The 72,089-nt window shown below is 36.4% G+C and overlaps 1 long non-coding RNA gene across 1 annotated transcript; it reads left to right on the top strand.

Annotated features, from left to right (window-relative positions):
* The first annotated feature begins 19,434 nt into the window (after positions 1 to 19,434).
* On the top strand, positions 19,435 to 70,155 carry LOC141523250 (uncharacterized). The gene is made up of 3 exons (XR_012478438.1): positions 19,435 to 19,727; positions 53,031 to 53,161; positions 70,048 to 70,155. It is a non-coding gene; the product is annotated as an uncharacterized LOC141523250 (long non-coding RNA).
* The last annotated feature ends 1,934 nt before the right edge of the window (positions 70,156 to 72,089 follow it).

Genomic DNA, 72,089 nt, shown 5'->3' with positions numbered 1-72,089 from the left:
GTAGGCCAAGGCAAATGGTCTCAATTTTTTCTGTAAAATATGAGACAACATGCCCAGCTAAGAGGTAGTAATAAACAAATAGATTCAGTATCACCCCAAATTACCAGTTAATGTATAACACTAAAAAAAGTGACACAATTTATCTGAAATAATAAAATATCAAGAATCTCAAGAGAAATAATGAAGGGTAACTAGGTAATGGAGTGGATAGTGCACCAGCCCTGGAATCAGGGCAATTCAACTTCAGACATGTAATAATTACCCAGTTGTATGACCTTGGGCAAGTCATTTAACCCCATTACCATGCAAAAACCAAAAAGAAAAAAAAGGAGAAAGAGAGAGAGAGAAATAATGTAGAAAATAGGAAATAAAGGGAGGGTCTACCCATATCAGGTCTCAACATAAACTACAAAGCAGTAATTATCAAAACATTTTGATATTGGTTAAAAAACAAAATAGAAAAGTTGATGAGTGTCACAATTTGGTTCACAAGAACCAAAAGCAAATAGAGTAGCACAGTTTTTGATGAACTTAAAGGAGTCAACTAGTAGGGTAAGGATTTATTACTATTCAAAAAAAATTTCTGGGTAAGCAAGAAAGCAATCTAGAAGAAATCCAGTTTAGAACAACATCTATCCAAAGTGATACAAGACTTCTAAGTAAAAGATCATGGCATAAATTGCTATAGATATGGGGTATCGCTTTTGACTAAACAAGAGTCAGAGAGGATAATGAGATAAAATGGAAAGTTGTGATTTTTATGAGATTGAATTGTTTTCACATGAACAAAATTAAATCAATTAGAATTAGAAAAGAAATAGTCAACTGGGGAAAATGTAGCAAATTTCTATGATAAAGGTTTTTATTAATATTTTATTTTTCCAAATACATGTTATGAAAGTTTTTTCAATATTCGTCCATATGCATATGTATATTTTAAAGTTACAAAATTTCATACCTCCCTCCCCCCACCCCCTCCCAGTGGCAAACAGTCAGGTCAAGTTAACATTGCATATACATGTTTTTGATAAACATGTTTACAGATCAGTCATTTTCAGTATGAGGAATTAGGATCAGGGACACGAGATACATAAGAGATAATTCTTATTCTGAAGGGTTCTTTTCTTTTGTTTTGTTTTTCTTCCTTTGGATGGGGATAACATTGTCCATAGCCAGTCTAATACCGTTATCCTAGTTCTCTGAACTGTTGAGAGGACCTACTTCCATCAAGGTTGATCATCTCACAATGTTCATATTAATGTGAAGAATGCTCTCTTGGTTCTGCTCCCTTCACTCAACATCAGATCATCTAACTCATTCCATATTTCTCCAGGGTCTGACCATTTTTGGTTTCTTATAGAACAATAATATTCTGTAGTGTTCATGTACCATAACTTGTTTAGTCATTCCCCAATTGATGGACCTCCCTTCAGTTTTCAGTTCTTTGCTACTTCAAAAAAGAGTTGCTATGAATATTTTCAAACATGTGGGACTTTTACCACTTTTTATGATTTCTTCTGGATATAGGCCTAGAATTGGAATTGCTGAGTCAAAGGGAATGAACATTTTTAATGCTCTTTGGGCATAGTTCCATACTACTCTCCAGAATGGTTGGATCCATTCATGACTCCACCAGCAATACATCAGTGTCCCAATCCTCCTACAACCTCTGCAACATTGATTATTTTCCCTTTTTCTCGTCTTAACCAATCTGATGGTTGTGAGATGATTTCAGAACTGTTTTAATTTGCATTTCTCAAATAAATAATTATTGGGACTATTTTTCCATATGATTATATATATATATATATATATATTTAATTTTCATTTAAAACTATTCATTTCCTTTGACCATTTATCAATTGAGGAATGACTTGTAACCTTATAAATTTGATGCAATTCTCTATGTATTTTAGAAATTAGACCTTTATCAAAACTCCTAGTTGTGAAGATTGTTTCCCAGCTTTTTGCTTTCCTTTTAATTTGATTTTATTAGTGCAAAAACTTTGTCAAATAATTTAATATAGTCATTTTGCAATCTATATAATTTATATAATTGTTATTTGATCCTAAATTTGTCCCCTTTCCATAGATCTGATAGATTTCTTGGTCTATTAATTTATCTATGTTGTCACCCTTTATGTATAAATTCTATACCCATTTTGACCTTATTTTGGTATAGGCTGTGAGATGTGGGTCTATGTCTAGTTTCTGTCACATTATTTTCCAGTTTTCCCAACAATTTTTGTCAAATAGTGAGTTGTTATCCCAGAGGCTGATGTCCTTGGGTTTGTCAAATAGTAGATCACTGTAGTCATTCACTGCAATTTCTTTTCAACCTATCCTAATTCATTGATCCATTATTCTATTTCTTAACCAGTATCAGACAGTTTTGATGACTGTCACTTTATAGGATAGTTTTTAGATCTGGTAGAGCTAGGTCACCCTCCTTTTTTCATCAGTTCCCTTGCTATTCCTGAAATAGCTTTTATTGCTTCAGATGAATTTTGTTACTATTTTTTCTAGCGTGGTAAAATAATTATTTAGTAATTTGATTAGTATGGCACTGAATAAGTGATTTAATTTGAGTAGATCTGTCATTAGCTTGACCTATCCATGAGCAATTGACACTTTTCCAATTACTTAGATTTGACTTCATTTGGGTGAGAAGTGCTTTATAATTGTTTCTGGGTTTGTCTTAGGAAGTATTTAATGTTGTATATAGTTACTTTAAATGGAATTTCTCTTTCTATGTCTTGCTCTTGGGTTTTGTTGTTCATATATAGAAATATTGGTGATTAATGTGAATTTATTTTATATCCTGCTACTTTGCTAAATTTGCTAATTGTTTCAAGGAGTTTTTTTAGATGATTTTTAGATGATTTTTAGATGATTTTCTCAGATTCTCTAAATATACCATCATATCATCTGCTAAAGCTAGCATTTCTAATACTATATTGAATAATAATGGTGATAATGGGCATCCTTGTTTCAACCCTGATTTTTTTGGAAATACTCCCAGTTTATTCCCATTACTTATAATATTTGTTGATGGTTTTAGATTTATTATTTTAAGGAAAATTCCATTTATTCCTAAACTTTCTAATGTTTTTAAAAGGAATGATGTTATACTTTATCAAAGGCTTTTGCAGCATCTATTGAGATAATCATATGATTTCTGTTGGTTTTGCTATTGATACACACAATTATGTTGAGTGTTTTTCTAATATTGAATCATCCTGTCTACTGGTATAAATCCTACCTGATCATGGTGTATTATCCTAGTAATAACATATAGTCTCATTGCTAAAATTTTATTTAAGATTTTTCATCAATATTTGTTAGAGAGATTGAGCTATAATTTTGTTTTGGTTCTTCCTGGTTTAGGTATCAGCACCATGTTGGTGTCATAAAAGGAATTTGGCAGAGTTCCTTCATTTCTTATTTTTTTAAATATAACTTTTATTTATTTTTATTTTGTTTTGTTTGTTTATTTTATATTATTACAATAATCTTGTGAGAATAAACATGAACCCCCTTCCCCCCAAAAGATGAGAAACCTCAAGAATAGAGAGAATAAAAAAATGTACTTTAGTCTGTGTTTTGATTCCAATGGCTCTGTCTGAGATTAGTTGCCTTCTTTATCATAAGTCCACCAAAGAAGCTGCTTCAATATTTTTCCCACAGTTGCTATTACTAGCTGTATTTCCCTCCACTCTGTTCCTTCCCACTCCCATTCTAAAGTGTGTACTGAGTACTCTCTCCCAAGATCTTCCCTCTCTTCTACCACCTATTCCCCCTCTTCTCTCCCCCCATTCCCCCTTATCCCATCCCTTTCTTCTCATTTTTCTCTAGGGTAAGATAGATTTCTATACCCTATTAAGTGTGTATGTTATTTCCTCTCTGAGCCATTTCTGATGAGAATGAAAGCTTATTCATTCCCCCTCACCTTCCCCCATTCCACTCCATTGGAAAAACTTTTTCTTGACTCTTGCGTGAAATATGTTAGCCCCTTCTTCCTCTCCTTTCTTTTCCTCCTAGTACTTTTATTTATCACACATTGACTCCATCTTTTTACTATATTATACCATTATATTCATGTCCTTCCTGTGCCCTGTCTATGTGTGCTCCTTCTAACTGCTCTTATAAATGAGAAAGTTCATGAGTTATCAGTATCTTCTTCCCGTGCAGGAATACAAACAGTTCAATATCATTAAGTTCCTCATAGTTAGTCCTTCTCATCTGCCCTCTCTATGGTTCACCAGAGCCCTGTACTTGGAGATCAAACTTTCTGTTCAGCTCTGGTTGTTTTAATAGGAAAGTTTGAAAGTCCCTTGTTTCATTAAAAGTCCGTCTTTTGCCCTGAAAGAGGAAGTTCAGTTTTGCTGGGTAGTTGATTCTCAGTTGTAAAACCAAGATCTTTTGCCTTCTGGAATATTCCAATCCCTATGATCCCTTAATGTAGATGCTGCCATATCCTGTGTAATTCTGACTATAGAGCCACAGTAGTTGAATTGTTTATTTTTGGCAGCTTTTAGTATATTCTCTTTGACTTGGGAGTTTGGGAACTTGGCTATAATATTCCTGGAAGTTTTTCTTTTGTGATCTCTTTCAGGAGGTGAACTCCCTCAATTTCTATTTTATCCTCTGCTTCTAGGATCTCAGGGAAGTTTTGCTGTATTATTTCTTGAAAAAATGAAGTCTAGGTTTTTTTTTCCTGGTCATGACTTTCAGGTAGCCCAATATAATGACCACAGGCCCTATCCTCTGCCCTGGAGCTGTGAGTAAGGTCCCTGCTCCTCTATGATAGTGTAGGGCCCCAGACTGCAACCTGGATCTGCGTGTGGGCAAAGCAGCAGAGTCCTGCCCCAGGGAGAACAGAGAGATCTCTGCAGTCTCCCCCAACCTTGTTACCATCTGTAGGCTGTGCCCTGGAGGTATAGGCTCGCTTCCCCAATTCCTGCTGCAGGTTCTCACCACAGGACTGCTTTGAGGCCGTTGTTCACTCCACACTCACTCTGATGTGGCAGAGTTCTCTCACTACCCCTTCAAGCTGTTCCCAGTGATCCCTGGGCCAGGAGGTCTGGAAACCACCCCCTCTGCCATGGACCCAGTTGCCCCCAGGGATCTAGGCACCCAGCTGGCTGCACTACACTGTGGCTTTTTCCAACCCCCAACCTAGTAAAAACAGACCTTTCCTGTGGATCTTCTAAGTTGTCTTGGACTGGGAAATTGTATCAATCTTTGTGTGGATTCTGCCCCTCTAAATTTTGGCTAGAGTCATAATTTGATGACTTTTGGAGTGTTTTGGGGAACCAGTTTCTGAGAATTCCTGCCTATATGCTGCTATCTTGGTTCCACCCCTCCTTTTCTTATTTTTAAAAATAGTTTATGTGGAATAGAAATTGTTCCTTAAATGTTTGGTAGAATTAACTTGTAAATCCATCTGGACTGGAGACTTTTTCTTAGGAAGTTTATTAATGGTTTCTTCAATTTCTTTTTCTGAAATAGGTTATTTAAGTATTTTATTTACTCTTCTGTTAATCTGGGCAGTTTGTATTTTTGTAAATATTCATCCATTTCACTCAGGCTATCAAATTTATTGGCATACTGTTTGGCAAAGTAGTTCCAAACTATCTCTTTAATTTCCTACTCATTGGTGGTTAGTTCACCCTTTTTGTTTTTGATATTAGTAATTTGGTTATCTTCTTTCTTTTTTTAATCAGATTAACCAAAGCTTTGTCTATTTTATTGGTCTTTTCATAAATCAACTTAGTTTTATTTATGAAATCAATGGTTTTCTTGCTTTCAATTTCATTAATCTCTCCTTTAATTTTCAGAATTTCCAATTTGATATTTGATTGGGGATCTTTAATTTGTTCTTTTTCTAGTTTTTTTAGTTGCATACACAATTCATGGATTTCCTCTTTTTCTATTTTGTTCTTATAGGCATTTAGAGATATAAAGTTTTCCCTCTAAACTGCCTTGGCTGCATCCCATAAATTTTGGTATAATGTCTCAGCATCATTTTCTTGGATATAACTACTGATTATTTCTATTATTTGCTCTTTGATCCACCCATTATTTAAAATTGTTATTTCATTTCCAATTAATTTTTGGTTTATCTTTCCATGACTCTTTATTACTTGTAATTTTTATTGTATCATGATCAGAGAAATGTGTATCTATTATTTCTGCCTTTCTATATTTGATTCTAAGGTTTGTGTCCCCTAGTACATGGTCAATTTTGGTATGGGTGCCATGTACTGCTGAGAAAAAGGTCTATTCTTTTCTATTCCCATTAAGTTTTCTCCAGAAGTCTATCTAAGTTTTCTAAGATTTCATTCACTTTAAAGGTTTAAAGCCATAACTATACAATGGAACTGATACATATATATATATATATATATATTTATAAGAGAGCCGATTTCCAATCAATAAATCATCAAAGAATTATCAACAGGCCCTTTGCAAAAGAAGAAAGCATCAACAACTATATGAAAGAAGTGCTCTAAGGGGCAGCTAGGTGTCACAGTGAATAGACCATCATCCCTAGAATCAGGAAGATCTGAATTCAAATCGGACCTCAGACACTTAATTACCTAGCTGTATGATCCTGGGCAAGTTACAAAATTTTAAAAACAGAAAAATAAAAGAAATGCTCTAAATTTCTAAAAATGAAAGAATATAAATGAAAGCAATTCTTTGGTTATACTTCATTTCATTTAGATTGGCTAAAATGACAAAAGAAAAGAAAGAAAATGAAAATTGTTGGAAGACCCACAGTAAGACACCCTATTTGGTGCATTGGTCCAGTCATTTTAGAAAATAATTTGGAACTCTATTCCAAAAAGTCCATAAATCGCATTTTTTTTTGGTTCAGTAATACCATTACTATGGTATATAAAAGTAATAGAACATTATTGTACCATAAGAAAAGATAAAAAGGGTCAGCATGAAAGAAACTTGGGAGAACTTATTTGCAGTGAAATGAGCACAACCAGGAGACCAACTCATACAATTACTACATTTTTTGTTGGGGGAAAAAATTACTGAATAACTTGAGAACTGTTACCAACAAATGAACAAGAACACCTCCAGAAGACTAAGAATAAGTCAGGTTTTCCAACTCCTGGCAATGAGGGGATGAAATAGAAAGACATGAAGAATGAGGCATACATTTTCAAGCAGCTAGTGAAAGGATTACTTTACTTTTTATGACTATTTTTATTTATTAAAACATAGGACTTTTTTCTTGTGGGGTAGGTTGGTGCTGGTAGTGTTAGTGATACTTTTTTGTTTGTTTGTTTGGTTTTTTGTAAGGCAATGAGATTAAGTGACTTGTAGCTAGGTCTTGCATTGTTCTTATATACAATCTCCTTTTTTTCTGTGTACATTTAGTATAAAATAAAAATAATGCAACCATGCCAGGTTTTTCTTTGTAAAATATGAACATCTCTGCTTGAGTGAGAAGGTATGGATTATGATTAGATATTTCATTTCATGATTAGACCCTGATGATCCTTACAGCTACAGGTACTTTAAACAACTGGAGGGAAGCCAAGGCAAAAATTTAGTAATTGAAGAAGCCAGTTTTCATTGGTCTCCTGGTTGAGTAGCTCCTTAACAAGGCAACATAGCTGATAGGAGGAGAGGAGAAAGAGAAATCCTCACCTCCTTTGCCAAGAATCATTACGTTTTGGGGGGGCTAGATTCTTTCTCCCTTCTGGTTCCTACTTGATTCTCCCAAACCAATGAACTCTTGAACTGCTAAATGGGAGTGTCTCCCCATGGGAAAGTAATCCTACTGTTTTTGACTTCTTATTCCCATGAGAAAAGGTTGTGGGGAAAAGAGTGACAGAAGAGGAAGAGTTATGAGTCAAATATGGAAAGGGAAATCTTGGAGATAATTTGAAGATGATTTGACTAATGAAAGTTACATTTGAAGAAAAATAATATAGCAAAATTTAGGAGAAAATTAAGCAAATTTAAAAAGAACAATGCAAGACCTAGCTACTAGTCTAGATTCCTCTTTCAACATGAAAAGAAATTAAATTGGGGCAGCTAGGTGGCACAGTGGGGGCTGCTGGGTGACACAATGGATAGAACACTGGTCCTGAAGTCAGGAGGATCTGAGTTCAAATTTGACCTCAGACACTTAATACTCACTTAGCTGTGTGACCTTGGGCAAGTCACTTAATCCCATTATTTTACAAAAAAAAAAGAAATTAGATTAAGGACAGGCAAAGACTACGTAAAGGATTAAGGAGGATTGAAGATTAGGGAGAAGAACTTGAAGTGGTAGATACAATGTTTTTGTCAACGCAAATATAATTCTTTGGCAAGGTAAATAAAAGGTAAGTGGAACAATCATGAGTTAAAGAAATTGATAGAGTGGGTAGAGAAAATTAGTTGTAAAATGTTTTGATTTTTTAAATTAATAATTACTCTAGCAAGTTTTAATCAAGTACTTAGTGTAGATATAAAAAAACACACACAAGTTTCAAGAAACAAAAGGCTGCACATCTCAGCCATATGGATAGTAAGAAATTTGTGTAGTTATTTGTATCCAGTGTGCAATGTTTGTATTTCTGACACAGTTAAGAGACTGTTAGCTGCTTTCAAAAAGCAGAATAATCTGTCTCATAGAAAAGAAGGTAAAAACACTAGAAAGATGTCTTTCCATACTCCAAGTAGTTAAATACAAAGGAAGCAGAAGCAATGATTCAATAGGGGAGAGATGGAAAGGGATGAGGAAGGGATAGGTCCTAAGGGAAAGGAGAGGAAGCATAACCCTAATCAGGATAAAAGAGTATTTCACAAAGCAGAAAGGGAAGAAAAAAGGCATCTATATAAATACTACATAAAAAGAGATTTAGAGTTCTTCCTAAACAATCTGGTGCCCTTTCTCTGTTCATTTATCTTGTATATAGCTTGCTTTTTATATATTTGCACGTGTCCCCCCTTAGATGTAAGCTCCTTGAGGACAAGAACTGTCTTTTACCACTTTTTGTATCTCCAGGGCTTAGCCTGGAACAGGTAGTAGCTAAAAAAATGTTTATTGATTGATTATATTCTCTGAGGAGGAAGAAGCCATATGTCCTCCCAAGTAAAGTCACAGAAACTATCAAACAAAAGATTATTCCATAAGAGGCAAAGGAAGAGAGACTTGGGGGAGGAAAAGCATGGAGGGAAGTTTGAAAAAGTTATGTGCCAACCTTACAACCACATCACTGAGGTCTTTTATCTGCCTGGGGCTATATCCAAAATATAACAGAAAATCGCCAAAAATATATCTAAATGTATAACCCCCACCCACTCTTGAAATTCACGTGGACAAAAATTGTCTCTTCCACAAGAAACCTAAAAGATATTGCCAACAATTATGAAGTCTCTAGCAAGAAACTGAATACCATAAGGGTGTGGGTTGTATTTTCTTTACTTTTGCCCATTATAAGCAAGGGATACAAAAGTGAAAAATTAATTTGAGAAACAAGCATCTGTCAAAGAAGCATTGTCTGAGAATGAGATTTAGATCACAGATTATGAATTCCTGGCCAAAATGGAATATGGCTAACAAAAGCTGGTGAAAAGGTTTTTGCAAATCTAATAAAAAGACATCAAACAAAAAAAAAAAAGAAAGAGAAAATTGTCTGCATATACATAGTTAGGTACCACAGAAAATAGTCACAGAGAAGAAAAGTAGCAACTAGGATCCTATAAATTCACAAAAGATAAAAATCCAAGAAAGTTGTCAATACCAAGAGGTGCTAGAGGTTCTGATCTAAAGCAAAGTGGTGAACTTGTCCCATAAGTATCACTGACATTTGACAAGATGTTGAAACTCATGACTAGACCACAATTCTAGATGGGGTTGGGGAGGGAAAGGAATAAGCACTTGTTAAGAGCCTACTTACCAGGCATGGTATTTATCACTTTGCAAATATTCCATTTAATCCTTACAACAACGCTGGGAGATAGGAGTTATGATAAAAATCCATTTTACAGTTAAGGAAACTGACTTAGAGGTTAAGAGACTTGCCCAGGAGTCTGAGACTGGATTAGAATTCAGGATTTCCTGACTATAAACCCTGTACTGTACCACCAGCTGCCTCTAAGGGGATATTTTATCCAAAAGAAACAGGCTGAGTAAAAGCAGGAATTGTGTATTAAGAATGTATACACATGAGGGAATTCAGGAAGTGGGGGTCAGGGAGAAAGAGGAAGCATGATAGAGAGTATTTACATGAAGGCCAAAGCAAGAAAAATAAAAGTGATATTTTTCATTGGTGCGCACTATAGATCATGTGCACAGAAAAAGGAAATAGATGAGGAGTTTGAGAAACAGATCACACAATGGGCACAAAAGTATAATATAGTAGTAATGGGGGACTTCAGTTTTGCAGTTTCTCTGTCTCTGCCTTTTTCTGTCTCTGTCCCTATCTCCTCGTCTCTGTGGCTGTTTATTTCTGTATCAGTTTCCCAGTTCTCTGCCTGTCTTTCTGTATCTCTATCTGCATGCATGTGTGTGTATATGAGGGGTTTCTCTGTTTCTTTGCCAAAAGCAGAGCAACTAACAGCTTCTTAACTTGCCATAGCAACAATTTCATTATTCCAAAAGTGGAAGAACCAACAAGAGGAAATTCTATTCTGAATCTGATTCTCACTAACAGGAAGGAACTATTTGTTGTCATCAAAATGGTTACCTTGGGAGGAAGTAATTACTCAATCCTAACATTTGTGATACAGGAGGGAAGTATATAAGTATAATAGGACATGCACTCTAAATTTTGAAAAAGCAGATTTCAAAAAGTTCAGAAGACAGACAGATAGAAAATGTTTCAAGGAAAGTCAAATAAGAGAGATAGGATATACTCTAGATGAATTTCTAAAAATGCAAAAGGAAATCATTCCAGTGATGAGAATAATATAATAGAGATAATGTGGATGCATAGTGAGCTCAATAACCAACTTATATTTTAAAAGGAAATGGACAGGGCATCTAGGTGGCACAGTGGATAGAGCACCAGCCCTGGAGTTAGGAGTACCTGAGTTCAAATCCAGCCTCAGACACTTAGTAATTATAGCTGTATGGCCTTGGGCAAGTCACTTAACCCCATTGCCTTGCAAAAAGTAAAAAAAAAAAAAAAGGAAATGTATAGAGGCAGCTAAGTGGCATAGTGGATAGAGCACCAGCCCTGGAGTCAGGAGGAGTTGAATTTGAATCTGACCTCAGACACTTAATAATTACTTAGCTGTGTGATCTTGGGCAAGTCACTTAACCCCATTGCCTTGACAAAAAAAAAAAGGAAAGGAAACATACAGAAGATTTAAGTAAGTCCAGATAATGAATATAAGAGTGCACAATCTTATAAAAAGTGTCAAGAATGTTGAAGTTCAACTATTGTTCTATTAGAAACCAGGAGAAATGGGAATTCAGAGAAGCCTGGAAGGATTTGCATGAACTGATACTGAGCAAGATGAGCAGAACCAGAAGAACATTGTACATCCCAACAGCAATATGGGGGCAATGATCAACCTTGATGGACTTTCTCATTCCATCAGTGCAACAACCAGGGACAATTTTGGGTCATCTGCAATGGAGAATACTATCTGTATCCAAAGAAAGAATTATGGACTTTGAACAAAAAAACAAAGACTATTACCTTCAAATAAGAAAAAAAAATCCATTATATAATTTTATTATGTAATTTTACTATCTCATACTTTATTTTTCTTCCTTAAGGATATGAATTCTCTGTCATCACATCCAACTGAGATCAATGTATAACATGGAACCCATGTAAAGACTAACAGACTGCCTTCTGTGGGGGATGGGAGGAGGGAAGCAAGAATGGGGGAAAAATTGTAAAACTCAAAATAAATAAAATTTTAAAAAAAGAATGTTGAAGTTCAAATTGGGCTGAGGATGGCAATGAAAACTAAAAATAATCAAGAGGGTTTTTGGTTTTCTAAAGTTATACTAGGAGAAAAAGGAGGATCAAAGAAGGGATGAGACCTTTGCTTTGCAGGGTAGGGACAATGACAACTGACAACAGAGAAGAGCTGTCTGATTCTTATTTTGTTTGGAGTTTTTTTTCTGTAATTGAGAATTGACCCTTACTTTGGAAATGACATAACAAAAGTGACAGGATTTATCAAACAAAAGGATTTATCATTCAAGATAAATAGAAAACCTGTAAGTGATCACCTTTGATGAATTTAAGTCATGCAACCCATATAAACTATATTCTCAAGAATTCTCAAGAAGAATTTAAATATAATTACTGAACAGTTCTTCTGTGTTTTGAAAGATCATAGGAATTAAAAGATACAGAGTAAAATCAGGAAAGGGAAAATATTGCCCTAATTTTCCAAATTAAAAAGAAAATTGGTGGGTGGGGGGCGCGGAATCTGCAAGATAAAAGTCAGTTAAGCTTAATTTTGAATTCTGGGAAAATTCTCCAACAAATTAGTAAAGTGATGGTTGGCAAATATTTGGAAAGTAAGTGGTCAATACAAATATCTAACATGACTTCATCAAGAACAAGTCATGCCAGGTTAACCCCATTTCCTTTTTTTTTGATGATATTACTAAATTAATATATGGAGGGAATGTTATGGCTATAGTTTGTCTAGATTTTAGGAAATTTTTGATAAATTATTTCATACTATTTCTGTGGAAAAGATGGGGAGATATGGATTAGACAATAATATAATCAATCAGTTAAGTTCAATGATAAATTAGTGATTGAATAGTGGGAGTGAAAGAGAAATTGTTTATGATTCAAAGACAATACTACAAGAAATCTTTGAGGTAGTATTCCAGGGATCCTTGCTTGGCCCTACATTGCATAATAATTTTATCATTAACTTAGATAAAGACATGGATGATATATACTCATTAAACCTATAAAGAGTTACACAGCTAGCAGAGATAGTTAATAGAATGAAAGACAGATTCAAGATCTAAAGGGATTTTGAAAGGCAAGAACAATGAAATAAATTTAATAAAGTGAAATGCAACATGGATAAATTTAAAGCCTTGTCTTTGGGTACAAAAAAAAAATCAATTTCGCAAGTATAATATGAAGGAGGCATGGAGAGACAGCAGTTGTTCTCAAAAAAAGATGAGGGTTTTAGAGTACCCTACACTCATATAAATCAGCACTATGATGAATATCAGTCAAATAAATATCTAACAAGACCTTGGGCCCATTAAGAGGAACATGACTTCTAAGGAGCTTAATAAGAAACTAAATGAATGTTTGCTGACTTGAGGGAAATACTGTGCCTCAGCAGACCTTACTTGGAGCATATATCCAGTTCTATATGCAGGGAAATGTCCAGAGGATAGTGGCTAAGATGGTGACAAGCCTTCAGCTCATATCATGTGAAAATCCTTTAAAGAAAGTGTGTTTAGTGTGGAGAAAAGAAGTGTCAGGGAGAAACTGAGTTGAATTGAGGTATTTGAAGAGCTGTCAGGTGCAGCAGATATCTCATAAGACTTTGATATGTCTAAAGATCTATGATTTTATCAATGTGAGCTCCTCCTCCCACCATGTAAATCCCAACCTATCCATGCCTTATCATCCTTAACCACCTAGAAGTTTTCAGTAGGGTTGTCCACTCAATATACTAGGTAGAAAGAAATTACTTTTTATGATAATAAAAATTATTGAGATTAATATTTTTCCTTTTTATTTCCTCACTCAGACATCAACCCCTTGTGGGGTTATTCAGCTAACCTCTGAAGGACATAGCTGATAGCAGCCCAAATACCTTTGGGCTGCATTCCAGGAATGGGACCCCATCCAATTAGAAAACCTTATAAAGAAACTATTCAAGGTGAATTCCAGTCTATTGTGGTCTACTCAAATAGATTTAGGTAGATGTATATCCCTTTGTCTAGATCTGGGGCAGGGAACTTCTGAGAACTTCTGAGAAATGATCAGCTAAATCATTTGGTCTGGTGTTGCCATGACAACTGTAGGAAGGACTCAAAATTCAATAAATCTAAGAGCTTTTTTAAGGGTAAATTAATTAAATGTTTGACCAAATATAGAAGGCAAATTTTTAAGTTAATATTTTCTTATGGCCTGCAAATGATTTTATAAATAGCCAAATGGTTCTTGACAGATAAAAGACTCCCCCGTCCCTGGTCTAGGCTGTCCAGAGCAAGGATGGTCTGAGTGGAGAGGAATGAGTAAAAAAACCAAATCATGTCCCTTGACTCCTCATTAGAATAGGTCCATCTCTCATCCTAATGATCTCTCATTAATTGTTAATCAATCAGAGCTGATTAATGTCTGTCAGGAACACCCCCTCTACAGAAGGCGTATAAATGTTGATTGGACTCCATGCTTCACCTTTGATTTACAAGAAAAAGTCAAATGACCATCTTTTTAATTAATTATGTCAGTTAAACTTTTCATTTGTCACCATATCTTTCTCTAGAACATGGGTTCTTAACCTGGAATCTACGAATTTTCATTTAAAAACATGAGAAGGCCTATTCCCATAGACTTCACCAAACTGCCAAAGAGGTCCATAATACTAAAAAAGTTAAGAATTCCTGCATTAAAATAAGTATAAATGCCTTTATAAAGCTTGTTTAAAAATGAATTATACCATTATGTAGAATAAAAACACTAAATCTTTAAATACTTTGTCATTTTGGTAGAAAGAACTTTGCACTAGGAATTAAGAGAAATGAATCCTCTTCTCAGCCCCATTATTTACTAGCTCTGCAATTTTGGGCAAGTCACTGAATCTCCCTGAGGGTAGAGTCCTTCTGTAAAATGAGGAGGTTGGGCAAGGTGATATCTAAGGTTCCCTCCAGTTCTAACATATGTATTACAATAGAAATTCTAGTTGACCAATAGGTTCATTTCATGTCCTCCAGTTGGGGCAAAATTTAAGTGTATAGTTTAAGAAAGATTTGAAATTCACAAAAATGGAATTTCCTCTTTATGTTCTGTTTCATAAAGTTTAATTCAAAGAAATACCACCCCGGACACATAAACATTTTGATGTTTATCCAAACTTCATCTTACTCCTTGGGCTGCACAATAGGGCCAAAAATATTACAAGAGCAGGCTGTCGTCCAAAATTTCCAGTCCTTCCTGCTTGCTGTCAAGAGAAAAATCACCTCCCCACTCCCAAACCTCCACTCCCCCACCAAGTGCCTTTCTTGTGGTATTTCAGTAAATTTCCTTCTAGGCCTGGATAAAACCAGAACAATTAGGGCTATGGAAAACTGAAAAGTTGTTTCCTGAAAATCTGCGGCCTAAAAATAAAAGGTTCCATTTGTATTTGCTTTGAGTTTTGAATGAAAGCCCAAAATGATTTTCCTTTTTATTCAAACTGCTTTATCCATTTCCCCTTCCTATCCCCTCCCCTCCTTGCCATATAACCAGTATGGCACTCTGGTACCTCTGGTGTTAATACAGTTATTAGGCACCCAGCCAGTCAACTGACACTTATTTCCCCCATTTTCTGACCCTACTCACCATCACCTCTCCCCCACCCCAATAAGACATTCCCTGATATAACCATAGGAAATCATTTGGATGTAAAAGCTCTATACTTTCAAAAAATTTTAATTTCAAGAGGAGCACTAAAACATTAAGTACAATCAGATGTAGAAGATTCTGAGCACTTACATAGCCTTCCCTTTCTGTTATCAAGTTATTATTGAGAAACTTAAATTTAAAAAAAAAACCATAAATCCAGATAACCAGATGCAATGATACCATTAAACTATTACACCAGAAAATGCCATCTATAATAATTACATTTCATAATGATCCATGTTTTAGTTCTTATTTTTATGTTTAAATTAATCTGTTTGAATAAAAGTCACAGGATTTTTATAGGATATTTGCTCATAAGATAAGATGGCTTCCTGTTACAAGCAACATTTTTATTCTATTACAATAGCAAATATCTCCAGTCTCAAAGTTATTTTCATGTATTTACATCTTTAAAATCCATTTTTGTCTTTATAATTTCATATTGGCATTTAAAGTCCTTCACTACCCTGCCTCAACCCATTTTTCTTTTTTCTTTTTTTTTTTTTGCAAGGCAAATGGGGTTAAGTGACTTGCCCAAGGCCACACAGCTAGGTAATTATTAAGTGTCTGAGACCGGATTTCAACCCAGGTATACCTGACTCCAAGGCCGGTGCTTTATCCACTACGCCACCTAGCCGCCCTCAACCCATTTTTCTAACCTTGCTGTATATGATTCCCCTCTCTTCACAACCAAACTGATCTTAGTGACACTACAGTATTCCAATTCCCACCTGAAAGCCTTGGCATTGTCCATTTCTCAAGTACCATCTCCTGCATAAGGCCTTTCCTAAAACTACCAGCTGCTAATGCCTTGCCCTCAAAAACATCCTGCATATTTTGTATGCAATCATATATGTATATGTTGTCTCTCTTCTCTTCCCCTAACTGTAAGATCATTGAGTGCAGGGATTTTTTTCACTTTCAACTTTGTATCTACAACATATAACCAAGTCCATGACATATTTTGTTGGGTTTTGTTTTCAGTTATATGTGAATCTTTGTGACCCCATTTGGGGTTTTCTTGGCAGAGATACTGGGGTGGTTTTCCATTTCCTTCTCCAACTTATTTTATAAATGAGGAAACCAAGGCAAACAGGGTTAAGTGACTTGAACAGGGTCACACGACTAGGGTCTGGGGTTGGATTTGAACTCAAATCTTCCTGACTCCAGACCTGGCTAGCACTCTATCCACTTTTCACTAGGTGCTAAATAAATTCTTCTTGTTGACCAGTTGACTGATATCAGTGCCATGAATAATTATCACTATTAATAATATTATGTAGTATTGCCAGTTAGGACTCTGATATTTCCCTCCAACAGTAACACTGAAACATTTTCAGAATAATAGTATGGTCATAGCTCAAAGGAGAATGCAAACTCCATACTTTAGAAACAAGGTTTAAAAATAAGACAACTGGGCGGCTAGGTGGCGTAGTGGATAAAGCACCGGCCTTGGAGTCAGGAGTACCTGGGTTCAAAGCCAGCCTCAGACACTTAATCATTACCTAGCTGTGTGGCCTTGGGCAAGCCACTTAACCCCATTTGCCTTGCAAAAACCTAAAAAAAAAATAAGACAACCATTAGGATAATGTAAATATGCAGTAGATGAGACTAAAATGTAGCTAATGATAGCTGTAAACATCTACCAAATTAATTGTCATAGAGTTCAAGGTAACTTTTCCATAACTGAAGGAAATGAGTGGAAGTAGAGAAATTTGTTACCATGCATCCAATCCAGCCTCTTTATACTTTATCTGGTGAACATAAGCATTCCTGTCCCTTGAAAAAGATATATCCATAAGGTAAGTCAATAATTTAATTTTCCACAAATATACTTCCTTTGCTCACCAAGTAATAAATAATAATGCCACTCTCAGAATAGTAGGAAGAGGTGATACAACCACTCTGGGCCCAAGAAAGTCAGAGAATATGCCCCACTGTCAATTAACAGCTAGGTAGTCTATTTTAGACATCAGGCTCTTGTGTGAGTTTGGTTGGTGTGCATTACTTTCCCCAAGCCTGAGTGACCTGATAAAATCCAGTTTCTGAGCTAACAAAACAAGAACAGATTTTGGAATTGAGCTGACCTCATCCAGGGGCACCTACCCTGGGGAGACTTAGTCTGCAACAACAACCTGCCAACTGGTGTCTCTCTCTCTCTCTCTCTCTCTCTCTCTCTCTCTCTCTCTCTCTCCCCCTCTCCCCCTCCCTCCTCACTAACTCTTAACCACCATAAACAAAAGTCACTTTTTCCTCCTTCTGTTCCTTGTACCTTATTGACAAAAAATCATTATTTTTTCAAACATAAAATAGAAACATTATTGGGGAATGTGTAAGTTTTTAATTTGTTGAGACAAAGAAGAGAAGACCAAATAAAAGAAAATTTAAAGTATTCCCATCATCTGCGTAAATATTAAGGGGACAATTATTGTTATTAAGCTTGAATGCACTAGTCACTTTTAAAATGTGGTTTTTAGTTTTGAAAAAAATGTGTAATATCATTAGTACAAAGGAAAAGTTACCTTTTCCCTGTGACTGGCAAGGATTTTCTCACAGCTGGTAATTTTCTTATTCCATAATCTAAGGATCCTACCTAAGAAGTAGTTCTCTAATGGAAAAAAAAAAGAGAAAAAGATAATATGCCTTTCAAAAGGTAGAATAAGGATCTGCCCAGACATGACAGATCAAACTACCAAATCAGAGTAGATGACGTGTTCACTGTTCAAGGCACAGGAAAATCATCTGGCCACTGGGAACAATCTAAAGAAATCTAAATGTCCTTTTAGAGTAAATAATTTGCTCCATAAGTTTCTCTATATACAGTGTGGTTTTAATAGGTAAAATCAATAAGAAGAATTTTCCATGTCTTATGAAAAACATCTTTATGCACTCGTTAACTATGTCCACATGTTTTAAGCTTCAGATGATAAATGCAGACCATGGTTCTATCATGATCTGGAGAGAAGTATATTGTTTGAACAAGAATATAGAAAGAGGCACTTGGACACTACTTAAATCCAAATGATCTGAACTCTTTCTCACAGGGAGTCATCACAGAACCACCCACCCAGTTGGCATCAGTTCATTTAAAAGTGTACAAAAGGTTTCCAATTTGATATAATCGAAGTTCAATATAGATGGTTAAATGCACAAAATAATAACATAATACCAATCAGTAAGTATTTATGAATCACCTATAATGTGCCAGGCATTATTATACTGGCACTAGAGCTAAAACTATAAAAGGATACAAAAATATAAAAAAACAAGTCCTACTGCCCAAGAACTTATGTTCTAAAGAGGCAGACTGCTAGTGGATGTAAATATGTAAGTAGACAGAGAATAAATATAAGGAAAATAAATAAAAAGTAATTATTACATTTAAATAGCACTTTAAAGTTTACAAAGTACTTTACAAATATTACCTCATTTTATCCTTATAGCAACCTTGTAAGGTGGGTGATATTTTTGTGGCCCATTTTACAGCTAAGACAGGTAGAGGTCAAGTGTATTGCCCACAGGTACACAGCTAGTAATTGTCTGAGGCAAGATTTAGAGACAGGTGTCCTGACTCTGGGTCCAACAGTTTCGATTGTACCACCACAGGCCATTTTAGTTGAATACAAGGGAGTTTGGGAAGAAAAAGCATTAACTGGTTGGGGAATCAGAAAAGTTTTTCAGGCAGAAAGTGGTTCTTGAGATGCATCTTGAAGGAAGAAAGAGATTCTATGAGGTAGAGATCAAGAAGCATGACTTTCCTACATTCCAGCATTCCTATCTTGGCAATTGGCCAATGGGAGATAATGGATTATCATGAGAGAGAAGGAGGTGGTCAGTGTTCCTAGGTCATAGAGCACAGGTGAAATATTATTTAGTGGGACTAAAAATATAGATTGGGCTTCATCTATTGAAGAATACCTCTTAAAAATATGGTAAATGAAAGAGATAAATTACTATTATCCTGGAAGAAATTATGGAGATGGAGAAACCTAAGCAGACTGTATAAATTGATGCAGAGTGAAGTGAGAACAATTTATTCAATAAAAAAAAATAAAGAAAAACTAAAGAAGAATTCAATGACTAACCATGCTTCCAGTGGATTCATGATGAAGAATGTTATGCATTTCCTAAAAGAGAAATGATGGACTTAGGGTAAGATTGAAACTTTTTTTTACATAGCCAACATGGGAATTTATTTTGCTTTACTGTAGATATATGTGTGTTTGTGGGTGTGTCCTCATCATACTCTCCCCATTTCAGTGATTTTTGAAACCCTGTTGTCATTTTAAAAAAATTCACCATCTCCCACTATCTGTTCCTTTTCACCCAACCTCCTCAACTCTAGCCCCAAATGTTTTATTCCAGTTCTGCCTATACCCTTCCATTGTGTTATCTGGAATACATGTTTCATAGTTAACAAATTTGCTTTTCTTTTCCCACTCCCGCAATCTTCTAGTTCTTGCTGAGACCTGACTCTTTTTTTGATGTCATTACCTGGCCACCCTTTTCAATATACATAACACTTTCACTTAGATCAGGGGTGGGAAAACTTTTTTCTGCCAAGGGTCATTTGGATATTTATAACATCATTCACCAGCTATATTTGATCAAACATTTAATTAATTCCTTCATTTAAAAAGCTACTAGATTCATTGGATTTCAAGTCCCAGTTGTGGTTGCCATGGTAGCACCAGAATAAATGGTCTGCAGTTCAGGCCTGATGTTTCCCACCCCTGATTTAGATCATTCAACTCAGTAGCCATAGTGAGGAACTTGGGATTACTCCTCACCATTGCCACTTCCATTTCTTCCATTACCAACATCACTGAGTTACTTCTATTTCTTTAAGACTCATTCAAACTAAGTTTATCACTCAATTAAGACAGTGAAGTTTGCCACATCAATTGACCCTTCCTTTCAAGAAATATTTCTGTCTCATGTGATGCTGTTTGATAGCATTTTACCTACATAGTGAGGGTGTGCAGATGTCCAGAAAGACAAGTACCCTCTTGTATGAGAACTGCCAACTGCATTTTCAGGACTGCTTTCTTTCTTAGTGTCTGTCCACCTGACACCTAACTCTGACCTGTGATTCCAAGAAGCTATAGCCTGTAGAGGGGTCAAATACCAGTATACTATTTTGGCTAAACTAGATTGAGGGTTACCAATGGAACTCAAACCTATTGATGAGTTAGAGATTTACATGCCCCAAGCATGTAAAGACTTCCACCAGTGGAATAGAAATTTGTTGCAACAGATCATGAGAGCAGAAGAAGCAGGCACTGTGATTAAATTTTGAAGATGCCAAGATCATCCACTGTATCCCAAGTCATCACTAGTTGTCTTGACTTTTGTCTTGCCATTAGACTGTAATGATTCTGGAAGAGAGAAAATGAGGCCAAGAACTTCATGCAACTCTCCTCACTTAAATTCAATTTGTGGATGAATCAAAAGACATCACATATCATTTTACCCTTTTTACCTATCTCAAAATCCTGTGGTAATGGGCAAATGATGAAGCAGCAGGTGCAGATACACTGGGAGCTGCACACAGGTGACCCAGGTCATAGGGTTATCTTCTTACTGGATTGAAGCCGCAGGAAAGGAAGAGTAAAACCAAGAGTGAGTATTCTCACGGAAACCTAAAGGAGAGACTATCAAGGAGAAATTAAGTGTCAAAAAACAGTAGAAAAGATAACCAAATTTAATCATTTAAGAAGCCATTGGTAAAGATAGTAGTTTCAGCGGAGTGATGCAAGTCTGCAAAGGACTGAAAAATAAATGGAGAAGAGGAAAAGGAATGCAATGAGTGAAATTTTTTTCTAGAAGTTTCAGAAAAGGGAGATGAAATAGAAGATAATATGTTGAGGAAATGAAATGATGCAATCTAATGAATTTTTTTTAGTTAGGGGAGATATCATGTTTAGTGGTAGTAGAGAAGGAACTAGTAGAGAGGGAATGTTTGATAGGCAGATGGATATATATTTATCTACATTGATAAATTTCTATATAACTGGCATTTATAGCATATTAAAAGTTGTAGAACACTTTACATACATCATCACATTTGAGACTCATTTAAACTCTCTGAAGCAAGGACTCCAAGTATTACTACTCTCAATTTATACATGAGGAAATTGAGATTGACAGAGGTTAAATGACTTGCCCAGGGCTACTCAGGTCTTATTCATCTCAAAACTAGCACTCCATCTATATTGTATATGATGACCCTAAAGATGCTTATCAGACCATCCTGATCTTTTCTCTTAGAGAGAAATTCAGAGTTTGAAATATCCTCCTGCTCTTAATTTATAGCATATTGGTAAAATTCCATAGTAGGTCCAAATCCTCTTTTTCCCCAAAGACAACTTTCAACTTGATCGGCTCCATGTCTGGAACTCTACCCTCTTACTTCCATTTTTTAGGTTTCCTGGTTTCCTTCAAATCTCAGCTCAAATTTCAACTTTCTCCAAGAAAACTTTTCCAGATCTGCAACCCCTCTGCTGTTAATATCTTTACTTCCAGTTGAGCTTTTATCCACTGTTTTTATACAGACATCATTATTTACATGCAGTCTCTCCATTGGAACTCAGTATACATTTAGTAAATACTTTGTTCTCAAAACAGTTGCCACAACTGTTTTGGTATCTCCTACCCTGAGGCTTGGGTTTCAGGTGAATACACCAGCTGTCTTTAGATCTCACAATGGAAACAAGAAACAAAGAGGAGACAATCATATTCCAGATTCAGACTTGCCTAAGAGGCTATAAACTTCCCTCTAGACAGCTTAAAGAATCATCCTTGTACTTTGAAGGGAGCAAGAAGGGGAGACCTATGGGTAGGAATCATTCCTTTATTATATCTATGAAGTCCCAGCTCATCAGTCAATTAAAAGTCCTCATCACCATGATTATTCATGGTTGACAAAAAACTGTCAGAGGCTATCTATACATATTTCGAACAGAGGGAGGAGGAAGTACTCCTTTCTTGCATGGCAAAAGCTGGTCCAATCTTGGTTTACATGGGTTTGCCTGGAACACAACTGACCATGCTATAATTGGGAGGTCTGATGAGGAACCCTTCAAAGATACTACATTTAAAATCAGAAGTGTTGGATTCAATTATCTTTAAACTCTTATCCATCTCAACATCTAATACTATAATATAGTTTTCTCATGGAATAAGCATTGTATTAAATTTTGTCTTCACCCCACTGCAGGTTGCATAACTGGCACCCATCACATATTCTGCATCACCTCAAGTAAATGGACTACCTAGCATTGGAAATTGAATGAAATAAAGGAATTGTAAAGAGCATCCAAAATCATTTATTTCATGTTTTACAGTATAGTGGGCACCGTGAAGTATAAAAGATACAATGCTACCTTTGCAATGTTTACAATCTAAGTAAGGAGAGTAGTTCTTCATATCCTCTAAGCACATACTATATATTATAAATGGTTGTTGCTTTTCAGGTATCAAGTAACAAACATAATGCTACCTTGCCAACCCCTGTTTTATTGTAAGCAATAGCTTTGACCCAGCCCATCTCCATTCCACAAAACTGCTCTCTCAACACAAACCAATCTATTTACCCTTTAAGTGAATCAGAAGAGAGGGAACAATAGCTTATGTGTATGTGTGGGTGGGTGGATATGTCACAAACTCATTATTTCCTTCTGACAAAGTACAAGTAAGAGTATCCATTGCCTTCTTTCATTATAGAATTAATCTCCTAAATGAAGCTTTTTGCCAGGATTAAAAAAAAAACCTATGTATATTGCCCATATAAAGAACAAAATTGGGACAAAAGCAAACAGGACAACAAATGACAGCATTCTTCATCCCAGTCCACTTGATGGAACCCTAAAATTCTTGATTGACCCAATTTAACTTTTTTTATTCTTAAAAAAGAATCCTGCCCTTAGTTATCCTAGTCTAGGAGTGACTCTATTTTGCTCAATTAAAAAGAAATATTGGTACATATTAGCGGCATCCAGGGCTGCAGTTGGATTGTAAATCTTACCCATGGATTATCTTCATGACTCAAAGAGGGAAGGGAGGACACATATACATGTTAAACCCATTCCCTAGCCCTTTCCCCTCTGCAGACACTTCAGTTGGCATCAGTTCATGGCTGAACAAATGACTCATGAATTCTAATTCATTCTTCTAGCCTCAGCTCTCTCCATTCATGCTGGGAGGCCAAATTACAGTATTTTCTTATTTTGTCTCTTTACTCTGTGTCTTATTTATCTCTGTTGTACTGCCGAGTTTCTGGCATTCTTTCAAAACCTTCCTCATTCCTACCTGCTATTTGTAATGTCGACAAAATCTTCAGTCTATTGTATTTGTTTCCTTTGACCTTCTGGAACATTTCTGTGAATTTTGTCTCCTTATCATCTCATCTGGGTTCATGAATCTGGAACTGAATTTTGGGATGCAACTTACCCCACTTTTATTTGTACTTTTTCTAAGCAACAAGTATTCACATCAGTTTTAAAAGGACATTTCTGCTTCCAGACATGTGAATACTAGCAGCAACAACTCTAACCACCCACTTGGGATGCTAGTTGAAACAGGTCCTAGTGGCTTCTGGTGAGTTATGGCTAATGTGTAAATTGACTGAGAGTCAGCCAACATCAAATCAAAATGGAACTAGTTTGAGCTCAAAAGTCCCTAACAAATGCTTTTCTCTGATATCTTTTGCTGCTTCCTCCTGACAGTTTCTAGTCTTTCTCTCCCTTGGCTTCTGAGAAGGAATCACTCCACCTTTCCCCCTTATTTTCATTTACGTAAAAGCTGACATCTTGCTGGGGTCATTGGCTTGAATCCATTTAAACTTGATTCATGGAATTGATAAAAGACACCAAGTACTACCTTGTGATATTTTTTAATTTGTGTCCATATTGTTCTTTACCTTGGTTTAATTCCTATTCTATACTTCATTGTGGTATGAAAGTGATCCTAGCATGTGAGGTTCAAATGAAAACCTATATGAGTAACATCTCCATCACACAGGGATGCAGCAACCTCAGAGTTCTCTCAGTCAATTAATGGCCACTCATAAGTTTATAGCAAAACATGGTCTCTGGGCTATATTTTAGAGCTACTCAACCTGAGTGGGTAAAGGTGTTACATACAGAAGGTGCTTTGCAGTACTTGAAGTGACTATGCTAGATTAATTAATTAAAGGATTAATTAATTAATGTAGCTAGATGGCACTGAAATTAGGAGGACCTGAGTTCAAATTCGACCTTAGAGAGATTCACTAGATGAGTAACCTTGGGCAAGTCATTTAGCCTTAATTGCCTCACATCCAGGGCTATTTTCAGTGTCCTGATTCATATCTGGAGAAAGTAAGGTTGGTGACTTAGCACAACACCCCATCACTCAAATCCAATTCACATGCATGTCATGGCATCACCACGCTGAGATCATGGTCTTCTTTGAGAACAAAAAACAAACATAATCAGTATCACTAATTAAAGCTAGCTTTTTAAGAGGAAGTATGATATAATGGGGGGAGGGAAGTGAAGAAAAGAATAATGAACTAACATTAAAGTTAGAATCAGGAAAGAGCTATGTTGGTAACTTGTCTTAGACACTTTATCTGCATGACTATGATGAACAAGTCACTGAAATTCTCTAGGCCTCCAAAGTTCATATGTATTTTCCCCATTTTACTGATGAGGAAGCTGAGGCTCAGTTACAACTCTTCCACATTTGTCCAACCCATGCAACTCTTGATGGCTCATCTCAAAGCAATAGTGTTGGTGCAATCCAACACCATCCCACAGAACCATGCACTCAACCCAAACCAACCTGCTGAGTAAGAGTAAAGCTCAGAATATCCATTGATTTCTTTTTCTCTAGAGCTGGTTCATTATCTTTTTCAGGGACAGAGAACCTATACATTCTTCCCTAAATTTAACAACTAAGCTGGGACTGACATACTGAGGTCCTTTCTCTTGTTATACCAACATTCTTGCAATGAAGTACCTGGGCTGCCCATCCATTAGTCATTCCTTGCTATTTCCATATAATCAGAGCATCTTCTTTTTCAATCACAGGCAGGCTGGAGACTCAAAGACTAGTGCTAATACAATCTTCATCTTCCTAATTCCTTCCTTATAATTTGTCAAAATGTACTCACACTCATCACATGTTGAATGGATGATAAAATATGTGATATTTATCTCATGTGGTTATAAGGAACAAATAAGATAAACTTTTAGCTTCAGAACTCCATCAAGATTGTTGGAACATCCTGTCCATGCAAAGTGCTTTATGAACTTTAAAGCATCATAGAAATGGTAGCTATTATTATCATTAGCGGGCTATACCAACAGAATCCAAATTCTGTTTTGTGCTTGAAGAGTTAATGGACACCAGCTCCACCATTCTTCCATACCTTTTAAATGACTGTGCACAATAAGGTCAAATCTCCTTACCCTAGACTACAAAAATCTGACCATTCTTATATTTTCCTGAAATTCTGTTATGTCAAATTTTGTTTGACATAAGTAGGTCCTTGGTTGGTATTTGAAAATTATAGAATCTGGAAAGGACCTTGGAAAGCAGTTCATCTTATCCCTTCATTTTACAGATAGATGGAATGATTTGTCCAAGATGACGTGGCTAAAAAGGAGCAGACTTGGGATGAGAAGTCAGGTCTCCTGACTCCTTCATATAGTGCTGACTCTCTAAGATATGTCGTCTCTCCTATTTTACTAAATGAGGATTTTCTGTGTGATGGCATTTGCTATCATGGAATTTGACCTACCATCCTCCCAGCATTTTATTCTTTTTTACATTATAAGTACAGTATCTTTGACTGGCCTCCTCTCCTTGAGTCTAATGATGCCCACAGGGATGTCATTTTCTCACTTCTTTTTTCCTATTATCACCTTAGCCAGCCTTTGCTGGTTCTCTTTGCAACTGCATATGCTACATCTTTGTGTGCCCTTCTATCCTGCAATCCTGATTTTATGACAAGTATTTATTTCTCTGTTTTCTGTATTTGCCTAGATGTATTCTGACCGAGCTGATGGTAAAACTCCCCCAGCTCAGCAGGAAACCGTTTCTCACAGCAATTACACCTGCTGTCTTCCTTTTCATTTTCCTTCAGCTCCTGATGAAATTGTATTTTCAGAAACCGTATGAATTCTTCCTCAGATTCTTACATAACTCTATGTATTTAGCCATCTCTTTTCCATCCTTCTATTTTGTTTGCTTGGACATTTTGCTCATTTTCTCTCATAATATCCTGCCTACTGCTTAATCTTCAGTTTCCCCTTCTACAGATTGTCATTTGTTCTCATGCTTTTAAAATGGGTGATGGAAGATTTATCTGGTGCCCATCTTGTAAGTTGCAGTTGGAAATCTGTGAAACTGCAGATTTTGAAGTTTTGAATATTCTTTTAGTTTTCTTTCAAATAAAACTTGCAAAATTATTCTTTGACTCAAGTGCCATAATGGAGTCAAGGAAGACTTCTCTTTAAAAGATGGCTCAACTAACTATGTTATTTGTATAACCTTAGATGCATCTATAGTCTCTCCAGGACTGAGTTTCCTCATTTATTAAAAAAAAAGAGTAGACTGGACTAAATGATGGCTAAAAGCTCTTCTAGCTATAAATTCTATGATACTGACTTTAAAAATAGTGTATCTTAGAGAGCACCTGATTCCTATAAAAAGAGTTTTCAAAAAAAGTTTTCATAGAGACTTGAAGACTAGTGCCAATATAATCTCTAGTACTCAATACTTATGAAGTCAATCAATCAACACTTTGATTAAATCAAATCAATATTTCCTTCCTCTTCCAACCTAGGATATACCCAGAGAACCAATCTGAATTCATGTTCTCTGAAACCTACATATCTACAATATCTTCATATCTGCAATAGTGCACAAACAAGATATAATGGCTGCTCTATTGTTCCTCTCTGTACCCATCCTCTTCTTTTTTTAAAATAATTTTTTCGGGGCAGCTAGGTGGCACAGTAGATAGAGCAACGACCCTGGAGTCAGGAGTACCTGAGTTCAAATGCAGCCTCAGACACTTAATAATTACCTAGCTGTGTGGTCTTGGGTAAGCCACTTAACCCCATTGCCTAGCAAAAAAAAAAAAATTCTACCCTCTTCTTTTTATATATTTTTCTCTTTTGGGGATCTTAAAACTCCCAGATGTTCAATGACCTTTTCTATACAAATAACTCTCAGAGCATTTACTAAGCCAAGAATGATGATGAGTGATGAGAATATAATGAAAAGCAAAAATTAGTCCCTGCTCTCAAGGAGTTTACAGTCTAATTGGGGAGACAACTTGCAAACAATTAAGTACAAACTATATCCAGGATAAATTGGATATAATCCCAGAGAGAAGACAGTAAAATTAAGGAAGAATGGAAAAGGTTTATTGCAGAAGGTGGAACTTTAGCTAGACTTTAGCCAGGGATGTTCCATTCCTGGATTCCATCATCTGCCTGGTGGGGATATCTACACTTAGATACCAAATAGGGATCTCAGATTCTACATGATTGCATGAGATAAGAACTCATGATCTTTCCATTCCTTCTAGCTTTATTATTCCTGTTGAAGACTCCACCATCATTCCAGTTTCCAAGTTTTGTGACTTTTGAGTGATCATCAACCATTCCTTCTCCTTTACTCACCATATCCAATCTTTATCAAGTCTTCTTGATTCAACCTTCAAAATATATCACACCTCTCTTCATCTGACCAGTCATACAAACCACCTTCCAAGAGCCATCCTAATCACCATTCCCTAGGACTTATGAAATATCCTCCTGATCTATCACCTTGCTTCCAGTCTCTCCTTCACTAATCCATTCTACACAGAGCTTCCAAATTGATATTACTTTACCCCAGGTCTGGTTCTGTCACTCCCATGCTCTAGAAGTTTCATTAGCTCCCTATTCCATCAATGATGATCCACAGACTACCCCGTTTTGGCATTTGGAGTCATCCACAATCTGAATCCTGACTGTCTTTCCAGACTTGTTTCACTTCTCTTCTGCCACCACTCTGTGTTTCAATCAAACTGGATGTCTTAACTATCCCCTATATACAATGGTTCATTTACTTTGTTCAGGCTGGTCTCTGCCTGGAATATATTCTCTCCACCTCTTTGAATTCCTACCTCCCTTCCAGGCTTAGCTCTTATATTGGACCTTTCCTGAATCTCCTAAATGTTAATGCTCTTTTTCCCAAAAAAAAATTTGTTACATTTATTTTGTACATATTTACTGTTTACTTATATGTATTCATTCTATTCCCTTCCTACCCCTTCCAGGAGACTATAAGCTCCTTGAAAGCAAGGACTGTCTTGTCTTTGTGCACCTTATACCTAACAACTATAACTTGCATACAATGTTGTTGTTCAGTCGTTTTTTTGGTCATGTCTAACTCTGCGATTCCATTTGGGGTTTTCTTGGTAAACATCTTAGAGAGGTTTTGCCATTTTTCCTTCTCCAGTTCATTTTGCTGGTTAGGAAACTGAGGCAAACAGGGTTAAGTGACTTTCCCATGTCTACATAGTAAGTGTCTGAGGCTGCACTTGAACCCAGGAAAATGAGTCTTCCTGACTCCAGGTCCAGCATTCTATCCTCTGTACCACCTAACTACTCTTTCATATGGTAGATAGGCACTTATTAGATGATTGTTGAATTCAATTAGTCAACAAGCATTTTTTAAATAGTTCTTATATACTAAATGGAATGCTAAGCACTGGGGACACAAATAGAAGAAAAAGACTGTCCCTGCCCTCAAAGGAGGGAAGGAGGGATGTTCAAGGGAGTGTAAATGGCTAAGTCCAAAGATAGAAGATGGCTTGTCTGGGTCTTTCCCAACAATGGTTTTTCTGGGTTTCTCCAGTGAGCATGTTCAGGAGGCAGTTGAGGAATTGTAGCCTAGTGAATTAGATTTCTAAAATAAACATTTGTAAAATGATTAAAAAGTTTAAATAAGTAATCATGGTAAGATTGATTTCAGCCCATCTCTACTGACACAGTTGTTATCCTCCAAGCATGAATGTCCAACCTTTTAGTTCTTCTGGGTTATATTACCCAACAACACTTGTCAAGGGCTACATATAGAATTTAATATTTATCTGTGACTACAATAAAACCCATATTACCAAATAATATAATAAAATGTAATAAATTCACATGAATGGACTTTGAAGAACACATATAATCTGTGAACATAGGTTGAACATACCCACAGTGACATGATTCAGATAGGAAAGAAATATGTCTGCATGTTCTGAGCCATATGAATCAGGTCCATTTGATGGTGGATATGATCACCTGTCATTCAGTCCTAATCAGTACTGAAAATAATGAAAGAAGAACCATTCAAAACTAACAGAAATATCATATAAATCTATTTGTGATCCAAATATAAGTTTTCTAGAAATTATATTAAACAATACAAAAATCAAAAATTATTCAAAGGTATACTGAGACTTTGGGAACTTGTCTTTGATGTCCTCCAAAAAAAAAGACACAAAGAGGCCATAGAACAGGGTCCCATTTGGACAGGAGTTTATTTATTCTGATTTTATGAAATCAAAACCAACAGTACTAAAGGTTTTACATAGCCATGAATAGTTCCACAAGCTTGAACACAGCTGAAATCTATTTGCAGTCAGGGGTATTATGAAGAAACCCATATTCCTTTGCTTAAATCTTGCTATACTTTGCTCCATAGTTTTGAAATGTTTGGAAGAAAAACCTTCTGGGCCTTTTAAGAATACAGGTCATAAAAAAATAATATAGTATGAACTCAAGTGGAACCCACATGATATATGCTATACAGTATAATCCCTTTCCTCTACTCCCTTTTTGTTCTTGACTTCTGGTCTTGTTAATAATATAATATATAGAGATCAATAATATGTACATATACTGACATAGTTATATATGTATTTATTTGTGTATACATATATACACTTATACACATGCTTGTTGCATTCATATACACATGTTGTCTAAGGGAATAAGGAAGAAATTAAAGTCTTAAACTGTTATTTATTTTTGCATATCACATTGGGCTAGCTAAAGATGCTGGGGAATATCACCAGGAGCAAAGTGCCCAGATCAGACTGAACCTCACAGAACCTGGTTTTATGAGCTAGTTAGTGCTAATTTAAATTTACACTTCTTAGAGCATGCAATCAAAATTTATTAATTAATCTGTGCAAACAGTCCCTTCAAAAAACACATCATAAACCTCTGAGTCTCAGTTCTGGCAAGTGTTTTTCATAACATGTTGCTGACAAGGTTTCCTCTTTGCCGGGTCAAAGCTGCATTTCTTTCTCTGAGGAGGTAATCTGGCAAGTCTTCATCAATCAATCAGCACTGTACTCTAGCACACAAAAGTGTAGAGGAATAGAGGCTGTCCTAGTCCAGACCTAGGACTGATGGTTAGGGTCTATGAGTAGTCCTAAGTTTGTTATTTAGGAATTTCCTAAGTTGTTTACATAATTTGATTGGAAGTTCATTATATAAGCTACTGATAAAGTTGTTTATATTATGTTTCATTGATTGTTCTATCATAGATTCTACATAAGCTTATCAATTATTTAAGAGTACATGCATGCTGCTTGTTTCATACCATACAAGCACTTAAATTATTATTAAAAACCAATTTCCAGAAAAACAACATACTCAAATCACTTAATCACAAAATAGAGGTTTAGCATAGAATGGAGTTAGTTATACCAACTTGACAAATTTATTTCTACTCTTATTGAGATAATAAAACTTATTCTAAGTACCTACACCCTTTGCTGGACAAGTCTACAGCTCTCTTTTCCAGACTCCCATGATGCCTCATTTTCTATTTCTCTCAAATATAGATTAGTATGCTAAATTTTTCTTTATCTAGCAGTACAATATCCAATTGCAAAAAAAGAAAGAAAGAAAGAAAGAAAACGAGCAAAAAGAAGGAGGAAAGGAAACCTCTGGGGGTGTATGTTGCTGATTGGGTACAGCCAGCTGACAAAAGAACCTGGACTTTACTGTGGTTGTTTCTTCTAATCCCAAAGACAAAGGGAAACACCAACCCCCAGAGGACCTGGACAATTAAGAGCAGCTGACTTTTCCCCTACTCAAATAGTACATTCACTTTAGGAGTAGTGATGCTTATTTTAGCCAGCCCAATGCTCCAAGTTATTCTTGTTCTGCCTTAAGTGTACTTAAGTGTACTGTTCAACAGGTTGCAACTGCCGTACTAATGACCCTTTCTTATTTTTTGAAGATATGAACAGGGAAGAACAAATTCCATGCTTAGAATATGACTTTGCAAAATCCACATAGCTTCAGACTGGAGGCAAACCTTCCAATCTAGGACACAGTTTTCCATCTTCTTTATACCTGTGCTTTGTTCCAGAACTCTCTATGAATACATTCCAATCGCTTTCATGGAAGCTTTCCTAGAGTCTTGGTTCTAAAGCATCTCTTGCTGTTCTTTCTGGGATTTTTATATCTTGAAGGTCAGGGCTATGTTTGAAGAAGCATAAAATGAGTAGGCCTTAGGGATCATAGGATAATATATATATACATATATACATATATGTATATATATATATGGGGGTGTATTTTATATGTATATATACATACACACACACACACACATATATATGTGTATATATATACACATATATATGTGTATATATATATATATATATATATAGTTGCAGGAAATCTTTTTGGTCATTTCTAGGTCAGTCTGTCATTTTAAATCTGAGGAAACTGAACCCTCCCATCCTCCAACTCCCAGGCTATGAAGAGCCTTCTTGGGAAAAAAAATTAAAAACAGAGTTCATTAACAGGTAACTCTTGTTGAGGATAAGAAGCAAGTACCTGGCTTTTGATAAAGAGGTAATTAACATCTCTCCTGAATTGCAGTCAAGAACAGACTGGGTCAGATGGAACTGGGAGTTATGATTAGGTAACACCAAGAAAGAAAGATAACATCCCTGCTCTAGTTTCAAACAGGGAAAGTTTCACTGAGTAGAGTCTTTAACAGTTAAGAAATATCAAGTCAATAATTTGTTCTTGGGAGTTTATATTTCTTTTATCCTTGCTTTAACTATATTTTAACTTCAACATTATTTATAAATTAAAAAGTGAAAGCTAATATATAGGGTGACCCAAAAGTCTTAGTGGAGCTTTAGACTTTTAAAAATATAAAGGCTTTGAGGATCATGTGTATGTGTTGTGCACACACACACACACACACACACACACATATATTTGCTACTATATTTTGTAGCAAAAGTATAAAGGAGTGAACAGGTTGTTAGATCAGTAATTCTATCAAGTATCTGCATTCAAAGGAATTTTTACCATTAAGCCTGAGATTTTAAATTTGCACCAATATTCTGAAGAAGAGCATATACATATGTATACATATATATATGTGTGTGTATAATATATATACATATTTATACATATACATTTAGGGGAAGGTAAAAATGCCTCCCTGGAGAGATTGAGAGAAATAACAAAAAGAGCAATTTAAAGTAAGAGAAGGAAAAAGAAAGAGAAGAAAGTTTATACCCATATATTTAACATGTATCTGAAAGAATTAGAGAACTAGTCAATGAAATCTAAAAGTAACAAAATACCTAGCATTTCTGCAACAATTCAAGGTTTATGAAGCATTTACATACACACACAGATTTTATATACTATGCATATATATGTATACACACATATACATTCATATTGTGTATATATACATATATATGGAGAGAGAGAGAGAGAGAGAGAGAGAGAGAGAGAGAGAGAGAGAATCATCTTAGGTCCTGTTATGTCTCATTTTGCAGAATGGTAAACTATGATTGAGGACCAGGATCACAAAACTAGTAAATGTCTAAGGGAAGATTTGAACCCACATCTTTCTGACTTCAAATTCACCTCCTCAATGCACCACATCATATTGCTTCCATTAAAATAAACAAGATTGTAAGGTACAAACTTTATAGAATGGAGTTTTACAGGAACTGAATTGTGCTTGGAGCTGGGAGGAGCTTGAAGGAGAGTAGTTTGTTGGCTGTATGTATGAAATATGATACAGATAATTTGCCTTGAGTTAAAAGTACAAAGACACTGAGATGGAAATGAGAACAGTTTGGGTTTTTTTAAATCAAACAGCAAAAAGATTCTGGGAATTGTAGCAGATAAGTTGAGTAAATTTGCAGTCTTAAACACTAGGATGAAGAATCTGAATTTAATACCACAATATTATAGGATTTAAAGCTGCAAAGTAGTTAAGAAATCATTGTGTCCCAGTCTCTCAGTTTACCAATGAGTAAATTGAGACTCAAGCAGGTTAAGTGACTTACCCAAAGTCACACAGGTGGCAGAGCCAGAATTCAAATTCAGATCTTGTGACTCTAAATACAATTGTTTTTTCCCATATTATACCCCCTTTTTTCCCCTTCCAGCTCTAAGAATCTATGTGATTCTTCTAATTCTATAATTTAATTCAATTAAGCAAGAGAGTACTATTATGAATTCTTGATATGATGAAAGGGGTATTTTGAAAAGATTGATTTGGCAGCAATCGTCAGAATGACTTGGAATAACGGCAAATGGGAGTCAGAGAGATAGGAATTAGGACTACCACTACAGTAGTCCAGGTAAGAAGTAATTAGGATTGGTTGTGGCATGAGAAATGGAGAAAAATGAAAAAAATCCAGAAAACTTTTTGAAAAAAGAACAATTGGACAGATAAGTCAAAATAGATAGGGTCAAATAAATAGAGCAAGAGACAAGGAACAATCATAATAGATCATTTTCCCCATAAAGTTGATGCACAATCTCCCACAATTACAAACTGGATAACGTAGAAAATTAGCAATACACATGGTAAAGAGGCTCACATATAGAGAACCCCCATAGTTCTGTCAGTGCACATCTTTGACTCTTCAGGGTCTGCATAAGCCTTTTCTTCTCCTAGGGACCTCATTCTGCTCTCCTGATCTCTACTGGGAAGGTTACTAGCTGGGCTGGCTGGGTTCCTCCTCTCTGTAGTTCAACTCATGTTGTCCAGAGTCAACTCTCTTCTCAACTCAGAAAAGTAACCTTCTTCAAAGCTTTCTCCTGCCTCAATTCTTGACTGCATGATTCATTCTGCTTGGTAGTATCTCCTAGGAGTTATTAGACAAGTAACTCTGCTATAAGATTTCCAAGAGTTGAAGAGTGAAATTCTTTCCTTTCTCAAAGGATGAAGGATTACACTATCAAGTTCTGGATTCTTCCAAAGCTAGCTCTCTTCACAATGGTCAGAGGTTCTTCTCAGGGCTCCTCCCTGGCATGATTCTCTCCTAGGATATATGTCTCCCTTTTTAAAGGGCCACCGGGGACATGATTGATTTTTAACAAGTGGTGTCTAGCCGCTCCCCAATTTCATCAATTTTGAATTGAGAGTTGCTTATCTCCTATAGGGAAAATAGATTAAACTTCCCTTTTATACTTTCTTTAGTATTTAATGCCTTATCACTTGTAATGCTTGCCCTATTTCTTCTGTGATTTCATCACTTCACCCAGGTAGGGGTGGAAATCAATCAGTCAGTTATGTCCTGATTAACTTTCCTGCCCCTGCTACATATCTTATCTATTATTTGATGTGTATAAAACTATTATACCTGGTTTTGATTTCCATCCAGACTTGTGGGAGACTCCCTCCCAGATTGTGCATGTAGATATAAATCAGTATCTTGGAATATGAGAAAGTTGCATATGGCACTGCAAGAATTTGCCCATTATTATATTTCCAAAGCAGGACTTGAACTCCTGAATCCAAGAGCAGCTTTAAAAGTGTGGTTCACCTGGGCTGAATTCAGAGTCAGAGGACCTTTGCTTTGACTGCCCAGGAGACCTTGGGCAAATCATTTATTGCCTCTCTGCTTCAATTTCAGTTCTGGCTGAGCCTGAGGTCCCTTCCAACTCTAAATTGCTGATCCTCTGGTCTGATAACCCATGTCTCCTCTCACCATACATGTTTTCATATGGGCCTGTCTTCATAGAGAGTCAAGCATACTTAAGGAACTTGAAAATGATCCCAGGCATAAGACTGTATTTTGTGGGTTCTACATATAAAAGTTTTGTAAGAACTGCAATTTAATCAACATAATTGCAATATGCACTGTAAGTTTGCTTCTTTGTAATTAGGCATACTCTCTTTGTCCCTGAAAACCCTGGGATTGGCAACACATGCTTTGAAGGCAGAAGGAAATAGACCTGTCAGGAAGCACCTGGCTCTCCACCCACCAGCCTCCTCCAAACACTCACACTCTTAAGGGCAAGGGACCATATTTTATTTATGTTCCCCAGGGCCTAGCACAGGACTTTGCACTTAGCAAGCCCTTTAAATGTTTGGGGTTTTTTTAATTCATTTCAGTACAGATGTTCCCACTTATCCTTCCACCCTCCTTCTAGTCTTGCTCTAAGAATTCAGCTGCTCATTGAACAGAGATATATATATATTTTTAAAGCTTTTGTGACTTTAAGCAGAAAGTACCCTCACTTTTCAAAGTTTCTAGATACTGGTATCATACACCTGCTTTCCATTTGTTTCTGTCCGGCTCCTGTTAGTCTCTTGGGTTCTCCCTGTCTGCCTGGATCCTGGATTGTTGTCCTTGCAACACCCACACTCTCTGTCCCTTCTCACATCTATGGGTTTATCCATTGTCTTCTCTGAACATAATAGTCTCCTTTTCCACTTCTGCAGTCATCTCAGATGGCTTTTGGCCATCATCATGACCTCTGATCCTTAAAATAAACTCTTACCTCCCCTCCCACCCCAAGTCTAGCTCTGGTTCTGGCTTCACTTTCTTCCCTTAATAGTTTCACACTGTTCTTGCCTCTTGAACCCTTGGTCTTCCACTTTTTTAAATCAACAACCTTTGATAACCTCTGCCATACACTCCTCTAGCTCTACTCCTGAGTCACCAAGCACCTCTGGAGGAAATCATAAAACCATACTGAGTGAGTGCACTAAAAATTCATCTTATGTTTTAAGTGAAAGATATGAAATTTGGAGTTCTGAATTAAAACTCCAACTGTGCTTCTTGTTATCTGGATGGACTTGTGCCAACCAGAATCTCAGTTTCTACAATTATAATATAAAATTTGCTCATTCAATTAACATTTATTAGGCACTTACTGTATGCTAGACACTGTCCTAAGCACTGGTGATACAAAAAAAAAATGAAAGGATTTAACTGGATAGTGCGTAAGAAGATCTCTTCCAGCAATGAAACTTGTGCTAACCTCAATGACCTCTCAGAGAAGCAGTCATTATATTTATCTCTTAGTAATGCCTTATCACACTTGGCACAATGATCCAAGCCATCTCTTTAAATTTACAGCTTCATCCCCATTCTCCTCTCTTCCAGCAGATAACCCGCCTCTTATTTTACTGTGGGAAAAAAAAAATGAGGTCAAATGATGTGGGCTTCCTCCAAGATGGAAATGAAGGAAATGAGAATGGGGGAAGTGTAAGAGAGATTTCAAGTTGCAGAGAATGGAGAAAAACTTATATCAGGAAGGACCTTCTTCCTTCTAAAAGCTAATCCTTCCCCTTGTGCCCAGGAGCTCTTCCTTGCCTGTCTTCTTGTTCCTTCCATCGTCCCCATTCTTTCCTTTACCATCAGTCTCTTCCTCTGTACTGTGCATTTTCACATTGCCTACAAACATACCCAAACAAAAAGAAAAAAGAAAAGGGAAAAAGATGGGGGTGGGGAGATCGGGCCTTACAATCTCTAAAATCCATTGTTATCTCTCTCCCTTCAATGCTTTCTGGAAAGAGTTGTTTGGAATCAGTCTCCACTTTATTACCATCTATGAAAATTCTATGAAAATCACTCTAATAAGAACTAACCAGTAAAGTCTGAATTGTCAAATCCAGCATTCATCCTCTTTGACCTTTCTGTAACATCTGACACAGTCAACCATCTTCTTCCTTCTTAATATTTTCTGTTTATTTAGCTTTCTGGGACACTGATGTCCCTCATATTCCTGCTTCTCTGAATAGTCCTCAATATTCTTAGTTTCTCTTCTTCCTCCCTCTCTCTCTCCTCTCTCAAAATTATATCTTTAAAAAGTGAATGTTAAAACTTGGTTTTTCATGTAATTGGGGGAAATTAAATTAAATTTTTAAAAGACTGTCTTTACTCTTTCTTTGTTCTTCTCTTTACTCTTACCCTAAATTCTTATCTATTCTTTAAAGTCTAACTCAGATGCCACTTTCTACATGAATCCTTCACTGATGCTCACCCAGGACACATTAATAACAATATTTCCCCATGGACCACACATATCTCTTTGTAGTCACTTAATATATTTATTATTAAATTTTACCATAATTATCTCCATGTCTTATCTCCCTGTAAATTCTATGAGGATAGATTATGGTTTGTAATTACATTCTGTATGTGTAGCTCTTGCTACAAAGTAGGGGCTTAGTAAATATTTGTAGAATGAACAAATAATCCATTCCTAGGGCTTCAATTATCACTCCTATATGGAGGAAGAAAGTATGTATATATATATGTATATATATATATATATATATATATATATATATACCCAGATTTGTATAGAGAATTGTTATTATTCAAATAACTTGGTAGTCATCTGAATAGTGTCTGACCCTTCACAATCCCATTTGAGGTTTTCTAGGCAAAGATAGTATCTAGATCCATTTTTGTCAGGCAATCATAAGTGAAGTAACTTTCTTAGAGATCAAATGACTTGCCCAAGCTCTAAACACTCTACAGTGCCTGCTTCAACCATCTTCATGGCCATTGTAACAAATTCTTCTCATCCACTCATTCCACTGAAGGAAGTCTTCACACACTCAGGGTGGACATCTCCCTATCTTACTGACAGGTTTCAGGTCCATTGGTTACCCTTGACTTGGTTTAACCAGTGTGCTAAGATGGTTTTACTGAGGCATAACCCCTGTGGCATGCTACATTTTCTTGGAGCCTTAGTTGAGAGTTGGGTGGATAAGCAACACTGAAGAGGGCTTATCAAGCCTTGACACCGGAGGTGCTTGTCATTCCTGTACATTCTATACACCCCTGACCAATGAATAGGTAGAGGAATGGGTGAAAGGACAATGTACTTTAAAAGTTTTATGTTCCATGCTTATTTGCATACAGAGATATGAATGTAAGTTCCAATTATCTGGCCTCTGGATTTGTTTGTAAACATTCTTCTAAAAGTGTTAACGTGATAGATCTAAATAAGTTCTCCTTCAATCTGGTATTGACAGATTTTTTTTTACCCCTCAAAGCATGTATTTTTCTCTTTTTTTTTTGGTGGATGGGGAGAGCTTTAGTTGCACTATTCATTCTTATTTCTTAGTGTATATACTTATGCACATGCTCCCTAGGTAATGCTATTTTAGAGGTTCTAGAAAGGCCTTCACTCCCCAAATACTTTTCTCCATCCATGCCCAATGGTTAAAATTACAGTGATGAACCTTTACTCCTCCAGCTTAAGGCTCTGTCAGTTAAAATGTAAATAAAGATGGAAAGCAGAACATTGTGAGCTATTATAGGTCATTTATACTTCAGCATGAAAGAATTTCTATTCTAATCCCTAAAGCAGTGTTTCTAATGGGAGATGGGAGGAGGACAAAGGACCTGAAGACACTGTTCACCACAAGAAATGTTTTTGACACGAGTTGGATTTGCAGGTTTAAGAGAAAGGGTGAGGAATGTCCAGCCTGAGGCTATATAAGGCCTGAGAAATCATTTGGTCTGGTGCTGCCACAGTAACCACAGGTCAGACTCAAAACTCATTAAATCTGGGAACTTTTTAGGGTGAATTAATCAATTGGTATATCAAATATAATGATGTTACAAATATCCAAATGGCACTTGGCAGAAAAAAGTTCCCCACTCCTGATTTAGAGGAAAAGGAAGGAAACACTTCAAATGAGAAAAATGGCACAGAAAGAGGGGCTTGATATTCCAAATCAAAACTAAATCCACTTCTGAATTTTCATCTAGGACCAGGCTTGGTGCTTATTATTCACAAGGTGTGCTGCCATTCTGATGAGACTTAAAGGTGCTTGAGGTTCCTTGGCTGCTGGGGAGAATCTTTTTTTGTTTGTTTTGTTGTTTGGGGAATTTCCATTTTCTTTTGACTTCTATATTTCCCATTTTTGCCTCTGCTGCATTACAATGCCTATCCTACAGGGATATTCCAAGCCCTTCATACATAGCATTCAGTCATTTTTTTAAAAAAAATAGGAAGCCCATTTATGTACACTGTCAGAGAATGTGTGGGCTAGAAATAAAATGCTTTCCCAAGTCATTCAGCTCCCCTGATTTTATATTCATGGAAGGCCATGAAGGCTAAAAAGGAAAAGTGAGCCAAGTACAAAGAGTCCATTTCCAGCTCACAATTACTCAGAGGAGAAAGCATATAACCAACTAGAGGTGTGAAAATGAGGCCAGATGAGGGCAGTTAGAATCACACAGGTTAGAGAACAATGCAGTCATGGGGCACTATAAATTAGCAACATTAACACTCCAGTCTTTAGAATGGTTTGAAGTAGAATATTTATTGCCCATATATCTCAAATCACAATTGATTACGCTGTGAACAAGGAAATATAGTGGATCGTTTTCTTAGTTTAAAAGCAGATTAGTATCCTTTTGACTATCCAAACGGAAGATTTAGCATTGTTCCTAAGTGATGAGCAAGGTCATTAATCTGCAGGGTATATTTCAGGGAGGCAGTGAGAAATTCCTGCATTTCAATTTATTGGAGACTGTTTCAGGATTCAATTAGCAACATCAATATTTCTCATTCAGACAAACATCTCCAAAATAACTCTTTCATTTCAATTTTTAATTAAAAGAATGGTCTAAGAGTTACATATTCTGTGGCTTTCTACAAACAAACAAAAATGAACTCAAAAGTTGATTGATATTACTCATCTAGCAATAACTTAAAACTCTTATCAGGGTCATTTATAATCATCATTTTTAAAAAGATCAATTTGTCTCTAATTATTTAAATGCTAAGGAAAGGCAAATTATTACTTATTGGTGACCCCATTACATGAGGAAAATTTGACTTGGAAAGAGATGTTTTCCTGAGGTTTTAAAAACTGAATACAATCGAGTCCACAAATCATTAGTCTTTGCTCTTTTTTTATTTTTTAATGGAAATAAAGTCATCCTCTGTACATTTTCATTCTTTAATACAGAAATTAGAAGCCACACTCTTAAAAAATCATAAAGAAGTCAGTCCCTAAAAATGGCTACTAATGAACACTGTTCTTAGAACAACACTTGGGATAGATAGCTGGTTCACGTTGTAGCAGCTTTCTATTTCTACCAGACATCACAGATTTCTAGAGGCAGTATGGCAGAATGGGTAGAGAGCTGGCCTCAGTGATAGAAAGATCTGGGTTCAAATTTTATCTCTGATACAATCCTGGCTTTGTGATACCCTCATTTAAACTCTCAATGCTTCATTCAGATAAACCCTCTATGATTTTTAAGTTGAACAGTTAAAAATTAGCATTGGTAATGGTAGTTTTCTCCTTGAAAGTTCCCTACAGCAGCAAAATCACAAATCTAGAACCCTTTCTTCCCTCCCTCTAAAAGATATACATAAACAATAAAACAGATAGACTAGGAAAGATCTCTAGCCTCACCTATTATAGTTCATCAAAAGGTAAAGGATATATATGTACATATTTTTATATAAATATATGTATATATATATATTTAATGACCAACTATTGAAGTTCAAAAAGAGAATGGGAAAAAGGGTGAAAGGAATTTGATGGAGATTTGCTTTCTTTTTTATAATTATCAGAGAAAGTCAAAAGTTTTCAAGTTTGTTGATTTTCTTGCTTTTTTTTTACTTTTTGCTACATTTACTGAAGAAAAAATTCCTGCTAGACCCTGAAAAGTCATAATAGATATGGTAATAAAAATATGTACACATATGCATACTCAGCTTCCATAAAGGCAGCATATCTAACTTAAATTAAAAACATAGCTCCTGCACAAGGGTAATAATGACTTTTCACCCAAAATTGCATAAGTCTAGCATGTAAATGATGTGTAAATTAAGGACTCCCTGAGTGAGCATTAGTAGGAAAGACCACAACAATCAATCATTTTCAATGATCCCTGCTCAAAGGTGCCTCTAAGTAGCTTTGACACAACAGAGTGTGACAGCTTCATAGAAGCTGTTATGGGCAACTGGGTCAAAACTCGTTGGAATAAAGTAAATCAAAATAGGGCAAGGAGTCAATGATATCTGTAACCAGGGTACTCCAACTCTGAGGGCCTCTTAACCAGAGCAGCAATCAAGAGGAAGGAGGCTTAGGTAGAGACCAGCCAGGACTTTGACTAGGTTGAGATTGCCCAACTTGTCACAGCAAGAACCTTGGAATATGCAGAGAGGAAAAAGGACAAGAAGACTGAAGGAATTCATGTAGGTTTTGATATAAAATAAATAAAATGTTAATTGTTTTCAATTTAATAAATCTATCATAATGCTTTTGTTTTGATTCAAGATTGCAAATACTTTTTACATGAATTTCATATATATCAGCATGGTATCTCTTACTCCATACTGAGGTGCTTAATCTATTTTATGTCTTAGATCTTAGTGAAACTTATTCAACTTTTCTCAGAATAATGTATATGATGGGGGGGGTGTTTAATGTATATGTAGACAGAATAACCTATATTGGATTAGTCCCTGTCAAGGGAAAGGGAGAGGGAGGGGGAAATCTAAATTGGAAATTATAAGAGGAACTGTCCAGTCAGAGGGAGAGACTGTAGGAATAATATAAGAAATATTATAAGAAAACTGCCCAGTATCTGAACTCAAACTCGATTACAAAAAAAAAAAAAAAAAAAATGAGTGGTGAAAACAAGCTTTAGGTGTGATTGTAAAAAAAAAAAAAAGAAAGAAAGAAAGAAAAATCAAATTTTAAACATGAATATGTTGACTTCTGGGTTGTGCGCTGTTATTTGTCCATGGGAACAAGATGGAAAACCATATACTTTCCGTGATCCTCAAAATCTCTCAAACTTCTGCAAAATAGAAATTATGAACAAGAGATTAAATCAATTTCAGCTGTCTCTGGGATCTGAGGCATCAAGAGACTTAATGAAGTAAAAACCCAATGAATAAACAGCAGGGAGGGCTAATCCTTACATCCCACACTTTCACTCTGTACCTTTTCTCTCATTAGACACCAGGTTCTGGTAGGGTTATATGCACCAACCCATGGGATTGTAAGACATCTCAATTCTTTCTCATAAATTTAACACTCAAAACAACGCTAAGATAAGTAATGTCCTAAGTTCTAGAAATACATATACAATGGGGGATGATAGTACATAAACTGAAAATCAAGATGAGGGAATGAGTAGGTAAAGGTATCCATCGTGAGAACATGGTTCAAAATGGACAGTATAGTAAGAAAGAGTACAGGGGCAGAAGGTACTACTAATGTGTAAATTCCAGGGCTGGAGTGAAACTTCAAGATGAAGATGTTTCAGTAATATGGTAGAGGAGATCAGAAATATAGCCTAAGGAGCAATGAGATATAGCTGGTTGGGTGTAATCTGAAACTGGAGATTCTAAGAGGAACTGTCCAGTCAGAGGGTAAGACTGGCAGGAATAATATAAGAAATATTACAAGAAAACTGCCTAGTGTATCTGAACACAGAAAACAAGTGCCATCCAAAAAATAATCAGATCATCTTCAGAAAAAAAATATCCTTATGATGCAAACTCCAAAGCAAATTTTAGCAATTCCAATGACAAATTCTACAAGTAAGCTGGAGAAAGGCTATTTTACACCCAGTGCCTGAGAAGAGAAGAGAGGAAAGAGGAAAGAGGAAGGAGAAAGGGATGGGAAGGGGGAGAAGAGAAGGGACGGAGGGGAGGAGACTCAGGATCAACCCAAGATGGTTTTTTTCCAATATTTAATTCCAAATCTGAGCCCTCCATAAATGAGGAAAACATTTTTTAAATTTAAATTTAAAACTTAAATATTTTTAAAACATATGCATATTACTTATGTTATGAAAGAGGAATTAAAACTAAGATGGAAAAAACATTATAAAGAAAGGAAAAACATAAAAGAAGTATTTAAAAAGTGAGCATAGTATGTTTTTTTCTGCATTGAGAATTCATAGTTTTTTCCTCTAAATATGGATGACATTTTCCTTTACAAGTCTCTCAGGTTAGAACATTACTTTAAAAAAAAAAGAAACAGTCTTGCAAAAAAAATCAGACCTGGAAAAAAAAAACAACTGTTGTTTTGCAAACATCCCAGGCAACAGAAATTTTAAAAAGGTAAAGAAATATGGCAGCCAGTGGAGGTACAGATAATTAAATAAATTATCCTCAGGAAAAAAATGCAAAAAATTAAAATAAAATAAAAAGAAAGATATGTCTATAAGGTAAACAAAATAATAACAAAAATAACAGAAACTATTAAGAGAACTTTCTCGGGGTGGCTAGGTGGCATAGTGGATAAAGCACCAGCCTTGGAGTCAGAAGTACTTGGGTTCAAATCTGGTCTCAGACACTTAATAATTATCTAGCTGTGTGACCTTGGGCAAGCCACTTAACCCCATTTGCCTTGCAAAAACCTAAGGGAAAAAAAGAAAACTTTCTTATCCTGTATATAATTAACTTGGGATATGTTGGTTTGTGTGTTATCTCTCTCAGATTATAAATCCCTTGTCAGGGATTATATTTTGCCTCTACTTGCATTCCCACTGTTTGTTTAGCACATAGTAAGAACTTAATAAATGTTTATTGATTAATCTTTCTAAAAGTACATAGGGAAACAAAGGTGAAAGAGGATGTCAAATAGAACAAGATGGTGGTTTCACCAGTGGCAAAATCACCCTAAAATATCATGGGCTAAAACTCACTGCATTCTGTCTACAATTGAATCAATACTTTTTTGGCGGGACTAAATTGCACAATAGGAATGTGGATAAAAGGGGATAGAGAAGAAAAAGAGAGTATATAATGTACCCTAACCAAATCAAAAATTAACAATAAAAAAATTCCTGTCTTCTCTCAGGAAGAGGATCTATAAGAGAATAGACAAGAAAAAAAGGGAGGTTCTAAAACAAAGGTAAAAGGAAAAATCCTGTTTCAGTGGTGGGAGGGGTTCCTAATGAAAATTGCTCCTATGGTAGAAATTCTGTAGGGGAGATGGGAACTTTCAATAGATATAATTTACAAGGAATTTGATGTTATGAGATAACACTCATACAAGTCCCAAGGGAAGAGGAATCAAAGCTCTTGGAAGCAACAGACATCCAGAAGAGATTTCATGGCAATTGGAGTGAAAGTGAGGATAATATGGAGGAAGGAAAAGGGTCTAATTGAACAGCATGATCAGGGATATAAGAAAATTCTCACCTTCAGGCAATACATCTATCTTAACACTTTTAGGAACTGGTATTTCTATGAATGAAGCGCACAAGACAAAGGAGAAAGGTGGTTTTATATATAAGTACATATATATATATATATATATATATATATATATATATATACATATATATATAAAAATCTGTGTCAAATGGTGACCTTCCCTAGTATGATGGAAGGCAGGCAGACAATTTGGAATTTAAAATGTAACAAAAAGTAAATTTTTAGAATTTCACAAAAAACAACATTGTAAAACTACAGTTTAAAGTTGAAGAAAAGGAGAGAGTAAAGGGTTTTATTTAACTCCTTAAGTGGGGGGAGGGGGCGGGGAGAATGGAAGATTTTGGTAACTAGATAAAAGGAAGAAAGAAAAAAAGGAAATAAGTGAAACTCTAAAACTAGGGGAAAAGTTAACAAATGGGACTGAGGGAAAGGAGGATTAAGGGAGACCTGAAAATAAGTAATGGTTGCCTTAAAGTCAGTTAAACTAAAATAACTGAAGAGACAAAAGACTGTCTTTATAGAGAGGAGGGGAATCTCAATTCAGAAAAAAAATTAGAGACAGAGGAAAACATAAATCTAAATACTAATGAAATAAATCCCAAATAAAAAAAGAGATAGATTGGATAAGAAAGCTAAATTCCACAACTTAATTACCTAAACAAACACATCTAAAAAAATATATCAAATAACATATACGTGTAGGGTAAGTGTATTTAATACTCATGTAGGTTATATATGTATATCCACATGGATTGTCTAAATGAAACTCAAGGGGAGGCATGAATAGATCGATCTGCAATCTTACATATCCCTCTCCAAGGGAGACTTTGATCCCTGCCTGGAGAGGAGCAGAAGAGACCATACTGATCTTTTCTGAGAGGGGGGGTATTGAAACTAGCTTTATATCTGTCTATATTCTACTATTCTGCCCTTCTAAGGGAATGATTTTTCCTTAGGTTCAAGTCACTTTCCTTTTTTGTTATCCCTAAAGAGAAAAGAATACAAGCTTTATATTAAAGTCGACCTCTTCCACAAAAGGTTAGTTTCACAAGAAACTATCACAAATAATGAAGAGAGATTAACCCATTTATCCAACCAGAGAGAGACAAATATCAGAGATGTTATATAGATTGAACAAGAGCAGACACCTAGAGTTTTTCCTTTGGGAATGAGATAGTTCATCTCAACCAAGAAACAGAGAGCTTGAGACCTCTATCTCACTAAAGTTCTCCAAGGTCTCTAGTGAGGCAAGCTGGAAATTAAAAACATGTTAAGGATCCAGCTTTCCTTTTCATGGCCTTCCAAGTCAGTTAATCAAAAAAGCACCTATTAAGCACCTACTGTATGCTAGACACTGGGGTGACAAAGATAGGCGAGATAATCTACTGTCCTCTCCATATCTCTCCCTGAAAAAGTCTTTGATCTTCACAAAAAAACCCTGAAAGGTGGATGCAATCACAGTCCCATTTGATAGTTGAGGAACCTGAGACAGAGATTAAGTGATTTATCCAGAGTCATACATCTAGTTAGTGACTGAGACTAGATTGGAATTAGAATCTTCCTGGTTCCAAGCCCAGAACTGTAGTACCTAAGCTGAGGCACTGAGATGGGAGATAAAAGTCTCTTGTTCAAGAAACAGAAAGTAGGCTATGGTAGCTGGACCTTCAAATGCACGGAACAGTTAAAATATAAGAAGACTAGAAAGGAAGACATGGATTTCCATGGCCAAACAAATCATTAGATTCTATTCTAAAACTATGTAATCACATAATATCAGTAAGGCAGTTTTCTAAGGGCATCCATTACTTTTGTTATATTTTGTTATATTTAAATATAAATATATTGATATTTATTATATTGCTATTCTGTAGTTCATCTTATCTTTCCTGGAAGACTGTTCTGTTTTTTCATGGAATTCTTCATTCATGCAAAAGATTTATTCACCCAGAATCCTCCCTCTCTCCACCTTCATCTTATTTTATGAATTGGATTTTGTTTTTTCAATTTACACGTCTTTTTCCAACAAGAATACAAGGATACATTAAGTTAGAGTGGACAAAGTATTTAAGCTTCACCTTCAGTATTTGACCCTCTAGTGACTCACCTGAATTTATTTATTGACTTATTTGATGATCTTACTTTCCAAGATTCTTTCAAAAGTCTTCTCCAGCATCACAATTTAAAAGCATTGATTCTGTGGCTCTCAGCTTTCCTTATAGTCCAACTCTCATAGTCATATATTGCTACTAGAAAATCATAGTTTTGACTATACAGACTTTTAGAAGAATCAAGGTTGGAAGATAAAGCATCAAATGTGAGAACAAAGAGAAGGCCAATTTGGATGAATGTCAGAGTGCAGAAGGACGAATACTGTCCATTGAATGTGAAAAGATGGGATGAGCTAAATTGTGAAGAATTTTAAAAGCTAAAATAAAGACATTTATAATTTATCCAGGATTCAATAGTTGATTGAGAAGAGGAATGAGTAGTCAAATAAAGAAAATTACATTCATTTTTATCTTCTTCCATTGAACTCAACCTTCTTCAGGAGATCTTGCATTTTTATCCATTCTCTCCATTCTGGGTGATCCTTCTCTCATGCCCCCTTGTATACTGAGCAAGGGAGAGCAGGCATGGTTCTTACTTGAATACTTCAAAATTATTCCGTTGCCAACATCATTCAGCAGTTCTTCTTCAGTTAAGATTCTATTAGTCTTTATCACATAACAATGACTTTTATTTTTTATTCCTATCACTTCTAAAACCTTAAATTGCCCCCTCTATCTTTTTCTTATCTACTAATTTCTTCCCAGGTGCCTAAAAATATCCCCAGATCCTTTTCTCAAAAAAATCCAAAAACAAAAAAAAAAACTTTACTTATCCCTATTTTTCCTTACAAGCTATATTGATCCTCTCTTCCACAATCAAATTCTTAGAAAAAGTTGTCTATAATTGTGATAGTTTTCATGACTCACTCACTTTTCAACCCTTTTAGCTTATGATCCCACTACCCAACTGAAACTATGTTTTCCTAGGTGGTCAGTGATCTCTTTAATTGCTAAAGTCTACTGCCATTTCTTAGACCTTAGGCTACTGGACACCTCTATAACTTTGGATCCCATTACTAGCTCCTCCTCTTGGATATACTTTCCACTTCTGTCTTCTAGGTCTCCATTTTTTCTTTGTTATTTTCATTGTTCCTCTTCCCTGTTTGAGTACTTCTTCCTCCTGTCCACAGGTGAATTATAGGTGCCCCTTCCCCATCTCTGTCATGAGCTGTCTTCACTCACTATATACTCTTTCTGGAGGTGTGGGAGAGGGAGAGAGGGGAAGAGAGAGGAGGGGAGAGGGAAGGGAAGGGAGAGGAGGGGAGATGGGAGAGAGGGAAGGGAGGAAGGGGAGAAGGAGGGGAGGGAGAGGAAAGGGCAGAGGGGAGAGGAGAGGGGAGAGAGGGGAGATAGATCAGCTTCCAAAGTTTCAATTATCACTTCTATTCCAATGACGTCATAATTCATATATCTAGTTCTGATCTCTCACTTTAATTCTAGTCTCAAATACCAACTGTCTGTCTTCCACCTGGATGTCTCCATAGGCATTTCAAACTCAACATGCTGAAACCGGAACTCATGATCTTTCCTTGATGAAAACTCACCCCATCTGAAAATGTTTCTTTTTCTATGAGACCTTCAACAACTCACGCCACCATTCCTCTCCAATTCATAACCTAAGAGTCATCTTTGCCTCTTCTCCTTCACTCCTCACTATGCTAAGTTCACTATATCTAAACTCAATTCTTCCTCTACCTCCTGTCTTTCATCTGACCACTCCTCTCAGCTGTTACCTACCTAGTTCTAGTCCTCTTTACCTTTCACTTTTACTATTATAAGTCACCTGATTGATTTTCCTGATTCCACTCTCTGCCCTCTACAATTTATCCTTCACACAGCCACCAAATTAATATCTCTAAAAACAGGCCTTACCATGTTATTCCTCCACTCAAAAATATTTAGTTGACTCTCACTCTATCTAGGTTAAAATACAACTTCCTCAGTCTATCACTTAAAACCTTTCACAATCTACCTCCTACAAACCTTTACAGACATTTTACCCTACTCCTAAATTTGCCTACTGGCTATTCTCCAAACTCAGTGTTCCATTTTTCCATCTCTTTATGCCTTTTTACCGACTGTTCCCATATCCTTAATGCATGCCTTCCTTCTTCCCACTGTTAACCTGAAAAAATTCCTAGTTTCCTTCCAACCTAGTCTTCTTATATTTTAACTGTTCCATGCATTCAAAGGTCCAGCTACCATAGCCTACTTTCTGTTTCTTGAACAAGAGACTTTTATCTCCCATCTCAGTGCCTCAGCTTAGGTACTACAGTTCTGGGCTTGGAACCAGGAAGATTCTAATTCCAATCTAGTTTCAGTCACTAACTAGATGTATGACTCTGGGTAAGTCACTTAATTTCTTGGAAGAAGCTTTTCCTTATCTTTTCTTTTTCTCAAATTATCTTCCATTTATTTCTCTTTGGGCACACAGTATCTTCCCAGTACAATGTAAGCTTCTTGAGAATAGGGGCTATTTTATTTTTGTCTTTTTACCTGTCTCATTTCTTACTACCCTGCTTTGCATTCAGGTAAAGTCTTAATAAGTGTTTGCTGAATTGTTAAATTTGAATTGAGTACAATGATCAATTTAGACAGTAACAACAATATTATAATAAAGACAATCAACTTGGAAGACTTAGGAAGTCTGACCAACACAAAAAATAACTAGGATTCTAAAAGACTCAAGATAAAACAGGCCACCCACCTTGCTACAGACATAAAGCTGATAGACTCAGAAGGTATATTGAAATGGATTTTTTAAAATATAGCCAATGTAGAAATTTGTTCCCCTTAACTATTCATATTTGGAACAGGGTTTTTTCCTTTTTCTTTTTCTTTTTTTTTTTTTTGCAAGGTAAATGGAGTTAAGTGGCTTGCCCAAGGCCACACAGCTAGGTGATTATTAAGTGTCTGAGGTCAGATTTGTACTCCTGACTCCAGGGCCGGTGCTCTATCCACTGAGCCACCTAGCCGCCCCTCAATCTTCTTTTAAAAGAAATATTCAATTGAAAAATACAAATATAGGGGGCAGCTAGGTGGCATAGTGGATAAAGCACCGGCCTTGGAGTCAGGAGTACCTGGGTTCAAATCTGGTCTCAGACACTTAATAATCACCTAGCTGTGTGGCCTTGGGCAAGCCACTTAACCCCATTTGCCTTGCAAAAAAGAAAAAAAGAAAAATACAAATATAAATGAGAGATAGTATGCCAGAATAGATAGAGAACTGGTCTCAGAGGCTAGAAAACCCCAATTCAGGTCTAGTCACTGACACATACTAGCTGTGTGAAAACTAGATAAGTCACTTAACCTCTCAGTGTCTCCAGACAAGTAGACTATACAATCCAGATACTGATTTGGATACTGAATCTCCCTTGATGAGGGAGATTCTTCCCTGGGCATTATAGTTTTTTATACTAATGAAGTGATGAGTTCAGGCAAAAAGAAAGAAAGAAAATATATGCATTATGATCAAGTAGAATTCATGCCAATAGCAAAAAGAGTTGTTTAATTTTTTAACCTAATTTTCCCTATCTTGCCTAGAACAGGAGCACAGCATCTCTTCATGTCCTTAACTTTGAGTTACTCAACCCAGAACCTTTCACCAGCTAGTTTTGACCTGATGCATACTTCCAACCCACTCCCAGACACTCATCATATTGGTGCTAGAATGAGCATGAACATCAGATAAGCTTTAGTGCTATTACAGCTCAGAACCTCAGAATTCAAATAAACTCTCCTCCAGGAGCAGAGATTACAGGCATGTGACATCAACCCAACTTGGTAGTTTGATATTAAGAAAACAATCAAAATATTAAATTCTTATGTCAGAAAACTCATCAATCTCCAAGGCTCCCTCTCTGTCTAAATCTATGACCTGTAATTCTTCAACTCTTGTTAGATGCCTGGTCAGCCTTTTTGTCATATTAGATATCTCCTAGATATGAGAGGCAGGAATAGAAAGACCACTGATTGCTATCAAAGGTTATATAATCCCACCACTATTTCTCTAATGCTTGCTACCTATATTCTCTTTCAGATTGATTTTTTTTTTCACTAAATAAAAGAGGCCATTCTTTGCTTCATTTCTTTCTTACCTAGCCTGGGAATTATCTCAGTCAAACTGAGACCTGTTAAAGGCCTTAAAGGCCTGTTAAAGGTTTCCCAATACATTTAAAATTATTTCCACTTGTCCTGATCCATATCTTGTCAGTGATCTCAGAAGACTCCGAAAGGAAAAGGTGAGGCTGGTGACTTTGAATAGCCCTCCCTCACCTAAATCCAATTTGTATGTCATGACATGACATCCCTGATGTCATGGTCCTCTTCAAAAGTGAAGGACAGGGGCGGCTAGGTGGTGCAGTGGATAGAGCACGGGCCCTGGAGTCAGGAGTACCTGAGTTGCAGCCTCAGACACTTAATAATTACCTAGCCATGTGGCCTTGGGCAAGCCACTTAACCCCATTGCCTAGCAAAAACCTTAAAAAAAAGTGAAGGACAAACAACAACAGTAGTTACAGTTTAGACAAAGTATTTGGCCTCATTAGGTCTCAGTTTCTTCTCCTTTAGAATGACAGAGGGACAGGGAAGGGAAAGGAGAAGAAGGGGAATGAGAAAAAAGGAAGAAAGGAAAAAAGAAGGTAAAAATAGAGAGGGAGGAAGGCAGGGAGGAAAGGAGGAAGGGAAGAAGAGAGGGAGGGAGGGGGGGAAGGATTAAGAATTTAATGTTTGAGCACTGTATTAAGTTGTGCTAGAGATACAATTACAACTTTTAAAAAAGGAAAAGAAAAACATGTCCTGCCCTAAAGGAACTTACACTCAAGACAATGTACAAAAGGGAGAGGGGAGAGGAGGAAGGTGAGCTGAATGGAACCTGATTTTGAAGTCCAGAAAGCCGGACACAGGGCTGGGAGGAGAATGAAAGCAGGCTGTCCCAAGTTTTCTCTAAAATGGAGGCTCTAGACAGGTGTGTCCAACCTGCCCATTCATGAGGCCTCCTCTTTTGACTTTATGTGACCCCTGATGGTTTTTGTTGGGCAATGTGAAGAACTGAAAGGTTGAACACATTTGCAAGAAAATCTTGTCTACAAAAACTGAGTACCATAGAATCAGATTAATATATAATTGAAAGGGTTTAACAAAAAAATAAAAATATAATAAATACAATGTTATTTTGTGGTTTTCTGACAATCCACAGCCATAAGGAATATATCTCTATTTGAGTTTGATACCATTGGTACAGAGTGCAAATGACAGAGACAATGCTGATATAACTAAATATAACATGGAAAATAGACTTTTTCAAGGACCAGAGAAGAGGTACAGGATACACATGACTCAGGACTAGGTAAGGTTGTCAAGAATACCCAAGAAACCCACAGCCTTATAATCAGTGTAAGAGTCATTTTACTGGGTAGAATGTCTATAGGAAGCAGACAGAGAAGTGTATCTGAAGAGATGAGATATGGGTACCAGTGCATAGATGTGGCCTTTGAGGTCCCTTCCAGTTCTAAAACTCCTACAAGAGCTTCACCCAGACTGAGGAGACTAGGCAATTAGCATGTATTTAAACCAACCTTACACTGCCTTCAGTGCTCTAACATTTACTTGATCTATCATTTGAATCTGGTTTGGGAGAGTGAGGAAATAAATCACAGGCATAAGACTACCAGAAGTTTACAGCTGCTCATCTATAGCTTTTTATGTTCTTCCGTCCTATTTCCCTCATCTGGTTGCTAGATCTCCAGAAGAAGCAGCAACAAGAATCTCACACACACACTCTGTTGTGTGTTCCCCCCACACCCCCACCCCAAGAGTCCAGTGGTATTCTAAACTAGGTTTTCTGTTTTTAGAGCCAGAACACAGAGAAAAATCTAACTGGGGATCTGATGAGCATTGATAAAGTACTGCAAATTCAACCTGAGAACTCTCTCTGACCTTCCACAGCTGAGTTTAGTCTTCCATCACTAGAAAAGATTTTCCAGTAAGTATCTTCACATTGCAAGAAGTGTGTGTGGTCCCTGGGATATCCTTGAGTTCCATGATAAGTGGTAATGTTATTCCAGAATCTAGATCCAAGTCACACCATGAAAGGGAGAGCTAAACTGTTGAGATTTGGCCTGGGATGACATTTCTGGTACCAGTTGTATTCATTGACTGACTCCCAAGCCAGGCACACTCATATGGGTGATGACCATGACACAAACTATGGAGGGACCTGTTGAAGGAATTGGTTATGTTTTAATTTATTTTTATTTTATTTATTTATTTAAGGCAATGGGGTTAAGTGACTTGCCCAAGGTCACACAGCTAGGCAATTATTAAGTGTCTGAGGTCACATTTGAACTCAGGTCCTCCTGACTCCAGTGCTTTATCCACTGTGCCACCTAGCTGTCCCAGGAATTGGTTATGATTTAGACAAGAGAAAAGAAATCATTAGAGGACATGATTTCTGCCTTCAATTATGTGAAGAGCTATCACATGGGAAAGGAATGAGGCTTGTTTTGCTCAGTCCCAAAAGACAGAACAACTAGTGGGTGAGAGTAACAGAAAAATTCAATGTCAGGAAGAGCTTCCTAGCAATTCTGCTTCAAATAGGATAGCCTGTCTCCAGGACAATGAAATCCTGTCATTGGAATTCCTCAGGTGATGATAGAGAAGCATTTGTCAGATATGTTTCAGGGATGATTTGTGTCTCTGATAGTTGGATTAGATGGCTTCTGATGTCACTATTCTGAGAGTTTCCACTTCAACAAAATGTTTGTGTTAAGAGAAGTTCTGAAGAAAGCTCCTCATATATTGATATCGACTACCAACAGATCATACCTGGATCATTTATGCTTAAACATTCTCTTGACTTTGCAATGTAGCCTGTTTAACACAAGCAAGAATTTTTAATTCTGATCTTTCTAAAACCTAAGCTAACTTAGGAGAATTAAAGATAAGAACCAAAAGCCTGTAAACTTTAGAGATCAGAGCTTCACCTTTGATGGTGGAAGATGGAGTACGAGGATAGTACCTATCACTGAGCACTCTGAATGATTTGACAAAGTCTGCCTAATGAGAGGAACTTGAGCAATAATGGGAATGCAAAGTAACTTGGACCAGAAGAGAGTCAATTTTGCCAGAATTCTAGTTTGGGATAGAGGTTTACTTTCCATAGAGAGGGAGATGTGTCTTTCCACAATGAAACACAAATACTTCCTGAAGTATGCAGAGGCAGGTAAATCATAAACCAAAAAGATAGATCTCAGCAGAAATGCTGGGTCTTGTACTTCCTTGCTAGAGTGATGGACTCTTCATAGAAAAGCTATAACCACTGACAAAATCAGGAAGGGAAATCTTGGGCTTCCTCATTCTAATATCTATGGTTCCAAGAAAGAGAAAGGATATCTGCAGTGACTAAGTAATATTTGGCAGCTAGGAGGATTAAAACCTGGCATCAGGAAAACTCATCTTCCTGAGTTCAAATCTGATCTCAGACACTTATTAGTTCTGTAACTCTGGGTAAGTTATTTAATCCTGTTTGCCTCAATTTCTTCATCTATAAAATGAACTGGAAGAGGAAATAGCAAACCATTCCAGTATCTCTGCCAAGAAAACTCAAAATGGGGTCACAAAACATCAAGACATGATTTAAAATGACAAAACAAAGGCACCAGCCCTGGAGGCAGGAGGACCTGAATTTAAATCGAGTCCCAGACACTTGATACTTACTAGCTGTATGACTTTGGGCAAGTCACTTAACCATGATTACCTCACATCCAGGTCCATCCTCAGTCCTCCTTATCTATATCTGGCCACTGGACCCAGATAACTTGTGAGGTTGGTTGCTGTAGCATAGCCCTCCCTTACTTAAATCCAATTCATTTGCTTGTCATGGCATCACCTCCCTGATGTCATGGCCTTCTTTGGGAATGAAGGACAAACATCATCATAGTATGAAAAGATTCTTTATATTCTTTTTGAAATTTATCTGAGATTATTGAATAACACTTATTCTGGGCACTTTGGGGAATTTTGGCTACTATGATTTGCCTGTTGTCAAATATTAAATGTTTTAAACTTTTGTTTCAATTGCAGTCCTACATTGTGGTTACTGTTGGTACAAGTAAAGAATTGGTGGCAGGGGCAGCCAGGTAGTGCAGTGGATAAAGCACCAGCCCTGGAGTCAGGAGTACCTGGGTTCAAATCCGGCCTCAGACACTTAATAATTACCTATCTGGGTGGCCTTGGGCAAGCCATGTAACCCCATTTGCCTTGGAAAAACCTAAAAAAAAAAGTTGGTGGCAATCATCCTGTTTGTCTAAGAGACATTTTGGTTTCTGGCTGAGGCCAAGTAAAAAATAAAATAATCTGGGCTCTTCATGCCCATAGGCATCTATGACATAAGAGACATTTCATTAAAGAGCAGGTGTTGATAAAAGAAAGTCATTAGGGTACAAAACAATACAAACTATTATCTTAAAATGTTGTTTCTGCATAAGCAATATGATTTCTTAAATTGAAACCTTCCAGCAACTCAGAAATCTATTTCTCAATTTGTTGAGCACCTAGCAAAAGCAAAATTTTCATGTAAAGGAGTTAAATAGATGGTTGATTTTTAGGATTATCAAGTCTGTCTTTTCTAAGGTAAAATGTCAGATGTCTGGAAAGTAAAAAGCAGGGAAGAGAAGAGAGATTCAGGCACCCCTGGTTCATGGAGAAATGACTTCCCTAGCTCCCACTACTGCAGAATAATGTGGGTATAGCATGAATAATTACAAAGAAATTGACAGTTTTCTAGTATATGAAGAGAAATTCCATATTATTTTATTTTATACTTGGCCTCATCCAGAAATGAAAACCACCAGGCAGCCTGGAGGAATGAAATCAACCCTTGACTTTTAAGAAGAGTTAACTACAAGGTTGTGGTAAGCATTGCTAGGTATAAGAATTGAATGCATACTGGGAGAGAAGAATCATAGTATTTGCCTTGAGTTTCCTTCCCTATATGTCACTATGGTATAAGTAAGGTTGGGCAGAGGAGATAATCAAAGTTATTGAGCTTAATTAGGATTTGTGGCTTATTTTCCTAATATGCCTACAAGGCATTAAGCAAGCCATGCCAAGAACTCAAAAGGACTCTTACTTGATCTAAAATGGTTCATTTGAACCAAGCCAATGAAGAGTTTACCTCCAAGTGCCTTTTCCACTAGTGGTACTTAGGGAAAGCATTAGGCAACCACCATGAATCTTTTACCTGAAATGATTTTCCTATAGACAACAACAGTTGAACTTAAAGTAGAAAGTTGTGCCAAGTCTAGTGAAATGAAGTCTAATAAGCATAAATGTAAAGTTTGAGGTTTTAAAAAAACAACTTCCTAAGTCCAAATAGGACAGGCAAGGCTAGGCAGAAATTCCTCAAAGATCTCAGGGCTTTAGTAGACTGGAGAGTCAATGTGAATTAATCATATGACATGGCAGTCAAACAAATCCTAAAATGACCTTAGGCTGAATAAAGGCAAGTCTCCAAACCTGACCTAAAAAAAAAAAAAATAAGAGTACAGACTGCCAAATCAATTCAATTCAAGAAACATCTATAAGCACCTACAATGTGCCACAAATTAAAAAAAAATAGTCTCTGCCCTCAAGGAGCTTACAATCTAATGGGGGAAGACAACATAGGAAAGGAAACTAGAAAAGGGGTCAGGGAAGGAACCAACCTGAGAATCTTGTTGGAGGATTTTGTTGAAACCAAGCAAAGCTGCATAAGGAAAGTGGAGAATTAGCTGGGGAATCCAGATCCAACACTCTCAAAAGCTTTGGTAGGAATATAGTGGTCCACCTCTGGTCCTCCAAATCAGAGGAAAGACTGAAGAAGGTGAGTGTCCAAGACTAAGTTAGCAGCCTGGTGTATTATGTTCAGTTACAGGCACTACATTGATAAGCTAGAAAAGATTCAAAAGAGTACAAACAAGATGGTCAGGGCTCTGAGATCATGTCACATGAGATTCAGTTGAAGGAACTGAGGATAATTGCCTAGAGAAGAGACTTAGGAGACATGGTATCTATGTAGAAGTATTTAAAAACCTGTCAGGTATAAGTGTGATTAGACATGTCTTGCTTGGCCCCAGAGGGCAGAATAAGGAGAAATGGGTGGAAATTGTAAGGCAAATTGGGACTTGTTCTAAAAGCAAACTTCCTAACAATTAACAACTATCTGCAAGAGGTTTGAGATTTCTTTGGGTAAGAATAGGTTTCCCTTTAATAAAGTTCTTCAAACTAAGGCCAGATGACAACTTGTGAGTACTTTGTATACATCCATATTAGGTATGGATTGGAGTAGATGACCTCAGAGAAATCTCCTGAGATTCTGTGGCTCTTTGAAGCTCTCTCCACACCACCCTTTCAGCAACCCCTATCCCCATAGAGAATAAAATAGAGCTGAATCATTAAAACTCACACCTTAAAAACTTTAAGGATTCATGATATTATCCTTGTTTGTGCTTTCTTTGCTGATAAAATTTGAAATTTCCCTGACCTTTGGTAGATGGTTCCATGAGATGCTGTGGCCAAAGAATGATTCTAACTTCCTCCCAATTTAGCTATGCCACTTCTCAAAAACTCACCATTTATCTCCAGGCCTATAATCAAAACTATTTGACCTAGAACCTTCTAGAACTCATACTTCTGAGCCTAGATTTCCAGAATTCAGGGGTCACCACACACACACACACACACACACACACCCCTAAACCTTGTGGAGGGGAATCACTAATAAGGAAGTTAAAAAAATCATAAAGGAACAACCTCTTTAGGACCTTAAATGCACTGACATTTAAAAAATTGCATATATTTCTAGCATCTCTAATTCTGTGATACTCAAGTATATCCCTTTTACAAGTAAAATACAACACAGATTTATTCTTATCATTTATAATGGGCTATGCTAATAATTTCTAAGTGCTATTACTGTTGAGGGAAATAAATCTCTTTACAAAAGAAAATAAATGCTTCAAAATTATTCTAATTCATCAATGTCAGTGGTGCCCAAGAAACTAAATGAAGATACCACAAACATTTGTTATCAATGAAGCAAAATGACTATTTACTCCACAATCCACATATAAGTAATTTCTATTACATATTCACACTCTTCAACATGCCAGATTCCAGATTCTTATATGCCAAAGAATTACCCTTGTCCCCTCAGTTTTTAGTGCTCTACCAATTCAACTAGGCCTTGAAATCAGGAGAGTCCATTTCTAGTCCAGACTGTGCCATTAATTACTTGGGAGAACTTGGACAAATCATTTAACTACTCAGTCTCAATAAAATGAAGCAGTTACATTTAATAAGATTCCTGATAAAATGCACTCCTTCTCTACCTAAAATCCCTAACGTCTTTGAAATCATAGCAAATGTGATCTTGGAACTGTTACATATTTGTCTTTGTATTCCTCCCCCTTACTTACCAGGTGCTCTTTATGATATTGGTTGTTGTTGTTGTTGAGTACTTTCAGTCATCCTAGGTCTTCATGATCCCATTTGGAGTTTTCTTGGCAAAGATTCTGGAGTGGTTTGCCATTTCCTTCTCTAGCTCACTTTACAAATGAGGAAACTGAGGCAAACTAAGGACTTATCCAAGGCCACACAACTAGTAATTGTCAAAGGCCAAATTTGAACTTATGAAACTGAATCTTCCTTTTTCTAGCTCTAGCCCGCACATCACCTTGCTGCCAGCTCTGCATAGAGCAGGTGCTTAATAAATGTTTATTGAATTAAATTCCATCTGTAAAATTCTGTGATTCTTTTACTTGCCATATTTCACACAACTGGCTTATTAGGCAGAGCTGGGATTAGAAATGTGTCTTCTGACTTTATTCTAGTCCTTCCATATGTCATGTCTCTATTCATAATACCTTTAAAAAATATTAACCCTAATGGCCTCAACCTGCTCACTCACCAAAATCCTAACAATTTTTCATGTTTCTTAGAACATAATACAGTTGGTTCATCATAAAAAAAAATTTAGTGTCATTTGATAATGGCTCAGATGTATAAGACTGAAGAAACACTTTAGCTCAGTATGGAACAGTCACTCAAGGATTAGAAAATACAGGTCCAATAGGGAAGTCCCTAGTTTGATAACTTTCACAGCTCTCAGAACATGACCAATTTTCTCTTGGTAAATTACGAAAATTGCTTTGAAGCTCTAAAAGGTCTGTATTATTCATCGAAGTAGTCTCACTCTTCTTTCTATATCCATTAAAAAATTCTCAGGAATTAGGTATATGAAAGCCCATTACAGTAATAAAAGGGTTAGAAAAAGTAACTTCAGAACATCCAGAACTTTAATGTTCATTATCAGCTTTAAAACTGTGAAGAGGGAATCAGTTGTGGTAATGGTGGGAAACTTGAGGCATATATGTGGTGTGAATGTGTATACACAGACACAAACACACAAATATATGTATATGTTTATATGTCATTTAGAATTTTTTCCCCTCCTGAGTGTAGTTCAAGTGACCACATAGGGAAGCTCAGGTTTTTTTATATACATATTCCAAGATTTGCCTGATTCCATTGTCCAGTCTATGCCCATTAGAATTGAATTAAGGGGGACAGCTAGGTAGCACAGTGGATAGAGCACCAGCCCTGGAGTCAGGAGTACCCTGAGTTCAAATCTGACATCAGACACTTAATAATTAACTAGCTGGGTGGCCTTGGGCAAGCCACTTTAATCCCATTGCTTTGCAAAAAAAAAACTAAAAAAAATAATAATTGAATTAAGATGGGAATGGGGGAAGGAGAAAAAAGGAAAGTACATTTACATGGTAACTATATCTAATTCTATTTTATTATGGTTATTATTTATTGTTTTATTAATAATTTTAGTCTATTTATTATTCTAATTCAAAAGGAATGGTAAGTTATACATAATAGACTTGCAGTTTCATGTGCAATCATCTTTTTTATTATACCATTATGGAAATGCTTGTTTTATTTCATAAACTAAAAATAAAATAAATTTAAATTTAAAAAATAAAACTGAATGAAGTAAAATCCTAAAGCAAAAGACTAGAACTTGGCAAAGGGAATAGATCTGTGATTCCATTAGTACAATAAACTCTTGGATGAAGAAACTCCCTCTATTAATGCAGGTTGACACTTTGTGACTCAGAGTCAATTGCCCAAAGTGTGAGAGGGAAGAGGTATTAGACTATCAAACTGAAAGTCTGTAGAACTGTTGCAAAACCTAGACAGTTTATCAGTGCCATGCCAGGAAACTGGATTGTTTCCATTTAAATTGTCTTAGAAAAATTCTGAAGATCACCTGGCAGGAGAAGATACCAGACACTTGAGGTTCTTTCTTGAACTAAATTGCTAATCTTTCAAACTCTCCTGCAGAGAGTGCATCTCCAATGGACTGGCCATTTTATTTGAAAATCAAATGTACACTTGCCAAAAAGACTATTTTATGGAGGACAAGGAGTTCACATGGTGGTCAGAAAAAGCAGACTCTCTTAAGAACTTTGGAATTGATTGTGCAACGTGAAAGACACCCTAGCCTGGCATGCCCTCATCAGAGAAGGTGCTGTGCTCTATAAGCAAAGCAGAAATGAAGTAGCTCAAAGGAAATCTGAGATGCACCAGTTTAGAGGAAGCACCCCAAAAGTTCATATGGACTATTTGTGTTGGACCTGTGGCAGAGCATTCCAAGCTTGTGTTGGGCCAATCAGCCACAGTAGGATAACTTGACTCTAAGAGATTTCATTTTCATCTTCTTTGAGAACAAACGACAATAACCAACCTCTCCTTAGCTCCAACATTCTCTAGATACTGCTTTCTACTTTGGAAGGGAGAAAAATGAATGATAACTTCCACCTATATAGTGCTTTAATATTGTCACCATTTTTTGTCACAACAAATCTATGAGGTATGGCGTACAAGAATTACTATCTCCATTTTTACAAATAAGGAAACTGAAGCTCAATGAAGTGATTTATTCATGAGTTCACAGTTGGCAAACATTGGAATTAAGGTGTTTGACTCTATTTCTGTCTTGTTCATTCCTTCCATTCCACAGAATATCACCTTCTTCCCTCTCCCTCCAATTCCCTACATATTCATTCCACAAATGCATATAAACTCATGCAAGAGACCTCTATGTAATCCCTTTGCTAAAGCCCTCATCTTTTTTTTTTATTTTCTAAGGCAATGGGGTTAAGTGAATTGCCCAAGTCACAACTAGGCAATTATTAAGTGTATGAGACTGGGTTTGAACTCAGATCCTTCTAACCCCAGGGCCTGTGTTTTATCCACTGTGCCACCCAGCTGCCAGAAGCCCTCATCTTGAATCCCCAGTTCAGGAAGTCTAAACTCATACAACTGCTTCCTTGAGACATTATCTCTTTCTTTGCTCATTCTTATCCTACCCCCACTCCATTTCTTCTAATGAATTTGAGTTTCTAGTTTTTTCATAAACTGTTTTCAATGCATGAGATATGTTGCTTTTGTCTTCTGTTAGTAGCCAAATGCTTGAATTTGAACAAACAATGTAAGCAGGTCCATGTCTGAGTGAAATCTGAAATTCTCCCCTTAGATCAGTCCATGATGTCAGAGCTCTGGACTGCCTTCAGGACTTCCTGAAACAAAGGGGATTTCATGTACCATGTTGTAGACTCTTATGTCAGATCATTTTTACTCTAGTTTTCTTTCTTTTCATCAGTTTAAGCCTGCCCCCTCCTGTTATACTGTTTTAATTCTATTCCTCTTAAAAGGGAGGATTTTTTTATTTTAAAAATTAAAAGCAGATGAAACATCCAATTGCACTGGGAAAAGAAAATTCAGTAATGTAAAAATTCTCTAAACTGTCTCTAATTCATGTAGGTGAACATTCTTTAGAAGAGAAGAAGCAATGATGTTCTTTTTGCTTCTCTCTCTCTCTCCTCCTCCTCCTCCTCCTCCTCCTCCTCCAAGATAGATTTCCATAGGAATTTTGCCACATGCAACATATAATCACTTTAATAGAATCATATATTGTTTGTATTTGTCAGCCCTTATCCATTATTTTATGAATTGGGAAACTGAGACCAAGGTTACATAATTAGTTAGTGGATTTGAATCTAGAGTTCTAGACTGAATCCAGAGTTTCTCATTCAAAGAATAGTATCCTATCAATTTAATAGGGTAGATATATGTATTGTTATCTCTGCATTAGGATCCAGAGCATATATTAGCCTATCTTTAAACTTTATGAGAGCTAGGGCCAAATCTTTTATTGTTCCTTCCCCTCTCTAAAATGTAAACTTAAAACAATAAATGCTGATTTGGTGAATGAAGATTTGAGGTTAAAAAAATCTTTAGAGCTATCTCAATCTCAGTCTTTTTTCCTCTTATCCTCTCAAAGATCATTTGAAGAGAAATATAGCTTTTTGCTTTCAATTTGCCATTGGGGTTTCTTTTAGTCAAAGATATAGCCATCAGTGTAATCTCCAGAATTCTGAGTGATGTCGAGATTAAAAAAAATCTCATTTAGACTAGAAAGTCATATTATTAAAGAGTTGCACATGTAAAATACAATATGTGGCACTGTGTGGTACTCAATAGAACTGAGCATTGTTCTCACATATGAAGGATAGCTGGGTTTTATATACTGATGAATAGTATAACTCCCGAAAGCAAGGAAAAATTAATACATTGGAATTCAAACCACTTTTCTCATTTCCCTGAGGAAAGACTGAACCAAGTTTTGTATTTGGCAGAAGGTGATGTGATAAGTAAAGAACTGGAGAGCCTCCCCTCTGAGACTGTTCCTTCCTGTTGTTTCATTTCCCGTGGCAGATTCTAGAGACCCCCACAACTCTCCCTGAAGGAATATCAGACCCATGGGGCTTCCTGAAAGAGGACCTGGTAAGGACTGGCTCCACCACACAAGAGGAAGTAGTTCACTTTCCTGTTAAAAGAAACATCAAACCCCCAACCGCTCTTACAACAGAATCATAGACTAAGGACAAGGAAATACCATGGAGGTCATTTTATACAACTCCCTCCTAAAGAAACTGAAATCCAGAAAAGTTAAAAATCCAGAAATGTGTGACCTGAGGTCACACAGGTAAATCCCTTGAAATGGTAAAGCTGGGATTTGAACCAAGGTCCCTTAAAACCAATTCTGTTGCTCTTTCCACTGGGTCATGCTGTCCAACTAATAATTATCAGAAGTAAAATTAAAATGAAAGCCTCTTTCCTTTTCCAGTTGATTCTCTACATTGTTGCTAAAATAATCTTCCTAAAACATGTCATTCCTTCATTAAAAAAAAAATCAGGAGTTATCTTTTTCATCTAAAATAAATTACAAATTCCTTTTGACAATTAAAGCCCTTCACAATCTAGCATCAGACTTATTTGCACATTATTCTCCATTATGACCACTATATTCCACCCATATTGCCCTCTTTCTTGTTCCCATTGAACATGATTTTCTCTCTATCTCTGCCTTTCAGTCTCCATGGCTTTCTAAGAATCTCAAGTCACGTATCACCAACTATGGGAGGACTTTCCCAGTCATCTTTTCCTCCTCAAGTAGGCATGTGTATACTTATCTATTTACAAGCAGTCTATCCCCTCCTTGTCCCCAGTAGAATATAAACTCCTTCTGGTTTCCATTTTGGTTTTATTTTTTAACTTGTCTTTTCCTTTGTCTTGGTATCCCTACTGTACCACATGATGTCTGGCACATAGTAGACACATAATGAAGGTTTGTTTGATTGAATCGACTCAAAAATCTATCTGTCCACTATATGAAATGATATCTCAACACAATGTCTTAAGCCAATAGGGAATTAGTCACAGGGTTCATGTGCAAAGAATTTTCAAATGGTTAAGGTTTTCCCTTTCCTCTTTTCTCAATTCAAGAGTGGGGACATAGGATACAGCCAACAAGCCTGCATTTTGCCAAAGAATCAACCAGTAATGAAAGATATATGCTCCAAACTGAGTTCTAAAGTCAGGGAATGAATCAGTCTACTGAATATAAAGAGTGAGAAGGTTTGGGGCACTCAGGGAAAGTCGAATTTTGAAGAATTGATGCTACAAAATGAGGTTCATAAGAAACTAGAAAAAACACAAGATAGCTGGTCCAGTATTAGTCAGTTAATAAGTATTTATTAAGCACCTATTATGTATTGTGATTGGGCACTGTGATTAGGGTTGGGGATTCAAAGAAAAGCAAAAGACAATCCCTGCTGGCCAAAAGCTCACAATCTAATGGGGAAGACAAAAAGCAAGCAAAGATGTAGGAGGGAAAAATAGCAACAACAATAAGCTAAATTTAGGGTAAATCAGAAATAATTAAAAGAAGGAAGACACACAAATTAAAAGGGATTAGGAAAGGCTTCTTATGGAGGGTAGGATTCAAATTGTGACTTAAAGGGAGTCAGGAAGGCAGAGATGAGGTAAGAGAGTATCCCAGGAATGTGGACCACCAGAGAAAATGTCCAGAGTTCAGGAATGGAATATTTTGTTTGGGAAACTGCCAGGAGGCCATTGTCACTGGAAGGAAGGTGTGGGAGTTAGAAGGTGAGAGGGATGTTAGAGGAAAAATGAAGGTGGGCAGGTTACATTATGAAAGGCTTTGATCCTGGAGGTGAGGAGACTGACTGAAGTTTATTAAGTATGGAGGTGATTTGATTGAACTGGAACTTTAGAAAAATCACTTTGGCAGATGAATGGAGGGTAGACTAGAGTGGAGACTTATGGCAGGCAGATCAACCAGCAGGCTATTATAACAGTATAGGCATAATATCTTATACAATTATTGAGAATCACATTTCTGCCATGTGAGTACTTGAAGTGTCAAGCCAATCAAACTGATCTTTAGTTAGAAAGAAATTCCTTACTATTGAGGGAACAATAACTTCAATCAAGTTAACATTTTAGGACCAACATTAAAAAAAGAGAATTGTAAAGGACTTTGGTCTTGATGAATGGGAAAGAGACAATCATGTTTGATCATATTTCCTTTATAACTCTGAAGAGACCAGTCAATAAGTATACTCACTTGTACAATACAAAGGTTTGAATTTACTGCAACAAGTTCTACAAAATAATGTTCCTGGTGTTGTCTTCCCTCACATATTTGATCTTTAAATTTTATGGAAAATGGAGTCTGTATTCTGTTTCATAGATGGAAAAAGGACTATACCCAGGAAGTATTGAAATCATTAAATCATTGAATTTCCATCATATTCACAAACTCTCATTCCCTAAGTCCTAACATTTTAAGAACATTGTGTGTGGAAACAGATTGTCCCACACAGACATCTGTCCTTTATAACAACAAGGAGAAACTAATGCATCAAAGAGTGATGAGAGCACCACTGCCATTGCTAAACTTTCTTTTCTTTGCACTTTGCCTCCCTAGCTTTATAACTATTTGTTCACCTTATTCCTTACTTTCTGAATTGCCCTAACCTCTGATAACCTTTTCACTTAAAGCTTTTTCCCTTCCCCATTTGTTGATTTTTAATGGCACTGGTCAGTTGAGCGATAGCCTGAGGACAGCAGATTCTGATAGATTCAAAATCTATCAGCTTCAACCCAGCCCAGATGCCCTCCTATTATAATTAGTCTGGGTCAAGTTCTATACTACCTCCCATGAAGCCTTCCCTGATAATAGCAATAATAGGTAACATATGGAGCTTTAAGGTTTACAAAGTGCCTCTAACCATTAATCTAGACTCCCTGATAAAATTCTTTTAAAAATCTCTCTCTCTCTCTCTCGCTCTCTCTCTCTCTCTCTCGCTCTCTCTCTCTCTCTCTCTCTCTCTCTCTCTCTCTCTCTCTCTCCCCCCTCTGTCTCATCTGTCTCCCCACCCCTCTCTCTTTTATAAAGGGTGGTATAATCATTTGCAAAAGATACTTATCATACTAAAACATATTGTAATGATCAGTCTCAGAAACATAGACTCTCAGAATAGGAAGGTCATAGAGTCACAAATTCAAAGAATTTCAGAGTTGAAAGAGGCCTCAGAGGCTGTCTAATCCAACCCATAACTGAAAAGAAATGTCCTTTGCAAAAGCTGTCATTTCTATCACATTCCTTGTCAGTTATCCAACTTCTCCTTGACGTCTTCCAGAGATAGGAAAGGCATAAGGAATGAACAACTTGAATTTTGTACAAATTTAATTGTTAGGAATTTTTCTTTACATCAAGCTGAATTCTACTTCTTTATAACTTGCAACCACATCTATTTACAAGCTTACTTTGGCTATTTTGTAGTTATGTTCCAGACCACTGCAGTAAAGTGAATATCACAATGAAATGAGTCACATGAAATTTTTAGTTTCCCAGTGCAAATAAAAGTAATATTTATACTATAGTTCGTCTTATTAAGTGTGCAATTATATTTTGTTGAAAAACACAACATACATCCCCTAATTAAAAAATTCTCTATTGCTAAAAATGAGCCTTCAGTGAGTGGAGGTCTTCCCTCAGTGTTGATGACTGCTGACTAATCAGACTAAGGGTTGAGTTGGCTATGACAATTTCTTAAAATAAGACAACAATGGTATTTGGCACATCAATTGACTCTTCCTTTTTTGAAAGATTTCTTTACAATACTATTTGATAGCATTTTATCCAAAGTGGAATGTCTTTCAAAATTGGAGTCAGTCCTCTCAAATCCTGTCAGAGCTTGTGTCAAGAACCCAAGGTCCTCTCCATTAACATGAGGAGACATCTGAGGAGGTTTTCCAATTTGATTTCTGTAATATTCTTCAGTATTGTTGTGTCTCAGGAAATAGGGAGAGCTGAGGAGAAGAGAAATGAGAGAACAACTGGTCAGTAGAGCAGTCCAATAATAACATTTATCAATTAAGTTCACCATGGTTCCCCAAAATAATTACAATATTAACTAAAGATCAATGATTGCAGATCACTATAAAAGATATAATAATAATAATACAATGTTTGAAATATTATGAACATTATCAAAATCTGACACAGATACAATGTGAGCACATTGTTGGAAAAATGATGCTTATAGATTTGCAGGGTTGTCACAAACTTCAATTTGTTAAAAAAAAAGTGCAAAGTGCAATAAAGCAAAATATATCAAAATAAAATATACCTATACCTTTTTTGCAAAGGTCTTTCTAGTACCCCTAATGAAAGTGAGTGGACTCTCAGATATCTTTAAATGAAAGAAAGGAAATGATTCAATGTTGTTCTTCAAGGGATTGTGTTCTACTCCACCTCCTTATCCCAACCCACCCTTACCTTCCTTGGAATTGTGAAATAATTTTTTGCTACAACTAGAGCTAAAAATTAGTATTGAGTCTCAATCTGTTACTTTCAGTTCTACACAGAATAGTGATCTAAGAACTAAACATATCCAGATAATCTAGTGAAGCAATCATTTATTCAACAAACATTGCCCAAATATATATATATATATATATATATGTACATATATATATATATATATATATATATATATACATATATACGTTTGTTACTCTTAAGACAGGAAAGTTGGAAAGATATATGTGACAAAACTTTTGCCCTATAGTCTAATTGGGAAAGGATATATACACACATGAAAAATGAAAAAACAATGACTTATTTGAATAGATGCTTAAAGTATCAAGTCTAAGAATTTAGAGCAAAGTAACATCACCAAAAGGTTCAATGACAACTTAGTAGTTTTGCTGAAGGAGGGAATTATTTTTTTTAGGTTTTTTTTTTTGCAAGGCAAATGGGGTTAAGTGGCTTGCCCAAGGCCACACAGCTAGGTAATTATTAAGTGTCTGAGACTGGATTTGAACCCAGGTACTCCTGACTCCAAGGCCGGTGCTTTATCCACTATGTCACCTAGCTGCCCCTAGGAGGGAATTATTGATGACATTTTTTTGGATTAGATGAACTCTGAGATCCTTTCCAACCCTAGGTATCAGTGTTCCTGTGGGTTATAGTGTTAGTAAAGTCATTGGAAGGAGCACTGGTCTGAAGTTAAAGTTCAGATCTCACCTCTAAAGCTTGTTAGTTGTGTAACTTTAGTCCACTAAATTGACCTTTAGGGGTCTCAGTTTTTTTCTGTTCTGTAAAATGAAAGAGATGGACTACTCTACATTTAGGATCTTGATTACCAATAATCATTATTTAGCAAGGTGAGGTAGTAGATAAAGAGCTGGACTTCAATCCTACCTCAAACACTAGCTATGTGAATCCTGGACAAGTCCTTAAATTCTGCCTCAGTTTGTAATATAAGGATAATAATAGCACCTGTTTCCTAAGGTTTTTGTGAGGATTAAATGAGATAATATTGATGGAGCAATCAGAGCAGTATCTGGAACATAGTCCTTTCCTTGTCCACTCAATACAAAGGCCATCCCATTGTGCCATTTGGAATTCCTTATCTATAATTCAGAAGCTACTATAAAACCTCAAAAATTTTGAGCACCATGAATTCAGCTCACTACTATGATGATCCCCTTGTGAGATAAGTGCTTACCAATATTTTAGACCCTTTTTACAGATGAGGAAACAGAAGCTCACAGAAGAAGCTCTTGTTTTAATCTCAACCAAATTGGAAAGCCTCCTCAGATGTCTCCTCATATTAATGGAGAGGACCTTGGGTTCTTGACATAAGCTCTGACAGGTCTTGCCAAGCTGGAAAGGCTATCACCATGGCCCCAGCTGATGAGTTGTTCGACATCTGAAGACCAACATAGGTAAATGCAAAGAGACTCAGTACTTCAGCCTAGGCAGCAGTAATGACTTTGTTTTTTCTAAGCCACAGCAGCTCATAAAGTCTATTTACTTTACACACAGAGCATTGATGGAAGGATTATCGTTAATGATGAAATCATAAATCCTTAAATTAATAATAATATTAATAATTGACATGGAGGGAGTTAAAGTCTTCAAAATGTTTTATATAAATGATCTCATTTGATCCTCCCAACAACCATATTAGGCAGCTTTAATGTTTACAAAGTGCCTCAAGATGATCATCCAAGTCCCAGCAAACAAGAGAACGCAGCAAGGTTCATTTTCATATGACAGTAACATCTGACACCATGACAGATGATTACTTATTTTGTGATAAGTAAAGTCATATGTGTGATAGTGAAGGCTCACAGTGTCCAATGTATATTAATGGACAAGAAGTTGTATTTTTCAAACCTTCGCCATAGGGCATAAACACTTTCTTCCTTTCTCATACTTCTCATACTATGTTTTTTGTTCATAAAATTTTTAAAACCTAATTTCAACTACTTGGGCTGCAGCCTAATCTGAATTGTAAAAATATTTTTAAAAGAAATACAGTTTTAGTACTTTCACATTTATTCAGTACCTTGAACTGCTAATAAAATATTTCCAGGCTCTTGATCTTTACTTGTCTGCAGCAAAGATGCAATTGAGAAAGTCATGTGGAAAAGGAGACCTTTTGTCCCATATGGATGCATCTACAGATGTGGTAAACTAGGCTTTACATAGAAGACTTCATAGTTCCATGCAGATATTGACCTAAACACTAGTGATTGGAAAGGAAGTAAAAGGTACTCTCCTGACCACAATAGCTTACAATCTAGTTGGAGGGACAAAGGAAACAACAGTATAATATGCTGGTTTTATCTAATGCCAAAAACAATTGTAGAATAAGATAGTGTATCTCTGAACTTGCCTGAGACATGTGCCAATTTTTTTCAATAAATGTTTAACTACTTGCTATGAAGGGTTAGCCTAGAAAAGCTCCTTTGGGGATTGTTGTGGTTTAGCAAATTTTAAAGCTCTTAAAGCATATAAATTGATCACCTATATTTAAAGTGTTCCCAAATAGTCTGATTATACATACTCAGCTCAGCTTTGCTCATCCATAGGTACAAGAATATTTCACCAACCACGTAGGAACTCTATTGAAGGAAAGGTCTTGAGATCTTTTTGTAAGTGTGGAGGATTATTACACTGCACAGGGAGCTGACCATGATGAGGTGGGACATGGAGGTAAGTGGAGTAGACGGAGAGCAAGAAACCCTAAACCACACCCAGGGAGATAATCCCAGAAAGTAAACTCTCCTCACATTTCTTATTTGAGTTTGACAGGCACAATAAAAGAAATGCAACAGTGAGAGACCAACCATCAGGGACCTGGACTGTGATTGCCCTAAGATTCTCCTTTTATCAGACAGAAATGTCATTGTTCCTAACAACCTAAGAGAAACTCTCCTCCAGTAGGGATGGAAGAGGGATTTCACAATGCTAGGATTTCACAAACCTGAGGACTAAAGGTTTGAGAAAACTTTCATGAGAAAACACTGAAGATAACAATAATAATAATAGTCTCAATAAATATCTAACTTATATATATATATATAGCACTTCAAAGTTTGTAATACACTTTGCAAAATCATTTCTTCTAATAACCCTGGGAAGAAGCTGCTACTATTAACCCCATTTTATGGAAGAGGAAATTGAGGTAGATAGAAATTTAGTGACTTGCCCAGGGTCATACAACTATTAAGGAAAAAAGGACAAATTTTATATATGTCCATAAAGATAAATTTTAAAAGCTTAAATGTCAGTGTCTGGCAAATAGTAGATGTCCAAATATCTTTTGGCTAATTGATTTATGATTGATTGCTTGATTAAGTTAAATGAAAAGAAATATAGATTATTGCAAATCATATACTGTTCTGTGAAAATAATTTTATACAGATATAAGGAAAATGAAGAAAGAGGAAAGGTGACAGAGGAAATATAGTTGTGTTCTAAAAGCTGACTTCTGGTTCCAGAAGCCATTAGTGGCTGAGAAGATGGCCGAAAATGTCTTCTGCTGTGTCTTACATAATTGAGGGTATCATCTTATCAACATTTAGTGTAGGTCAACAACTGTGGGATTCTATTAATGTCACCTTTATCTTTTTGTTATTCTTCTCTCATCTTTTTTTTTTTAGGTTTTTGCAAGGCAATGGGGTTAAGTGGCTTGCCCAAAGCCACACAGCTAGGTATTTAATAAGTGTCTCAGGCCAGATTTGAACTCAGGTACTCCTGACTCCAGGGCCGGTGCTCTATCCACTGCACCACCTAGCCGCCCCCTATCTTTTGGTTATTCTTAATCTCAAGTGCATCCAAAAGCACTTTGGTACATGGATCACAGAATTAGATCTAGAAAAGACCTCCAAAATTGTTTGGCCTAACCCCCTCATTTTAAAGATGATAAATGATTTCAGTTCCAACATTCTATCCACTATAAATCAATCGATCCATAAGAAGTTATTAAGCACCTAAAGGTGCCAAACTGTGCTAATAGGCACAGAGGACAAAAAAAAAAGTCAAAAGAAGGAGAAATTGACATATTGCTGAATTATCTTGAATATTTATACATCAAACCATCTGCTGCTTTTAAAAATTCCAATATTTTCAGCAATTGTGTAGGAAGGAAGGAAGGAAGGAAGAGAAAGGGAGGGAAAGAGGGAAAGGGAAAGGGGAAAAGCGAAGGGAAAGGGGGAAGGGAAGGGAAAGGGGAAAAGGGAAGGGAAAGGAGAAAAGGGAAAAGGGAAGGGAAAGGGGAAAAGGGAAGGGAAGGGAAGGGAAGAGAAGGGGAGAGAGGGAGGGAAGGAAAGAAGAGAAAATAAAAGGAAGAATCATATAATAGAAAGAGTGAAAGACTTAAATAGGGAAGATTGTCCAAACCCTACTTTTGACAATAGCTATGTGACCCTGGTCAAGTCCCTTAACTTATCTGTGCCTTATTTCCTTATCTCTAAAATATAGCTAATAATACCTGTAGTGTCTACCTCAAAGGATCAGCAAGTCTTTGAGACTCAAAATGAGATAATTTATGTAAATTATTTGCAAACTTTAAATGCAATACAAATTTCCGCTATTGTTATGTGGAACTTCATGTTTAAAACAAAAAGAA

The sequence above is a fragment of the Macrotis lagotis genome, chromosome 1 (genome assembly GCF_037893015.1).
Source record: "Macrotis lagotis isolate mMagLag1 chromosome 1, bilby.v1.9.chrom.fasta, whole genome shotgun sequence".
Classification (NCBI taxonomy): Eukaryota; Metazoa; Chordata; class Mammalia; order Peramelemorphia; family Peramelidae; genus Macrotis; species Macrotis lagotis.
Note: the sequence above shows the minus strand (reverse complement) of the source record. Positions and strands in the feature narration are given on the sequence as shown.